General features: G+C 32.6%; 1 protein-coding gene across 1 annotated transcript; it reads right to left on the reverse strand.

The window, feature by feature from the left end:
* Nucleotides 1–17,725: 17,725 nt before the first annotated feature.
* On the reverse strand, nucleotides 17,726–47,591 carry LOC133172870 (uncharacterized). Its single transcript, XM_061307704.1, has 6 exons — nucleotides 47,481–47,591; nucleotides 47,046–47,248; nucleotides 46,668–46,838; nucleotides 37,901–38,158; nucleotides 31,895–32,145; nucleotides 17,726–18,441 (listed from the first exon to the last, which is right to left on the reverse strand). Exons 1-6 carry the CDS (start codon nucleotides 47,532–47,534, stop codon nucleotides 17,876–17,878), a joined length of 1,503 nt encoding a protein of 500 aa, XP_061163688.1. The 5' UTR covers nucleotides 47,535–47,591; the 3' UTR covers nucleotides 17,726–17,875.
* Between the last annotated feature and the right edge of the window lie 24,498 nt (nucleotides 47,592–72,089).

The raw sequence follows: 72,089 nt of genomic DNA on the forward strand, positions 1-72,089 counted from the left end.
GATAAGGATGGTTAATTTGACGGAAGACTTGTCGTTGCTAGCAACGAATTTCTAGTTATTTAATTATTTTCTGTTAACTCTGCACAATTTCCTCTTTCTAATATTAAATTTGATTATTATATTTTGATTTTCACTTATTAGTCCCCTTCCAGTGAAACCGGAGAGGACTATAGGTTTCCTCTGAGTTTGTCCGCCCGTCTGTCTGTCTAGCTGTCCGTCTGTCTGTCTGTCCCTCTGTCTGTCTGTCAGTCTGTCCCACTTGGTTTTCCGCACCACTTTTTTCTGAACACTTGCAGATATTGAGCTAATTTTTGTTATGTGAGTGTATCTTGATGAGTTACAGATCAAGTTCGCATTTCGTTCCGCTTCAATGATTCTTGGCGGAATTACGACCCTTTCAATTTTTCAGGGTTTTCCGCATTTTTTTTTTCTAAACACTTGCAGATATTGAGCTGATTTTTGGTATGCGAGTTTTCCTTGATGAGTTATAGCTCAAGTTTGCATTTCATTGCGCTCCATTGATTTTTGACGGAATTATGGCATTTTCAATTTTTAATGGGAACCAGATTACACTTGCCGGTAGGGGACTAGTATTGCTAGTGCAATAGTCTCAGAATTCCTGTTTTTGTTTTAATTCACAAAAAATCAATATGCATCAGTACGTGTTATTAGTTGTTACATGAAATATTATACAGTTATTGACCGGGTATGTGGGCAATATATGATTTGTTGGACCTGAAGGTGAAATTTTACCCGAGGCCTAAGGCCAAGGGCAACGTTTTCACTTTCAGGTCCAACAAATTAAATGTTGCCAGAATCCCAGTCTACAACTGTTTTGTTATACCCTTAAGATAGAACACTCAAGTGAAAAATTTTGAACTGATTAAATCAATATATAAAAAGTTACTTTAAAAGCAATATTTTGGCTTTATCAATAAAAAAAGATGCAATAACAAAGAATAAAATAATAATAATAAAATTATTATTTCACAGAAATCATTGATCACAAAACATAACTTTCCCGTGACGCCATCTTTCAAGGAGCATACGGCCTCTCTTGCCGCTCTAAATTCGGCTATTTCCGTGTCGCCAATATTGAACGACGAATAATTACTTGTGACGTAGCAGTGGCGTTGCGGTCTTACAATTCTTATGTTGGACTGACTTATCGGTAAACAATGCTATTGTAAAACCGATTTTAAAAAAAATAAAATAAACAAACAAACAAACAAACAAATCCCCCCCCCCCCCCACAAAAAAAAAAACGAAAAAAAAGAACTTATTTGCTTTGCTGGATTTTTTATTCGTAGTAAATATATAGAAAGATATTTATAATGGTCTAACAACAACCGATATATACGAGGGTTGTCCGTAAAGTTCGTGGACAACATTGATAATTACTGACAAACATTGATAAAATATAAGAAACTATCATTTTCATTAAATTTAGGTTTCAGTTTATTAATATGAAAGTTTTAATCACAAACAAAGCACAAATAGTTCTATTTTTATCAGATACAAGAAAGATACATACTCATACCCGGAGCATAAAACGAAAATCCTTGACGTTACCCGACGTCAAAAGCTAAATACATTTAAATTTTCTCAACATAGATACCGTTTAATTCAACACATTTCTTATGTCGCTTTAACCAGTCATCAGAAATGTGCACAAACTATTCTGGATTCATACGTGAAATTACGTTTAACACTTCCTTTCTCAGAGCCTGCAAATCATCAAACCTCTGTCCGCATAAAACGACTGTATGTACGGAAAGTCACGTTACGAACTTCATTTTTTACAGCACTACAATCTCGGAAAGATGGTCTTCCTTCACGCATGTCATCCAGTAAATTGTCCCTTCCGTCCGAAAATCTTCTGTGCCACTTAAACCCTAAAGAATGGATTACTTTACTATGATTTCCCGACTGTTTGAGGAATTTATGGGTCTCTGTTGGTGATTTTCCGATGTCTACAAAAATTTTATCACTGCTCCCTGCCCCACCTTTTCCGAAAACGTCCCTTTATCGAACAATGCAGATCTTGTCCTAATAAACTCTGACCTAGATTTCTCTGCCATTTCGGAACTTTGAACGTTCAAATTTTACAGGTTTGAATTTATAACTTTTGACAACCTCATAATGTGAAAGCCATCCAAATTTCCGCGGAATTTTACAAAATACAAATTAAATGTATAAAGTGATAAATAATTTTTGAATTAAAACTTATTTGTGCTCCGGGTCACAATCCCGAGTCTAATGAAGTCATAATTGTAATTACACATTTAAAATAGAATAATTTTTTTTCATTTTTTAATTCACGTGTAGTAAAGTATTATAAATATGCTAATAATAAATATCTATAACTATGACGCAACTTTTATTTAAATTTTAGCTTGTCCACGAACTTTGCGGACAACCCTCGTATATACTTGTTTATGGGTAAAAAAAAAAAGACTCAGAATTGCGTTGGAATTTCTTTATAATTTCTGCATAACACAAAATAACATTTAAATATATGTATTATGACAAACTCTTCTTTGTCTTTCAATTTTTATTTTATGAAATATGATTATGTTATTGTCATTGGTACTGATTTAAGATGAGAATCCGTTCGCTTTTGGTCCGCCCGGAATGTGCTTTTTGGATGATCTGGGTGCACTAAGAAACCGACAGGGTTCGGCTGGGGTTCCGCTCTCTGTTAAGTGGCGTCAAATCGGTACTGCATCAGGAAGGATTCGACCCCTTTATTAGCCCTGTCCAACACCTTGAGTCAATAATTTGAGGGAGGGGGGAATTATGTCCTTAACATTTTCATTCAATATTTAATATTTCGATATTGATTATTTTTCATCAACAATAAATTTACATGTTTACATGGGATATGTATACAAACAATTCACACGACTTATTTTTGGAGGGGGATTAACGACAAGTATATGTTGGTAAAGGAAGCGATGGACCAAAGCAAATTGCGAGGGAAAAGTTATCAAAATACTTAGTGCATGATGTACACGAAAAATAAACTCTTTGTGTTTCTATCTATTTCATCACAACTCATATGTTTCCTTTTATTGGAATAAAGAAAATGATGCATTAAATAATGACTGGTGCATCCCAGATGTGATATTTACACCCTTAGTGGGTTCTATTTACCTGTCAGCAACAGGTCAATGAGTTATCAAACGTAATTAGATTCATTTCTGCACAGCCAAAATTGCTTTATCTATGTATGAAAACAGCCATGCCTAAGTTTCTACTGGATTTAAGTCAGGAATACAGTAATCTTTTTGTACATAATAATGATTTGCCTTTTGATATAGAGAAAGATTCGAATTCTGGTTTCCTGGTGCCATTTTTCAAATTCCTCAAGAAATGCAAAAAAATATACAGCAAATGCGATCAAAAACGTAATTGTTTGGGTTGCCTCAGCTTTTTGGAAAGATTAAACACTACGTCAGCAATATAGGACTTCCCCTGTGTATTTCAAATTTGTAACAAATCTTTTTTTGACTTCTTGCCCTGTCCTCTTGGGATGAAGACAAGATTGTGAGAAACTTTTGATATGGGGGAAAAATATGCTTCTTTTGCATACAGTTCTTCGCGAAATGCTGAAATTAAATGAGAATATAGTTATCTTTGTATCATCAACTTATTCGTCAATAGATTGTCTCTCAAAAAAAAATTGTTCGTACTTTAGTTTAGGGTCTCTACAGCCCATGTATAATTGTAAATAAAAAATATGTTAGTAAAACCGCGTGCTGAATATTATGCTTAACAACAGAATTAGATAAAAAACAAATAAACATATGTTTTCAACATGATTGCAACACTTTTTCAAATATCCTAATACTTTTTAAATCCATCTTTCACGGCCACATGCTGTGCATTGAGTGTACATGTATCCCTTGCAATATATCGATTTGTTACGTCCCTTCTATTACTCTCTGCATACAAATACCCTGGTATATGGCAGTGTCATTTAACAACGGAATGTTTGAAAATAAGTTGAAAAAATAATTAAAATTTCATTCCATCCAATTAGTAGCCTCTTAAATTTCTGGAAAATATCTTCTATATATACAGTCATTTACAGTCATTTTCTATTACAATTTGACATCGCACAGATTTCACACAATTTGCCCCTCGGGTTTTTTTCTTTTTAAAAACAAATCCTTTGTTACCATCACGTCTCAAACAAAGCCAGGTAGTTTTCACTGACACACTAGTTTTGTTATTTTCATTACTTTTCCTTGTTATATCTAGTATATCTGAATTATAGAGATTCAGACGAGGTTAAATTATATCTTTGGTTTAATCCTGGCATTGCAAAGAGAGACAGCTTGAATTGTACCATTCGCTTTAAGGTCGGTTAAAACTGTTACTATCGTGCGAATACTTTAATACTTTTGTCCACAATCTGTAACTAACCCTTTTCATTGCAATCATACTTTAATAGAAATTCTACGTTAATATAAGAGATTTTTAGTCTCTCATTAGCTATCATATAAGGTGAAGGCTGAAATCACAGGATAAAACTCTAACACTCAGTTAACAGGTGATAGAAGGTTCACTGAAAGATGATTTAATGACAGAACATTGCCTTTCAGTAACCTTTCCAGACCTTTCAGTGACCATTCAGTTGACATGATGGTACAGTTCCATCCTGTGAATGTACAAATTATGTAAATAAGATGCACATTAATTGCCAAAATGATTTTTTTTAATATAGAGGTCCAAATATTTCAGGTTAATGTGATGTATTATAGCTCCTTGAAGAACTTCACTAATAATTAAAAAAAAAGGTTTCAAAATGTATTTAGTCTACAGATCATCTTCATCAGAAAGGAAAATTAAATAGAAAACAATTCTTTAAAAGTGTACTCTAAAAGTGTAGTTCACTGCTCAGTTGGGATTAGGAGTCAGGTTCTGAGATGTAAGTCATCATTTAAAATATTAATATATACATGGGATTCTTCATTTTTTTTTTTAAATTGATGAAAATTCTTAAAGTACATTTTTGGGGCAAAATTTAAATAGTTTTTTAAATTAATTTTTTCATCCATATTGAAGTGCCCCATTCCTCCACACGTTGAAACATCTACACGATAGTTTTCCTATAGTATGATAAAGACTTTAAGTATTCTATAATTTATGGCCTTGTTTAAGGAATTCAACTTATTTGTATAAAACATACAAAAAATATTGCATGGATTAATAATTTTTAATTTGGTTGATGTAGATAATAAAATCTTAAATCATAGCAGGGACCTATATAGTATATAGGTCTCTGATCATAGTGTATTTATAACTATTAAATAAACAGCTGCAATTTTTTCTGTGTTATTATCATCATACTGTACATTTCAAAACATACATGGATATGAGGATATTCATTTAAGGGGAAGAAGGACCTTGAGCTGAAAAAATACTTTTCATTCAATTTTTTTTTATATTTTGTATATTTTAAATTAAGAATGTCCCACATATCTTAAAGCAGTTATATCATTAGGTTTCTTACCTTATTTTAGAAATATTATGCCCCACAGTATCTAAGTGGAGTTTTAATTTTCCATGTTTCCGGGCCCATCACTCGGTCCAGAATGAAATTTTTAAGCATAGATAAAAAATATGTAAGTGCGCATGTATCTTATAAAATATTTCAGAGTATGAATAGGGTTTAAAATTCGAAAAAGCAAGTTTCTTCTATGGCACTGCATAGGGAAAATTATGTACTTTTAAGACAATTTAAATAACAAAAAACTTAATTTGCAAAAAATTCTATCATTCAATATTTTTAAATTTACCTTGAAATGCAAGTCCTTCGTATCATTGATTAACTGTAAAAATTTCGAATGGTGAAGCTGACCTCAATATTGCACAGGACATCGTGAAAGAAGGCATAAGCATGTCATGTTTACATTTCTCGAGTATGGGAAAAACCAACTATGACGTCACACGTACACTAAATAAGCGAAATAAGATATACCTAAATAAGATTTCCGTCATCAGCAAGGCAAAAATAATTTTTGTGTTCCCCATTTCTTAAAATATTTCATCACATACTGATTATGACCTGTTTTTGCATAATAATACTGCCCCTGTATTCTCTGAGTATGATCTTGTGGTACAGTAACAGATCGTGTATGACGTCACCAACTTGTTGGACACAGAGGAGTGGATCGAACAATTTCATAATGTGTTAATGTTTACAAGAATGTTAAAACTTTTTATTTTTTAATATATAAGATGGTAATCAAAGTAAACAGATTGTCAAAAATTAATACAAGAACTGATGATTTACACGTTTTGCACTTATATAAACGGAGACTATGACGTAGTTAAACAGAGTCATGTGACCATGTATCCTTCATCCCCTTAAGTAAGATCTACATACTTCATGAGCAGCTATTATATATACAGTCATGTATATTGAAAGTGTTTGTAGAAAGGGGTCTTACGTTATTGCCTTTTACAAATATATGAAGATTATGAAAAGTAATTGAATAAGAGATTAAAAACCTACTTTCATCAATTTTAAAACTGGAAATATTAGGATTTTCTGCAGTGCAGTTATACATGTCAGCACTTCAAACTGTTCAAGTCCTCGGCAATTATGGCCGATAAAGGTAAAATGAGAACTGCGGCAAATGCAGCAAGTCAGCATGAAGGCCAGAAGTCAGTCTCCATCCACCCTTACCTGTAAACTGGCAATGCTGCTCTTCTCATTTGAGAGCTTGCTGAAGATTCATGGGAAAAAGAAATACAATCTAACACCTGTGCTTCATTCAACTGTAGTGGAAGTTATAGGAGGTAAATATACACGAAGACATCAGACGTCTGATTAATATATAAAAATTGTTCTTATATTTTGTAAGTTTTAGTGTTGAGGGAAATTAGACAAGATTGTTTGCATTCTGATCTGTAATACAGAATAGAATGTCATAAAAGAGTCATTTTATTGAAAATGTTGAAGAGTCATTTTTTAAAACAAGAAACGCATTTCAGTTTGTATTTTCTTCAACATGTGGTGAGTGAAGAATTTGGCAAGTGAAATTTGGAATCATGGAAATGATAAGTTATTCCAGATAACTTAGGAAGAAGAACAATAAAAATGACACACACATTCCTCGTAGACAGAAAGAATTTTGTGAAAATAATCAGCCAGTGGTAAATTAACAGCTAATTGTTTTGTTGAATTGACTTTTAAGGACATACGCAACGTATCTTACCTACTGATAATTTTTCAAGATATTCTTAATTCAAGATCATACTGCCATCAGATGTTCGTAGACAAAAAATCAGCATGCATTATCAGGGTTTTGAAAAGATGTTAATTGATGAAAATTCTCGTATAATTCAAAGAAAAATACACAAAAATTACCAAACATATATTCTAGATGTTTTGTTTATCCAAACTTGTTTTAGCAGAAGTGTGCAACAGCATACAGTTCCTTTAAATATTGGAACTCTTCAACTCCTGGGAAATAAGACAATAAAGTTCGAACTACGTTGCGTATGTCCTTAAACAATGATTTTTTTTTTTTAATTCAACTGTGGCAGTCACATTTTTATGTAGATGTATGAAGAAAGATCATGTTTTGGTACAATTTTTTTAAAAATTTTTAATTACATGTGAAGACAAGGCGTGACATTTTAAAATGTAAAAGTTTTGTAGTCATTAATTTTTAAGACCTTGTAAATAAATGATTAAGCCTAAGGTGAGGGCGTAAATTTTCGTACAGGTCGATTTCACGGCAGCTACCAAGGAGCTGAAACGTAGCGGTAAGGGAGGAATTTCTCACTACCCTCCTATAGAAAAGAACAGAAGAAAAGAATATTTTGACCTGGAATATAATATATCGATATCGTGTTAAACTACACGAAAAAGCGTTTGTAGATATTGTGCTATATTTTGGACGCCAAGGTTTGTTTGTTTGTATGTTGTTTAACGTCCCTCTCCATTACAGCATTTCCTACAACTTCTTTTTTGAGCAGACACATACATCCATTAAGAGATACTTCCTTTTCTGCTTTTTTTAAGCTTGATTTCGGTTGAATTGAGATGATCAATTCTGAAGTTCATATGTCATTACCTTTTACTTTCCTGATGCGTACAACATTGGATAATAAGTTTTAAGAGCCATTCTCTGTAATGACTTGAACTTTTATATAGGAGCTGTGGCACGCATAGTCTCAGAATTTCTCCAAACTCTCTATGATAAAAGTCTTTGATACCGTAAACTCAGATCAGGCAAAAATTGGTTGCTAAGTGTCATGGTTACCATAGCAACACGCCCTAACGTTTGAAAAATGGCATTTTTCAACATGTTCAGAGTCCCCCAGTTAACGTTTGCAGCAAAGCAAACAAGTGGCAATGACTGTTTCTGAAAGTTGAAGGCCTGATGTCTTAAATGCATGATAAACATGTTTGGTAAATCAACTATTACATACGTTACTATGGAAACAAAGTATTCAAAAGTAATAATTTTGTTCATTTAATTTTATAAAGTCATATACTTAAGAATAAAAACAATTATAGGTTGAAATGCAAGCAAATAATAGACAAGAGATCCTTGTAACATATACCAAGGACGAAATATGATATTTCTTATAGGTTGGCAACGGTTGCTATGGTTTATTTACCTCGAAAGAATTTTAAATTTACTCTCTTCGTGTTTTAATCTTATCCTATCTTTTTAAAAAGCATATTTCTATGTAACTGATGATCAATTTTTAAAGGCATTGGTGTGACCCTAATTTTCACATTTCAAAAAATTCAAACTCAGTTCTTTAAATAGAGCGTTGCTATGGAAATTAGCCGAAAAAATATGCATAAAAATCTGAAAAATATTCTGTTTCCTTGGATACGCACCCTTGTAAGTAGATTCCCAAAACTTTTATGATTGATATATATGAACAACTAACCTGACTTTAAATTTTGACTACCACCCAATCTCTAACTGGATGCAAAAAGCTGGCACATAGGGTTAAATATTGATATGAAATTAACAAAATTGAACATTTTCCCTTCTTGGTAACCATAGCAACAGTGATGTATTTTTCAACAAACTTTATCAATATATGATATTCAACTTTAGTTCTACCAGTTAAGTAGTATTCAAGGTGAGTCAAATAATATGTTTCTTGATTAAAAGGTAAGTAAATTCCTAAAGGAGCAAAAAATATCACTTTAAACGACTGATACATTGTTTCCATGGTTACAATGCAAAGTAACATTTAATCCCAATTTTTCTTATGTTGTCGGTGTTGCAAGGTTCCAAGGATGCATATGTGTTAGTCATGAATTTTATTGTTTTTCCTCAAGATAGTAGCATTAACCCAATCATAGCAACAGATTTTGCATGGTGACGCTGTGTTACCATGGCAACCATGAAAGTTATTTTTAGAATAATATTGCCAATACCTAATTACATAAGGTCAAATATTTTTTTATTGTTTTTCTTAGGTTGTTGATTGAGTTTGATCATGTAACATCTATCATTGGTGAAAATTGAGCGTTTTTCAGCATTTTTCAGCATCTAAAATGTATTCCAAATGTACCCATGGTTACCACTTACTAAGAAATAAATTCTAAATAGTTACTTTATAGCATAAGTGGCAACAAGGTGTCATGTTTTTGGGAGAATGGTTTGTTTGTTTTTCTTAGTCTTTATTAAGGCGTAATAAAGATTCAAAGTAGCTGAAAATCTCAATTTTTTCAACTTTTCTGGCTGTTACCATGGTAACCAAGACACATAGCAACGAAATTTTATTTAATATATGTTTCTGGTGTCAAGTTGTAATAATGGGCAAAGTTTCATCAAAATTGGTGACCATGCGTGGCAAAGAAGTTTAAGTGGTTACAGAGAATCGCTATTAACAGTTTGGTAAAAACTGAACACTATTCAGTGGGCGTTATGAGCGTTTGATGAATTCAGGTCAAGGTATATGTTTAGTCTTGACTTGAATTTTATCCATTTATGGTACATTTATGGCGCAATGATTCATATGGTAAATGTAGTACGAAAGATTATTCCTACTAACTGATATCTCTATATGAGTAAAACATTCTTGAACGGGACGTAAAACAACATACAATCAATCAATCAATATTCCTACTAACTTTCTTATATGTGTAGACTTATTTTGCAGAACATTTAGAAAGAAAAGCGAGGCATATTTTTTTCTTTAATATTTCTGACTTTGATCTTGTCATCTACTTGTACATTTTTTTTGCTATCACTACTGGCTTTCAAAACCCCTGTCCGTATGAAAATCCCCTGTCTTTCTCTGTAACCTACAGCATTTCTACGGTATTATCTACGGTATATCTACAGTATGGTACGGTATGCCTCCTCTGTAAAAACAGTAATTCTCAGTAAGCCACTGTATGTATCCCCAGCATGCCACAGTTACCTACAGTAGGCCCCAGTACGCCTACGGTAGACCCCAGTAGGGCTACTGCTTCCTACACAGACCTACGGTATGCCACAGTATATACCCCAGTAGGCCCCTGTATTGTTCACCGAAGCAAAACGGTAGAAGTATACAATGTTTTAAGAGGCAGTGTTTCTGCAGTTGAAGCTATCCATCGCTAAAAATTATTTATGAAGAAGACTATGATGTTTTATAGAATTGTTTTTGTACATTACATCTCTAAAGTAATGATATACTTGCTATGTTTTAACAAATGAAATAAAAAAAAATAGTATAATAGATTTATTTCTGACTGGGATGATTACGGTCAATGTATTAGCAATAACGATAATAATTCACTATTATTTCAAGAAAAAGTCCTGTCCTGTTGTAAGTGGCTGTAGAATCTTTATATCACTTTGAATCATCAAATCATCAACAAGGTCAGTCCGTTTTGACACATTGAATGTACATATTTGGACTTTCTTCGAACTTATTAAAAAGAATTAGTTCGTATTAAACCCGCATGTTTTTCAATCAGATAAAATGAACATGTTTGTAAAGAAGTATTTTTTTTTATCTAGGAGTATAACAATTTCCGATAATATTCAGATAATATTTAATTTTTATGCATTTATGTAACGAATTCAGAAACAATTATCAAAAGCACTGGAATGTTATTATTCTTTTCTCTTTTTCTCTTTTTCTTGTTATTTTAAGACGGCCCAGAATTTGAATGTAATTTTCCATTCTTTTTTGTTGCATTTCTGACGACTCCTAATCTACGTTTCGATTATGATATCGATCAATCATTTTTTTTTAATTTATACGCAACTTTTATATATTTTAAACTGCTGAGAGCTTATACTATTTATGATTGGAGGATTGTATAAAGCTATTTTATAATCCACCCCCTCTTGTCTCCGTAAAATACGCTAAAGACAGGGCCTGATTACTTGAATACAGTTTTAGACATTAATCCTATGTCACCTTTTTGTTTAATATCGTGATGGAATTCTACATTATTTGGAACTTATCAGAACAAAATGTTCCGATTTCTGATCATAAAATTAATTAGTATGCTCTTATGGTTCTTATTGTGATACAGAATTAATTTTGTTTAAAATATTTTATTTACTCTATCATCTACTTTCAATTTTCAGACCCAGTTATGATTAAGAATCATTGATCCGCCCCGCGCTATTCTTTTATCAACTTCATTGTAAGCACTGAGGCAGAACCAGGGTAGGTTCTAGTATATATATCTAATGTAATTTGCAATGGTCAGCTTAACAATAGGTCCTAATTGCCTATTGTTCTCTGTCTGCGTCTGACTGGTGTTAGGACTAAATAAACAACTGACTGACCACTCGGAACAAGACTGTTTTCACATTCACTATGAAATATCAGTTTAACTTATAGATATGCTAGAAAACTTTAATTAAAAAAAAATATCCCCCCCCCAAAAAAAAAAAATGAACACTGAAAAACAATATAAATGTCTTTACAATTATTACTGCTAATTTGTACTTTATCCTAATACTTTCAACATCGATGTTGTTTCTTAGGCGCTTCTTTATGGGGTGAAACACATGAATTAAAAATATAAGTTTCGGCCATACAATTTCTGTTTTACAAATATATATTTGTAATGTAAAATGCATTGAAAAGCAGACACGAATACCTATAATCCTCTTATTCACAGGCACATTGAAATAGGCAGTCATTAAAAAAATTCGAGTCCAGAGAGAGAGAGAGAGAGAGAGAGAGAACATATTTACACTTTAGACTATGCAAAATAAATGGATAAGAAGTTATTTTAAACAAAGGTCAGCGAAAACAGTTGAGAAATAAGAGGAAAAAAGGATCCGTACATGAACCAAAATCTTCCGTCAGTTTTATATCAAAATCTACTAATTTAAAGTTTACTCTGCTTTATATGCAGTTTGTATCGTAAGCTTATTGATGTGAAAAAAATTTGGAATTTAAAACACCTGGATATATAGGTCAACCCTTTGGAAAGAAAGAAGATAATTCTATATAAAGTCTTTATTAATTCCTGAAATGCTACAAGTCGCATCATCTATTTTGAAAATTGATTTTAAATTGTTTCGTTTCAAACTCATTCTTTCTGACTATAACCTCAAGAACATTCTTAGACACAAGACAGGGCACGGAAATATGCATGACTAATTTTTTTCTTACACACTTCAGAGCGTCAAAAAAAAAAAAAAAAAAAAAAAAAAAAAGACGGAAATTTGACTTTTTAAAAAGCCTATTCCCCCATTTCCTCACCCTCAAAACGATGCTAAGTGTCGGGGTTAGGAAAAAAAACGATAACGTTTACCATGGTCTATTCTGCATTACAGAAATTAGCAACATTTATGAATTCTGTTGATCATGTAAATGATTCCACAGTTGCTGAAACGCATACAAGAACCGAATTAATTATATATGTGAGACTATATGTAGCCTGTAATCAAATTTTAAAGGTAACTTTCATGCATGAAACAGACATGACGTTAAATGGAAAGTGTGTTCTCCGAATACTTATTTTATACTTATTTCTTTTATGAATTTGTACCGGGCTCATGATCAGATCATGGTCCAGTATACAAATTGGCGCAACGAACTAGCATGTTATTTACATTTTATTCTCAGAAATCAAACACCGAAGAAAGTTTTTTACCTGCGATATATTTCTGACTCAATTATAAATACCAAGGCACTGCAGATGCATACCCTTTTTTGTCCTTTGAAAATATACATGTATATCGAAATCAAGGAAAACACAGGTGCAGATCCAGGAATATTTTCCCGGGAGAAGTTGAGTGGGTGGGTGTGTTGTTTACATCAACTATTATTATTACACTTTGTTCGATCCTGGGAAACCTATTTCATGGAGGGGGGAGACACTTTAGACATTTTCATTACTAAATTTTCTTCAGATACACGACTCTCCTTTCTATTGTAAGAGGAACCCTTGTTTCCGGGGGCAAAGTAACTTTACAAATTTAGAAAATTCACTTCTCTTAAATAATTCCAGGGAGGCCAAACTCACATCCGACACCCCCCCCCCCCTTTACACCCGCGCATGAAATAGAACTTGAAAATTGTGACACGAGCGAAAATGAATTACGATTCTCCCGGCATGTGGACTGGCCCGAAGATGTAAAAGTTTATATTGTTTGTAAATACATGTAATTGAATAAAAACATGACAGTAATTTCAAAATAATCAAACATTTAAAATCAATAATTTGATTATTCAACATAACTTAGAGTGGGTTATCAATTTTCCGAACACCAACGCAAGCTAAGCGAGATAAAGTCTGATGTGATTCTTTGATCTGTAATTAAGGACAAACGGATTGAAATTAGTCCCTGGCATGATTAAATTATCTTTTATTAGAATTCATTGAACTAATCAGTGAAAATAAGAATTAAATTCTGTTATACTATAAAAGAATTTTATATTGTTTATATAAGATTGAATGAAATCTTTTAACATGTACGCTGCTTCTCGGGGGGGGGGGGGGTAAAAAATTATATTTCCGTGTATACATACATCTACTATCAACAACGCCAAAACAAACGGAGTTCGCATTCGTTATTTGACACATGATATGAAATGCACAACAATGCTGGGGAAAGGACTTCCCCACCAATACCTGTTAATGTCATGTCAATGTGATACATGTACATTTGAAAGGACTTCCCCACCAATACCTGTTAATGTTATGTCAATGTGATACATGTACATTTATCCTTCGTCTAACAGTATGCGATAAATATCGTAATACCCTAAATCCTCAGTCTAAAATGCTTACTTTACGAACGCCTTGCTCTTTACTACGTTATCATTATTCTAGACATAAGTATCGACAGCTAGCACTATGAACAGTAAACGAAGACTGTTCTTCAATCTAGTTACTTATTATGATTTTATGTGCTGATTTACTGCAAAGAGAATGGAAACACAAATTCTAAACTACAATTAACTTAAGATGAACAAATATAAAAGAAATTTTTTGTAAACATGCATTTTTAGTATATACACGTCATATATATGTATATTCATCCCTGATAATTAGAAATAAACCCCCCCCCCCCAAAAAAAAAAAGAAAAAAATTAATATCAAATACTGAGTAACTTTTTTTTAATTGCGACGACATGGCAAAATAATTTTTAGGGTCTCCATTTCTTGAAATTGTCGAACATGTTCAATATATTTTTAACACAGCTATAGGCCTACATGTATATTGTGTTTCATAATATGAACATCACAATCACTGACACAAAAAACGAATTCGTTTTAACTAAAGATTTTTCCAATAATCTAAAAATATGTCATGCTACAGTAAAGACACAGTCCACTCACATTGATCAAAATGTAGAAGTCAAGTCACAACAAAGTATTACACAGTACAGTATTACGTTAGACTGATACAGCTAATCAAAAAAAAACCCCCCCCAAAAAAAAAAACAGAATATTTCGCCTAATGTAGACATCGGATGAAATCGCATGTGTTACCAAAGATGACTATTTTATGAGACTGTTTTATCCAAAATTAAATCTCAAATGTTGGATAATATATTTACAGATTTTATATTATTTCCATGCTTTAATATTATACATTATATTTTTACTGCGTTGAAAAATGCATGCAACCGCTACTGTAAACTTAATCGTGACGTCATAATGCCTTATATTATCATAAAGTCATAAGCAACGTTATTGACAACGTTTTGAACTTTTCATAACTGTCTGAAGATCCAACATGAGCCAATCATATTATTAATTGGGCTTATTTTGTTTTAATTTTATGATGCAGATAATTCATTATTTCCTTGATTTCCATACCAATTATTACATAATCGTGCCATCTTTAACAAAATGATTTTTTGCCCTGTCCAGACTACTGGCTAAAAACTGGCCCGACTCAAAACTTTTGAAACCTCAGTGAAATACTTTTTTAAATCTGGAATTTCACATCCTGCAACAAATACTTAAATTTCTTTTCTGCAGTTTTTATAAATTTTACGAATTCAGCACTGATGTTGAAAATTTATGGGGAAAATATTTCCCAACTACCTATCGAATCTTTTTTTTATCTTGAGTCGGGAAAGGGCAAAAAATATTATTTCAAAGATGGATTCAATTTAAATCTTTCCAGCAATGATTACAGTCCCCTTGGTAGCGAAGTGCGAGAGACCTAAGTGTTTGTATGGTTTATCAAATAGAAGATGGAGATAGTTTTGTTTATTGTAATTAAATATAAATGCTAGGGAATGAGAAAAATCATTAATTGAATTGTTATATTGATCGATGAGAGAAATTCGCATTTTCAATTGTACATAATTGAATTTTCTGTTCACATACAGCGTCAAATAAAAAAAACCTTATAAAAAGCCACACTTTATTAACTGAACAAAACGATATGAAGATAAACTAATTTGTAACTGGCATCTGTTTTTAAGCAATAGCTGCTGTTTCTAAGGCATGACATTTTATGGGAGAGATGGAGGAGTATACGAGCTCTTAATTCTGTGCAATTGAAATGATCATGAGAGAAAGTAAATTCAAGAACCTCACTCTTTTCTAATACATATAAAAGCAACTGAAGAGATATTTTTCTTATTGTTCATCTTTTTAAATATTTGTGAAATTAATTCAATTAGATACATCTATGTTCCCTTCCTACCGTGTATGTTATTTCTGAAGGGGAAAAACAACGCTAGTGTGAAATAAAAGTTTATTGCAAGAAATCCATACAAGAACAGCAACCATTAATGATATTTATACTGTAATAAAAGAGAAAAGTATTTATTAGAAAAAGAAAATCAGAAGCAATCATTTACAATAAAATTCGACAAGTTATTGAAAAAATAAGACTGATTCACAAAATACACAGTGCTCTACAACCTCAACACAATAAAGAAGATAAAAAAAGGAGGAAGGTTTTACTTCAACACCAGATGCAACTGAGTGTCATTTAGGTATTTTAGCCAATTTCTAATGACTAATGACTGGATTCCCCGAGCCAACCTGCATTTAGAGCTGGAAGAGAAAAAATGTACCCAAGCAAACTGTCGGTATAGAATCTTATTTTTAATATAGGCGCTTCTATGATTGATTTGACTTTGACTGCATATGTTTACGTTGGTTTATTTTCCAAAGCGAGATATTGTTTAAAATATCTTTATAAATGTTCAAAATTAAGGGCAGAAGTTTAATTTACATGTGTGTCATGAGAATGTCCTAATAATTCCATTTTTAAATTTATATTATGGTGATTTTTCTGCTATAATTGAACTAAGAATGATTAGAAGTTTATAAGAATCTTGTAGGATTTTTTTGCTATGATCCTACTACTGTGGAATCATCATTGTTCGTGGGGGATCAATGTTCGTGGATTTCGTGGGTCACCCTTACCCACGAATTTACATCTCCGGGAACAATTTTTTTGTCAACTTACTAATGAATTAAATCTGCCGAATAAACGAGCTGCCCACGAAATTACATCCCGACAAAACAATAAAATTTTGCTTGCCCACGAACATTGACCCCCACGAATTTAAATGATTCCACGGTATGCCTAATGTCCAAAAGTTAATGGAATGATTAGACATACATACATACATACATACGCCCACAGAAATACAGATATATATATATATATATATATATATATAGAGAGAGAGAGAGAGAGAGAGAGAGAGAGAGAGAGAGAGAGAGAGAGAGAGAGAGGGAGGGAGAGAGTATTGATAATGTATATACTTTATACCTAAGAACTGTATGGTTCCTGGTAATAAATAATACAATATCTTGTAGATTTTTTTCAATTTCTGGATATAAAGCTGATGACTACAACGTTAAAAATATATGTCTCATGTTACCAGCAACTTCATTATCAGAAAAATCAGAAAAAAATTAAAACAAAATATTAAATAATTATTGAGCATAAAAAAATCTACAGACTAACTCAGGAATTTCAGTTTAATAAATGATCATAGTCTTTCTAGAATTTCGTATAATTGATATCCTTAATCTTTTACATGAAAATAAGGACACAAAACATTTTTTTAAATATACAATGGATATTATTTTTTTTTACAAGCCATAAATACAGTTGTACATTTCATTGAAAGAAATGATTAGACAACTAATACCTATGGGTGCCTTTGTACATAAATGAAAAATAAAATCTCAGAATATTTGTCATGAAAAGTCTTGTCTACATATAAATGTACGTAATGGATATGGCAGATCATCGTATCCATTTTGATGATATTGACGGTCCAATATAGACACAACAGTTGCTAAAACTGCATGATACACTTTTGAAAAAGAATATGTATGAATTATAACCAGTCATTAAATGTTATCATACATTTTTTTCAACATTGTCATCTTCTCTGAGCCTAGAGAGCAAGTTGTACATCTGTCTGACATTTATATGCTTTGAGTTTCTGTACGTCTACGAAATGTAACAGTAGGGGCTTTGAAAGCAATGCGAATGCCAAACCCCTCTATTTCGACAGAAAATGGCTCTTCCTCGGTCTTGAATGTAAAAGGACCTATATCAATTAAATTTTTGATCAGCCCAGTACCTTCCGCCAAAAACCTCTCCTCGCCCTTTTGTTTCCAAAGGTTCCATTTGCAGTTACCATATTCTAAACTCAGATTTGTGTGGTTATTTTTTATCTTCATGCTTCCGTAAATTGAATTGGTGTACTCTCCTACATACTTTTCGAAAATTTGGACTGAATCATTTTTCTCTTCAGTAATTAGGGGGAGGTATTCTGGTCTTTTGATCTTAGAGCGAATGGAATCAGCATTTAGAAGTGGCGTCAATTCCAAAGCAGCGTCAGAGAGGAAACTATGTAGTAACAAGCGCAAAATATATCTGGCATCATACCCGTTCATAGCAGTGAAGATTCCGATTTCTTGCTCGGGGAAAAGAGTTATAAAAGAACAATAACCAAACGTATTTCCACCATGTTGCAGAATGTCATGACCTGTCAAATGAATGAGTAATGTTGTTCATTTTATACAAAAATAAAATGATTTTAGAAACAGACACTTGCAAATTTGAGCAACTTATTAAATAGTTTCAAGATAAACATAATGTCAAAATAAATCTCATTCTACTTTTTTATGCTTGACAATACCCTCATGGGTCATATAAAAAAAAAGGGAAAAAATGAAATGAAAAAAAGAAAAGAAATTATACGGATTTATTATAATGATTTACAATTATTCAGGCCCAGTCATGTTTCTGAGAACATAAAATAGTAATATTTAATATTTTCGTTCTTTAATTTATATCTATTTTATTTTTAATGACGTAATTGTTGCTTAATCTCTTGTTTGATATTTTGAATTGGATGAGTTATATATATTTTGAGTGCCCTTTAGATCGTGCTTAAGGTAATATTGGATATAGTTATTTGCCCAAGACGAAGTTCGGAAACATATATTTTTCTAGACTGTTTCTGATTCTTAAGGTATTTCGTCTTCACGGAAGACCTCAAAGTGATTCTACTGTTTATCTTTATGATTGAGGTCATCCGTCTTCACGGATGATCTTTTACCAATTTTACGGTTTCTTATTAGTATTGGTTTTCCAACCTTCTAATTTTGTACATGCGATTCTTCGAAGATCATTTTTTTTTCTCCCTCTCTTTCTTTATTTAGGTTTTATCTTTAAAATATGTTTGTGTTTGTATTATATTTTGCGTAATGGTCAAAGTTTGCATACAAGTACAATGAGTGATATGACAGATACAATAGAAATAGCTTAAACGTTCATATTTTTTCGAAATGCTTTAAAAATTCTGTACATATACATACATGTATATATGTAGTGTACACGGCCAGGAACACGTTAAGTTCCTAGACAGTACCGTTGTCAGAAACCTTTAAAGTTAAGCACTAAAATTGGTTCGTTGTCATGAACATACAGGTGAGGTTATGATAAAATCCGTCCAGTGTCATGCAAAATATACAAGAATTTATACATGATGCCTAAATGAAAACGTTTTTGACAAATTCCAAGAATAAATTTGTATTTTGGGAAACAGATACAACATTCAGTAATCCATACAAAGATTTATGTATTTGATATCCACAATACATTTTGAGGAGTTTTGGTTGGCGATCACATGCCCATGTGTGAAGCCATGATTATGAACTGGAAAATTATATATTTCTTATAATTAATTCATCGAAATTGTATCTTTATTTTAAAATATGAAGAGAAACTTCATTTTAGGCAACTGACAGCCTTTTGTAGCTAACAAGTTTTAAGAAATTGCAGTTTATAAGCAAAAAGTCCGTTGTCAGTACATGTTAAGTTTATCTGGTCCGGTGTCATTTTTCTTAACATGTAAGTAAATCAATAAAATGCAACAGAAATGATCAAATATATGCTTAATATAGAAGAATACAAAGCATATTACAAATACATGTATATTTGAATCTCGGGGTCGTCTTAAAGCAGCTCACACCAACGTGCTAACTATTCTGCGATGTTTTTATTTTCAATTCATTTTCTCTTAGGAAACTGCATCCTAGCTAGTATGCAAACATATACAATTCCTTGTATATCATCAGTATAACAAAATTAAAATGTTATGCTTAGGTCAAATTTAAGCCGATGGTCGGGCGACCAAATTATTTTCATATCGTCGGCTGAAAAAAAAAAAAACATGATCTGCCGACACTAGTATCTGGCGACGCAGAGTAGTCATTTTAATTTCTAGGAACACCGATACTTTTAAAAGTAAAAATACTTATATGTTGGCCAACCGTCATCATCGTTCGCGAGGCCGCAGTTTGATTTTCATCTTCGGTCGACAGTTGTACGAAAACCCAATTCCTAAATGTCGACCGACTGACGACCGACTTTAAAAACTATATACCGATGGTCGGCCGATGATCGAAGGTTCGTGGACGGACTATTCAATGAGTGCTTCAATTGAATCGGCCACAGGCGAAAAAAATAATAACTTGACCCGACTGACATGCATAAAATTGGTCGGCCGACGAAAAAAAAGAGATAAAAATCGGGCAAGACAACGGCCGATAATATGCAACTGATGTGGAAGCATCCTCAGGTAATGTAGATTCAAGTTTGTTCAAATCATTACCTCCGGGGGTAGGATGGGGCCACAGTGGGCTATCGAAATTTTACATAGGATAACATAGGGAAAATCTTTTAAAATCTTCTCAAGAACAGCAAACCCATGATTGGTCATGTTTATATGGAAGCATCCTCAGGAAGGGTAGATTCAAGTTTATTCAAATCAAAGTTTAACATAGGAATACATAGGGGAAATCATTAAAAAATCTTATTCTCAAGAACAACAAAGACTTGATTGGTCATAATAAAATAAAAGCATCCTCAGGTAATGTAGATTCAAATTTGTTCAAATCATGACCCAACAGAGGGGAAAAACAGGGGATCATAGTTAAACAAAGGATTATAAAGGATATATCAATAAAAAAAATTCTTCTTTAGAAAACAAAGCCATTATCAGTCATATTAGTTCAAAAGCATCTTTAGGTGGTGTAGATTCAAGTTTGTCTAAATCATACCCCCCCCCCCCTCCACTTTAATATTTAAACTTTTGAATACCTAAGTGATTTCTGCTATTTCCGTGCTCAGGTGAGCGATGTGGCCCATAGGCCTCTTGTTTTTGGTGGATTTGTGAATGTAATTGGTTTGTTAATCACATTGACGTATGCTATTTCATGCAGCGTGATTCATGTGATTGTGATGGTACATTTTGTCGTCATATTCATATTGTCGCCGGCGACAATGTATACAAACACTCACTGAGCATATTGCCGTCCATCAGTACATGTCGACTGACAATGCCTGGCAATGTTTCCATATAGATATGACTAATCATTGCTTTGCTGTTGTTGAGAAGAAAATGTTTAAAGAATTTTCCTATATATTCCCGTGTAAAACTTTGATCGCCCTTTGTGGCCTCAACCTAGGCCTGCAGGTCATGATTAAAAAAAACTTGAATCTACACTACCTGAGGATGCTTCCATATAAACATCGCTAATCGCTGGCCTACTGCTGTTCGCAATATTTGATCCAAAAATTTCAGAACGAGGAAAGGGGGGTGCGGTTCAGATTTTTTTTTTTTTTGACAAACAAAAAAAATAAAATCGTTTGTGTGTGAAGAAGTGTTACTGTATAAGTTAAGTACATGTATATTATTTTATCATGAAATTTTACCTGTGGACAAAATTGAGAGTATATACAGGTTACAAAAACAGAATTTATTTGAACCAAATTGATTTTGTTTTTGTTTGTTTGTTTGTTGTTTTAATATCCCTCTAGAAAATTTTTCACTCATAAGGAGACATCACCACTTGCCGGTGGAAGGCCAAAAATTTAGACCTATTCTCGGAACTCAGGGCCATTGAAAAGTGTGAGATCTTTTTCGTGCCAGAATCTAAAAAAATTAAAAGTATACTTCATATATGTACTTTCACATAAGTATCATCTCTTCTGATCCAGAAGTTCTTGAGAAGAAAATTTTGAAAGAATTATTCTTAAATATTCTTTTAAAACTTTGCTCACCTATTGTAGCCCCACCTTTTCACAGACATGATCTGAATAAAAATGAATCTACACTTAATAATAAAGCTTTCACATAAGTTTCAACTTTTCTGACACAATGGTTCTCGAGAAGATTATTTAAAGATGTCACTAAATTTTCACTAATTCTTAACTATACATGTACTTTCTTGAAAGAGGGCGTGACCATTAATTTGAACAAACTTGACTCCCTTTATCCATGTTTGCTTTCTGTTAAGTTTGGTTGAAAATGAAATTGGTCAGTAGTTCCTAAGAAGCTGAAAATGTGAAAAGTTTACAGACAGACAGACGGACGACACAAGATATGTGATCAGAAAAGCTCACTGGAGCTATCAGCTCAGGTGAGCTAAAAATGTGTCAACCCCTACACCAATATATCGGCACTTGTATGAGAATTTAGCAAAAAGATGAATTCCAGATAACAATTCTACTGAACAAATAACTTTCAATCTCATATCCATGTATATATAACGAGAATAAATAATAGACTGATTTTTCAGATATCTCAAGAATTATGGTATTTTGACATATCAAAGTCACGTAAACTAATGCTGGACACAATTTTCTGAGCAACACCATTTCTCCCTACAGTATTGCGAGTAAAGCTAAATAAATACAGCTTGTTTACTTATTTATCAGCCAAACACTTTGTCCTTCTCTCTCTCTCTCTCTCTCTCTCTCTCTCTCTATGTCTCTCTCTCTCTCTATCTCTCTCTCTTCACGACTTTGGTAAATATTCAACACACATTGGCGATAAAATGTGCCAATGGTCACAGTACATATTGTCGCCGACGACAAAACGTGCCAATACTTGACTGTACATTTTGTCTTCCATTACGCAGGAGGAAGAAAAAGGTTCGTCTCGGTACAAATTGTCGCCGGCGACAATATGTATCGATGGACGATGATATGTGCAGTCAGGGTAGGTCCATTTTGTCGCCGACGACAATATGTACAAAACGACAATATGTACCGTCACACCTCTCTTTTTGATGGCATGCTTAACGATACCTAAAACAACGTAAGATTGTCCTTCGTAGTGTATACAATACAGTAGCGACAACGGACCGATGACAACGGACTGAATTTTCGTATCTTGTCATGACAACGGACAAAAATTTAAATAGATCAAAATTTTCAGTTTTAATTTGTTCTCAATTTTTCTGTAAAGGCTTACAACATGTCTTGATACTGTCTGCACCAATTGGTGTGTATATTATATTCTATTTACAAAAAATATAACATCTCGGAAGGAAAATGAATAAAATCCACATTTGTTTTCAACAGGGTTTAATATCGCCAACGCAAACTCCTCTTTTATCTCTTGTTTTTAACGACTGAAATTCATACAACACCAAATAGGGTATCAGCCCTGTTTCCCATTGCAATTTCAGACATTGTTATAGATAATTTAACTTGAAAAATGAAAAACTTCTCACAACCTGTCTTCTCAAGTCATGACACCGGACGGATTTTATCATAACCTCACCTGTATGTTCATGACAACGAACCAGTTTCAGTGCTTAACTTTAAAGGTTTCTGACAACGGTACTGTCTAGGAACTTAACGTGTTCCTGGCCGTGGTGTAGACAAAATGATACGGTTGATTTAGCATATGGGTGAAAGCATGGGCATTGAGGTGAGATTCATTCTAATTTTCTGATACTAAAATCTCAATAAATTTCATGATTTTATGACAATATATTTTGAGATTTTAAAATATAAGTATTTATTACTATATTCTACAACATGATTAATACAGGAATTCTTAAAAAATACATAAGTATGTATGTGCATTGCATTTTGATAGTCAGAAACCTTAAATGGATATAACTTTCTTCATTTTCTCGTTTGGCTTAACTTTTGGTTTCACCAGAAACTTTGCAGATGCATTAATTTTTTATCTTTTAAACGCTACATATTTTTTTCTGTTAGCTGAAATGTCCAGATTTCGTACTTGCACTGCTACAATGATAACAGTAAAAAATAAAACTCTCTGCAGAAGAGAAACCCAGTGTAAAGAGTATAAAAAAATTATGGATAAATGTATTAAAGAAAATAACAATGGAATCTCAGATAAGCTCAAAAAGGAAAACCGAAAGAATACTGGCATAGTTTAAATAGCTCAAATTCGAAAAAATAGTGTTGATATAAATACAAACCTATGTTTGAGTTTTTGAAGAAAACAAATGAAGGCGTTGTCCCAGATAATGACATAGATATTAACGTAGAATTAGGTAATGATAGTATCCTTAATAAATCTATCACATGTGAAAAAATTAAGAATTCAGTAAACAAGTTAAAGACCAATAAAGCCCCTGGTGGTGATTCTGTTGTAAACGCGTATATGAAAACAACTATTTCCAGCTTTCTTCCTCTTTATGTAGAATTATTCAACGTGATTTTTTATATTGGCATAATACCAGAGGATTGGTTAATAGGGTTAGTTACACTTATTTATAAGGGTAAAAGTGACATAAACCATCCTGAAAATTACAGACCATTTATGTTACTTAGTTGTTTAGGAAAAGTTTTCACCAGTATATTATGTGATCGTTAAAATAATTAAATGCTGATAAGATAGAGTTAATAAATGAATCTCAAACAGGCTTTAGAAAAGGTTACTCTATTGCTAATAATATAACCGTTATTGATTTTCTGAGCTAATATGCCCTGAATAATAAAAAGAATTATTCTGTGCCTTTATAGATTTCAAGCAAGTGTTTGATACGATCTGGAGACAGAGGATCTATGAAACAAAATTTTACAAAGAGGAATTGATGGAAAATGTTTCAGATTTATTTCAAACATGTACATGTATAAGGGCATTATATCAAAGGTACAAATAGGTCAACAATTATCAGATTTTTTATGTGTAATGTAGGTGTTAGACAAGGGGGAAATTTATCACCTTTTTTTATTTTCATTGTTCATTAATGACCTAGAAGATTATTTATCTAGAAATCAAATAAATGGTTTTACATGTTCTAGTCAACAAATGCAAGATAATATGTTTGTTATGTTGAAACTATGTGTACGTTTTTATGCTAATGATAAAGTCTTAATGTATGAATCTGCTTCTGATTTATAAAAGTCTCTTGATGTGTTCTTCGTGTTAACATAGCCCTAGCAAAAGTCCTTATATTTTAAGGTCCTATCACAACACGAAATTTTTTATATAATGGTGTGGCTATTGAGCATGTGAAAAAATTCTGTTACGTGGGTTTATTTCTGTCAAGAAGTGGAAAGTTTAAAAAAAAAAAAAAAAAAAAAAAAAAAGGAAGAACAAGCTTCAAAAGCCATGTATGGAGTTTTACGTAAAATTCGCTATTTTACCAATTAATTGTCAGGTAGACTTGTTTGATAAAGTCATCAACCCAATTTTGCTTTATTCTTGTGAGGCTAGTGATATGAAAATTTAGACATAATAATAAAAAGTACACTTAAAATTTCTGAAATTTATTCTTAACCTTAAATGTAGTACCTCAAATTGTATGGTACATGGAGAAGCAGGTAGATATCCACTGTTAATTTCTACAAAATTAGAATTTGTTATGTACTGGGCAAATATTTTAACAGCCCATGAAAGTAAAATTACAATGTAATTTATTTATAATTTATAGATGTTATATGAATGGGTCTTTTGTATACCCATAGATAAAATGTGTACAATATATTCTTAATTCTTGTTGATTATCTTACATATGGACAAGTCAAACATTTCATAGCTTTAACTTGCTTAAGTCAATTATTAAATAAAACCTAAAAATTAATTTGAACAAGAAAGGAGAAGCATTGTTGATAGTTCACCCAAATGTATTAATTATAGAATTTTCAAAAAACTTTGGTTTCGAAAATTATACACTTACTCAAAAGTTAAGGACCACCAACTTTGATATGAAAATTAAAAGTAAAAAATATTTCTGATTGAATATATCCAGATTTACTAGTCAATCAAACGTTTATTTATTATTTGTTTTTATGTTACATTGATATCTCCATTCAAATACTTGTAAAACCGGTTTCTTCAAGGCCACCAATGCGTGTTCGAACAATGCAGTTTTCAATTGTATTCACATCCATGTTCGCATGAGCTTAACTGATAGAAAAAAAAGTTATAAGTTTTGTGCAACCATGCTTCGTCGGAAACTCTCGGATGCTGAAGGCTGGCAGGCCATTGGAATGGTAAGAACTGAATGACGTATACAAGGGTTGGCGAACACTTTAATGTCAGTCACACTGTAATTTTGCGTCTGGTACAGCGCTGGAGAAGAACTGGGGTGTGTGGAGGAAGCTTAAAGATCTGGAAGACCCCGAAAGACTACAGAGAGGGAAGGTAGACTTCTAAAACGACTAGCTAAACAGAGTCCTTTTGACACTGCAAACACTCTGAGAAGCAAATGGAACACCCAAGTTCGAATCAGCAGAAGCACAGTTAACAGGAGACTAAACAAGGAGTGAATGCGATCATGTCGGCCAATAAAACGTCCACTCTTATCCCAGAGACACAAAGAAGCAAGATTACCATGGGCACGACAGCATAGGAGGTGGAACATTCGGTCGTGGCAGAGAATACATTGGTCAGATGAAAGCCGAATTTTGCTCACCCAGTAGACGGCAGGGTTCGGGTATGGAGACTCCCAAATTCCGCATACAAACAACAAATTGTATTGGAAACAAAAGCCTTTGGTGGAGGCGGAGTAACAGTATGGGGATGTTTCTCTTTGCGGTGTAAACTGGAGCTGCACATTCTTGATGGCACCTTAACTGCTCAAAAGTACAGGGACAACATACTAAGCCAAATAGCTGTGCCTCATTTCGATGCTCATTCATTAGCAAGTCGACCTGTACTAATGGATGACAACGCTAGACCTCATCGGGCCCGAATAGTTAAAGACTATCATTGCCAAGAAGCCATTGAAACTTTGCCCTGGCCCGCCATGTCCCCAGATATGAACCCAATTGAACATGTGTTGGATTATCTTGGTCGTAGAATTAATCAGAGGACCCCAAGATGTGAAAACTTACAGGAATTAAAAGACGCTTTAATTCAGGAATGGAGACAGTTCCCCCAAAACCGCCTAAGACGACTTGTCCACAGCATGAGAAGGCGTGTAAAAGAACTGTACAAAAGTCGTGGTGGATATACACATTATTAAATATCTTTGCTTATAAATGTTGAAAATTGATGACTCTTTAAATGCCAATAAAGTTAAACATGCTTATTGCTAGCAACTTTTGTCAACAACAAATTAAAGTGAAACTTTAAATTCTACATTTTTTGACTTGTATTCTTTTCTTGGAAAATTATCATTCGCATAAAACAGATTAGTTATCTGATGATTTCGAAACATGCATTGACTAAGGAGAGTTTAGATCTACTCAGATTTAAAAACAAAAATTAAATAATTAATTTGATTGGTCTAAGAGAATGAAAAGTTTAAAGATTTTTCAAAAGAGTGATGGTCCCTTACTTTAGAGTAAGTGTATATTTTCTGAATTTTCCAAAAGATTAAAGAGTTACACTTAAAAACTACGAACATATAAACATCATTTGCCAATTGAAACAGGTAGATGGAATAATATTGATAGAAAATTAACAATATGTACCATTTGTGATTGTAAAACTATTGGTGATGAATTACATTATGTTATGAAATACAAGTACTTTTCAAATGACAGAAAAATATTTTTCCAAAATAGATATTGTGAAAATCCTAACACTTTCAAATCTAATGAACTTATGAACACAAATAATGTAGAAATAGAAAAATCATTGTCAAAATTTATAAAGAAAATATTCAAAACTGTCTGTCCTTCTTGAATTCTCCATAAATATAACTGATTTTATGTTTACTTCATTCTTTTTCTTTTTTCTTTACATATCTATTTTTTACCCTTGAGTGATATTTTTGTTTGTATATATGTATCTCTTGTACCAGTGATCTGGTTTAGAAAATAAAAAAAAAGAATTGAAATTGAATCGCAGAAAGTACACCTTGCTTGTTTATCCTGTGTACACTTTTTGAAGACCCGAATATGAGAAAGAAAAAAGAAAGCATGATTCATGAGGTCATTTTCCGGCCTTCTGGATTAATCACTTAAATTTGTGATTTTATGTAACTTTGATCTATCTATCTTATGATTTTAATGTTTGTTTTTCTACATTGATCTGTTTAGTTTAGGGATTTATATATTACAAATGGCAGTGAATAGGAAAGAAAACAAAAAATGAGGATTGGTCGATTGGTCGAGTTTCTGTGAGTTTTTTTTAACTGTAATTGATCAAAAATTGTTTATTTATATCGGAAACATATTGAACTAAAGTAATAAATAAAAAGATTGTTTCATTTAAGGATTAAGATAAATTTTATTACCTGAATTTTGATGCATTCGCATTTTGAATATTTTGAATTTTACAGATCGTGAAAAGTCCTTTGCTCGCTTCAAGGCTTGTACGGAACGCTTCACGGTTTACACGAAACGCTTTGCACGAAATGCTGTACGGTTTACATAAAAGACTACATGAAACGCTTTGTACACGTTGATCACATGCATTCTACATGATTCTCTCAAGCTTAGGCCTCGATCTAGATTTTCTATTCTGAATCTCTCGGACATTACTTAAATTATTATGGATTAATCATAGATTAATTAAGTGTGACAATCTTCTGCAACGCCTTTAATTTAAAACTCGCTATACCAGTAATATATAAGTATAGAAATATTCAACCTTCAATATTAATTAATAGGTAGTTGTCACTTCGTTTGTAATCCTCTATGCCTATGATCGTCTATGTACAAACTTTTTCACTAGAGTCTAAATTACGCACTGAAAAAAGAAATATTTATGTATATTTGTCATTCACAATTCCTTAAAGAATATTTTTTTTTACAATAGTTTTATTTATTATGTTTATTGCATTTATTTAGTATTTATGCATTACTTATATATTAAAAACTACTTATATTACTGCAATATAACCTCAGTTATTGATTTTGAATAATATTGATTGTGTTTGACTTCTATAAACGGATTTATTTTCTTCTTTTTCATTTAATAATAGAATAGTTTTATTTGATTAGTTCAGGTTCTGCTTTTATAATTTGTCAAGTTAATAATAGTCTCATTCAACCAGACAATTGGCTGTCTCCGTAAACTCCGACGAGCAGAGAGTCCGGTAAAGAGTCACAATACAGTTTGTACCGCCAAAACGAAGCTTACTGAAATTGTGCTAAAGTTTGTGATTGGCTAAAAAGAACGCACCTCACAATTGAAAAATTCATGATAAATCGGCAGAAAAACAACTTAAACAATTTCAAAGTTGAAGGCATGTTGGTTGAAGCAGCTGGAAAGGAAAAGTTTGCGGTATTGCATTTCGGTTATGGGTGAGTGTGTTATACACTGTCTTGCTTAGCTTATTGTTGGCAGCCAAAGTGTATGTTGTGTACTCTACCGGTGTAGGACATACTTCGTCGATTTTTATTGTTATTTCTCCTTTTATATCCCTCATGAAGGATCAGTTTATTAATATAAAATAACGATCCAACAGAAGAAACATATATAAAAATGGAAACAAGGTTACACCCTCTGTCGTTACAAACGTTATTATGACTCCATACTAGACTTTCTGCTGCTCGGAGTTTACGGAGACAGCCGAGTGTCTGGTTGAAAAAGACTAAATTAATAACTACATTGCATCCAACAGGTTTTTTGTCGAGGGGAGGGGTTTCTAAGATCTTTCTTTTGTAACTAAAGGTGGCTGGAGACCACATACATTTTTTCAGTAATTATACAACATTGTAACATGCATTGGGTAAAAAATTTATACTTATAAATTAATAAATTTTGCAAATACACTTCGAAACGCCTGCACCAGAGTTCATACCTACTCTGCTCAACGCCAAGGAGCAGACAGTATTATTTAATAGAATAATGCATTTTCACTATATCATGAATAGAACCCCTGTCCACTTTCACTAGAAGTCCGACACAGGGGCCATGAAACAGCTCTGAAAGGAGAACTCCTCCTCATCAAAATTGTGGACTTAGTTTTTGTGCTTTAAAAGTCGGATCGAAAAAGAATATCTTCAAAGAAATTATGCTTTTTTACTATATCATCAAAAGAACACCCACCCTTTCATGAAACCCCCCATCTTTGGCCATGAATTTCACAATTGTGAAGAGGCATCCTTGCTTATCATAGCCATGCACTTAGTTTATTTAAATAACACCCAGAACCAGAGAAAAAGATTTTCAAAGAATTAATGCATTTTCATTATATTATCTACAGAGCCCACCCCCCAGTACCAGAACCCCCGATCCAAAGGCCATGATTTCACAATTTTGGAACAAGCACCCTTGCTTATCATAGCTATGTACTTAGTTACATGTAGTCTGTTTAAAACCCAGGGGCAGAGAAGATTTCAAAGAATTACTGTCTTTTCCCAGTATAACCAAAAGAGCCTCATCCTAACACCAGAACCTCTGACCCAGGGACAATTCCTACTTTTGGAAAAGGCAACCTTGCTCGTCATAACTATGCACTTAGTTAGTTTGTTAAATACCAAGGAGCATAGAAGAGGATTTTCAAACAAATAATGCACTATCACTATATGATCGATATATCCCAGCCCTAGTACTGGAACCTCTGACCCTGGGGCCATGAATTTCACAATTTTGATAAAGGACTCAATGCCTATTACAATCATGATGTGCATGAGTAAAGAAGAAGTTTTAGCCCCAACTCTCCGGCCGCAGAGGGGAGGGGGGCATGGGCCAAGAAATTCACAAAATTTGTTCCCCTTCACTCATATTTGCTTTATGTAAAAATTGGTTAGAATTGATTCATCAATTCCAGAGAAGGTGCTAAAAATGATCAAATGTTAACAGACGACACACATCGCATAAGGCACGACGACGGATGAAAGCAAACAGCAATAGGTCACTTGAGTGACTCAGGTGACCTTAAAATCTTGATAACTGCCTTGTTTTTTTTTTTTTTTTGTTTTTTTTTTTTTATCATAATACTTAGATGGTTCTATAATATGTGGTATATGGAAATTCTTGAAAACACTTGCATGCACATGCTGGAATTTTATTGACTGAAATTTAAAGACCTATTAGATAGATAGATAAATAGATAGATAGATAGATAGATAGATAGATAGATAGATAGATAGATAGATAGATAGATAGATAGATAGATACTATCGAAATGAATAAAAGGTTATGCGTGCATGTTTTCTGAATTCCTATTGCCTGATACTTTGTAGGTTATAACTTTATATATTTTAAAACCCTTTAAGAATATGAATGTCAGGAGTCTAGAAAATACGCACAAACGCAGAGATTATGTAAATAATTTTCTCTACATCATGCTTTCATAAGAAATAAATTTGAGGACATTCTAGATTCTGAATGGTTTATATTCAGATTGCTGTTTGTTTTTGCGATCCCAGTGAAATTCTTTGAAATCTAAAATATAGCTCTGCAAAACTATGAGATGATGTATATGGAAACTATCAAAATCACGTGCATGAACATGCACTGAACTCTGATAAACTTTCGCTCATTTTACAATATGTGCATTATTTACATCTTATACTTCGGAAAATAAGATGTTTAAGTCTATAATGCAAAGATTTTGTCTAATTTAATAAAGTTTTAGGGAATGGGGCATAAAGAAGGAGTAGTGAGCGTTTGAGAATATCTGCAGCTGCCCCCATAACAAATAAAACTAGCTTATTTACATTTTCAGATTTAAAAAAAAAAGATAATGGAATGTATACATGGTTTTAGTTTGGTAAAGACCTCTTTGAAAATAAATGCCTGATATTTAACATTATACCTCTGTATTTTCCTCGTTTCCATCCAAGTCCGTAGCCATTTTCAACAGTTGGTACTTCTACTTCCCCAGATATTTCGTTAATAACTGAATTGGTCAATTTGTTATGCTCCTGGTGCAGTGCAGCGAAATTTTTGTCCGACATGAACGTGTTGCCGTATTTGTCCTTATTGCTCAGGTGGAAGTTCATGTATTTTGCCATATCCACAGCGTTTGACATAACTCCTCCGGAACCTGCCCAGGTTTCCCACAGTCTGTGTTTGAAAGAAGCATCAAACATGCAAAAGTATACCCATGTTTATATTGCAGGAAAAGTGTTGTTTTAACTTTAGGAACTAAAGCTGATAAAATGAAATTGATTCATTGAATGCAGACCGGAATACGTGATATATTTACTTATATTTATGGTGTTATTTAAGATCCATTCACTGCAATGACTTGAAATTTTATAGAGCAATTATGTAACGCACATAGTCTAAGAATTTCTCCAAACTCTCTATGATGAATGTCTTTAATACCGTAAACTCAAATCAGGAAAAAAAAGTTGCTTCGTGTCATGGGTACCATGGCAACGTGACCTTATGTTTGATGAATGGCATTTTCAACATGTTCAGAGTTTAATGCAAAAAATTCAAAACTGTTTCCAAACGTTGAAGGCCTGATGTTTTAATTGCCTGATAAACATTTGTTGGAAATCAACTATTACATACAACTGTACGTTATACATGTAATTGAAAAAAAAAGTATTCAAAAGAAATTTTATTCATTCATCTTTATTAAGACATGCATTACAAAATAAAAGAAACCATAGTTTGAAATGAAACCAAATAATGGAGATAGATCTTTGTAACATACCAAGGACGAAATGTGATATTTCTTATTGGTTGGCAATGGTTGCCATGTTTAATACCCCAAAAGAAATTCAAATTTATTCTTTGTGAAATATTTAGATAACGAATAGTATTCAAGCTCAAAATCTTTTCAAACAATAAAAATCGGGAGCGGAGTAAACATTGACCTCTAAAATCATTAGAGGTTGGATCAGGTGCCATGGAGGAGTGAGCATCCCCAACCGAACGGTCACACCCGCAAAATGGTGACTTCACAACTTGCGAAATGTTGACTTCAACGAGACTGTTGATATCCTTGCTTCATTCAACTTGTTTGTCAATAGTTTTCCTCGTTTTAGAAATTGATGATTGATATTTATGAACAACGAACTGAGTTTTAGTTATGACTATCATACAATCTCTAACTGGATGTAAGAAGCTCCCATACGCGTGTATGTAATGGCTAAACACACATAGTCTTACTTTCCTATACAATTTGAAGTTATAGTAAGTTTAACAGTACCGACCAGACACAACCTTACAGAAAGCGAACCCCAACCGAACCATGGGTTCGCTCAGGGTCCTCTAGCACATCCCGGATGGACCTAGAGCGAACGCCGAGAGCGAACCCAAGCGCACCTAGAAAGCGAGCCCGGCCTTCGCTATTACATAACAGAGCTTTCAATCAGGTTTACGCGATGACCAATCAGCACTTCGACCAGTCAGCATGCCGGTTTGCATTTCAGTGTAAAATCATTGTACACTTATAGTACAAGCAATGAGTGTTTATGTATGATTAAGATTTATTTCTATTTAAGTACTTAATATTTATGTAGTATATTTCCCTAAAAACATTAAATTGTCAGATAATTACATACGTATTTATTTTTATTTTCATATACTGTATCTTATGTACATGTGTACAGACATTTAATTATACATTACGTATATTTTTTTTTCAGACTGGTTCTTAAAAAAACAAAAAACAAAACCAAGGGAAAAAAACGTAGTAACTGAAGAGATTACAAGTGAACTATTTCTTTATTTTATTTTATATTTTTTTTTCATTTCTTAAGAAAAATTATATTAAATCAATACTTAGTTAATTTATTTATTCTATTTTATCCATACGAATTTATTTCAAATCTATCTTTTTTCCGTCTATATAAGAAATAAAACAATTAAAACGTTTACCTCTACCTATACATGCACGTACACGTACATGTACGTACATCAGAGAAAAAGAGAAATGAAAAGCATTAGATCTATTATATGATTTGTAGTTCGTATTTATTTGTTTGAACTTCAATACGAGAACATATTTTTTCATCAATACATTGTAATCTGCATTTTGAATTTTTACGCTTTGTAAACCTTTTTTTTTTTCTTAATTGCTTTAAGATTATTTCATTTAATATTTGATATGTAAACTGACGTTTTTCATACTAATCGTTAGGCCACTGAATTGTCGACGGATTTTTCCTTTAACAGAGAAATACCGACATCTTACGAACGAACGTAACCAAAAAAGGGGATCGTTCATCGTATTCACAGTTGCATTATTGAATTCTTCAATGTTATTAAGATTTCAATAGATAAAATCCCTGCAAGATACCTGAAAACTACTTCTTGTCGTGTTACTACCGTGACGCTACAAAACATTTCAATGGACATTTAAACGAGCAAAGGGGTTCCGGAAAGGGAAATGAAAGGAAAACAAAAAAATGTCTTATTTCTCTCTTACGGAAATGAGGGCGAGGGAGAGGTGAAAAATAAACATAAAACAATGGTCTTTCTGTAGAATGATGTATCTTCAACCATCTTTGCAATTTCGATCGATCGTGAGCACCGGATAATGTTTTGTTTAATAGCTTTTATTGCATACGTACATCTTTTTTCTGCAGAAAAAAAATAAGTTTAGTGAATTGCGTTTTTGACAATAGTTTTAGTTCTATGAGTATATGTTGCCCCCCCCCCCTCCTCTCGATTCATGATATGGCTACATGTATGATACATATATATTAATGCCAGGTTTTATTTTTCGCAGAATATAGTATTTCGAAGTATTTCTTCGCCATTACGAGGCATTATTACCTCTGACAATAGCGAATGGAATGAAAATTAATCAATAGCCATTCCTTACGTGAAATATATGAGATTTTTTTGCAAATGAAACTCGTGCATATTTAATTCAAAATATTTTGTTTTTACAAATTATTATGCAATGCAAATTAGCTGAACAGAAATTGGTCTAAGTTGCCCCTGTGCACATGAATGCTGCATTGGTGAGTAAATTTCAGACATTTATAGTATCAGCCAAATTAGGTTACATATAATATAATGCATGAAGAAAATATTGTTCTGTAAAAAAAGTTTGACCCCCCACCCCTCCAATATGAAATAGGATTTTCGAGTTAACCCCCCCTTTATTTTTTTGCTTATCAGATTTTATTTCAGGTAAGTTCAATTGTCTTCTCTGGTCCCACCCTACCCCCTCCTACTTCTAAAAACGAAAATTGTATGTTTCTGATTCGACTAAGGAAAAATGACGCAATAAATTTTCAGTAATACCACTAATTCATGACTGTATTAAAAAATCAAAAAGTATCAGTAGAAACTAGTTCTACATATCAATGAAAACTCGTCTGTTCGGTTTATTTGCCTGTGTGTGCAGACACACTTGAAGCATACCTTGACAACTCAGTGAATCAGCGTCGTGCACTCGATATCTTCAAATTATTCACATTTTGAAAACTACCGTAACATTTTGCCATTATACTTAGTTTAAACCATATTTTATTTGAAAATAACAAGCAGAAAATACAGGCAAGTAGTATAAAAATCAAAAAGGATTTGGAAACAACTTTGAAAACTTATACTAATCCGTTTCCTTATTATTATGATTAAAATGACAGATCCTTGTTAGATAGTTACAAAACACAGTTTAAAGATGCTTAAAAACTAATATCTGAAATTGACATACATGTTAAATTAGAAATCATGTCGATTCACACAAACACAGTATACTTGAATCACTCTTTTCTTGTTTTTAAACAGGATAATATGATTTTTTTTCCTTACAGATGACGCAAGTTATACTTTCGATTATAGCTTTTTTTAATATGTTGGAGCTTCGGTCGAAATTACTGTGTGCGGTCAAGGTTACCCTGTACGTATACAGTGTATCTTGTAAATTTATATTCTGACGAATAATGCGTGCTTGACAAACAATGGCATAATGGAAAATAACTTGAGTACAAAGAAAATTAATAAAAATACCACCTTACCCAAAGGCATAAGTTGCAGGGGTTTTTTTTTAAATTCATATATCTATACAGATATTACATATATAATGAAAAGCAGCCGCAAGATAAATTAAGTGAAGATAGCCATTTAATACATCATTCAAGAGGATACTATCTACTATCTGAATGCTCGTTTATTTCTTTGAAGTGATATTTTATATATGTAAAAAGGACCTACCCTTCCTACTTTATGAAGTTACTTTTTCTTTTACTGAACACAATATGAAAAAAACTGTTTCCCGACCTATTGAATATGCAAATATTGCACCATCCCACTTTTTTTTAGGATTGTAGTACATGGAAATTTGTATTTCATATATTTAGTTAAATGTAATGAAAACGGACATTTTATTCAATGAAGTGAGCTTAGACCCCAACACAAACATCGACGCGCGCCAACTTTAAAAATAATACATTTTCCGAAGTAGTGTCACCTATTTTCTGATTTTTGATGGCTGATTTCTGAAACGTTGGAAAACAATGATAACGTAACTTTTCCCCCAAATGAACACAGCGCACATAGTATATATACGTATAATCACTGACGCATGACAAAAGTGTTTCCTAATCCGTCTTAGGTATTATGGCATACTTGCTTCTTTTAATTACATTGTAAGTGATTACAGAAAATTAGACAGGAGAAATTATCATTTACAAAGTCATTAAAACACTATCCATTCTATTATAGGGGGAGATGGGGGCATGCTAATGAAGAAAGTCGATGTAAAAGAATTTAATGCGTATTTATTACAGTGCACATATGCATGTATTAATTTTCCTTTTCGGTAAAAAAAGTCGGAGCACCAAACTAAAACTGTACCAAACAAACAAATCATTTCAATCTCTTTCTGTCGCCCGCATGGCCAGTGGTTAGAGCCTCTGCTCTAAAGTCGCGGAGTAAGGAGTTGATCCTTACGTCGCATGTTCTAATCCCACTGTGGGACGTGGAGACTGCTCCTTCGGATGAGACCGTATAAACCGATGTCCCATGTCGCAGTAGTTGTTGACACGAAAAAGATCCCTCACTGCTCAGTGGCCGTAAGTGCCGAGTATAGGACAAAATTTGCAGCACTCCACCGGCAAGTCGTGTCGTCTCCATATGAGTGAAAAATTCTCGAGAGGGACGTTAAATAACATACAAACAAACAAATAAAAATCAATCTTTTTCTCGTCAATTGGACTGCCACTTATTTTTTTTTTTTAATTTTAACACGATTCAATAATTGATTTAATAAAAAAAGAAATGAAAAAAAGAAATGGGTATATTTATTTTTTCATTCATTTATTTATTTTTAAGGTAAATGTACCTGATTTTTGTGTTTTCGTCATCAATCCATAGCTATTTAATAAAACACATATATACAACATTCCTGAACGTAAACAAATATTTGCCCGTAAATTACTGTCAACTGGCCGAAATATTTTTAGCAACCCTTGTTCACTCAAGTATTAAAAATATTAATGTAAATAAAAAAAAAATTAAACATAAATTTTTCCTCTCAAAAGATTGCAATGCAAATTTTTATCTTGCCGAATCCATTCTCGCTTAGTGATAATTTTGATATGAAGCAAATACATCTAGGATTGTATTCTGGTAATTTTAATAACGTCCTCCGTTTGTCACTTATACAGGTATACCTGCTTTCTATCGCCACTAAGCAACAAAGAATAATTTGAACGACTGTACTGTATATTTGGAATATACAAGGAGCAGGACGTACAGGCGGTAGGATAAAAGGGGGTCCACTTCGCGCTTGAGTGAAAGCGAACGCCGGGTTCGCTTTAACGGACCCAGAGCTGACCCAAGTGAACGCACAGTGAACCCCATTTTTAAATAACGGACCCCGAGCGAACCCAAAGCACCAAATATTTACCTGATAAATTCAAGTGGAACTGGTGCTAATGATGATCTTTCTAAATATCCTTGTGCAGCATTGTCTAGAGATTGCAGTCTTGTAACGACCGTTGAAGACGTCATTTGAAGAGGATCAAAGATCTCCGATGCCACGAGATCTTCCCATGGTTGACCATTTCCGAGTTTCTCTGACAGGTATGTTGCAAATCCATACATCATGCAGGAATAGACAGACGATTCTCTAAATTTCTTCATCGGTGTCATATCTTTAAAAAGCCTAATAAAACATATAAATATTTTCTTATACATTTTCATCTACTGAATATTTCCTCCTTCATCTATTTTTAATGAAAAAGATTTTCGTTAATCAATCCATAACCTCTTAGCACGTACGCTAAGTCCGTAAAGGGGTCGCTCAGTGATCAGAAGGTCGTGGCTCGACTGACCTAAGTCTTTAAGAAAATCTAATTTGGTTTTTGCGACCGTTAATGCTGAATTAACGGCCGAAAATGAGATTTACCGGCGTCGCTCTATTATGATGTCCCAGGCAAAAGATTTTACTCTTTACTTAAATAACATCAGTGCATTATCCAATCAAAAGGCATTTTACAAAACAGTTGCCTAAGAAAAAAAGTATATATAAGGCAGATAACAATTTCTCAATTTTAGTGAAAGTAGCTTTACAGCTGCTTGACAAATTACCGACAGGATTTATGTTCAATTCACGTATGCTCAAAGAATTGTTTATCTGAAATAATGGTTAAATGTTTTTAAAAAAGCGTATAATTGTGTTCAAAGAATTACATTATCTTTATAGAATATAACATATTAAAGATATAATAAATTCATAATCACAGATACATTTACAAACTGTGACTTCAAAGGTTTGTGAGTTTTAATGAATTTTAAAATAAATAATGAATTCAAAACCCAATGAGACTTTGAATTTCTTCTTGAGCAATGCATCAATCTTTCAATACATGCCATTACTTTTTATTTATCAAAGTCGAGAATTAGGGCTTGGTGACTATTGCACTTGTTACTTGTCGCTTATATTTACATTTGGAATAACATATTTCGTATATTTGTTCAATATATGCTACGTTGTTTTAAATGTATTAATGTGCCATTGTATATTGCAACAAGAGGTCCATGGGCTACATCGCTCAGCTAAGCAATTTAATTACAGAAATCCACAAATGATCCCATCCTAATCCCTTGGGTGGTGATTTGAATAAACTTGAATCTACACGACCCAAGAATGATTTCATATTAATAGGACAAATCATGGCTTTTCTGTTCTTCAGACCAAAATTTTGGAAGATAATTCCCATATATTCTTATGAAAACGTTGATACCCCTATGTGGACCAACCTTACCCCTGGGGTAATGATTTACGCAAGTGAGTTAAGGCTAAGTATAGGCGTTTCTATGCAAATGAGCTATTTAAAAGGCATAATAAGTATATTTATTATTAAGAAAAAGTTTTTTATTCATTTTCTTATACATACTTAGTACCCACGATATGTTAATTTCAGTACACATAATGACGTCATATTATGACGTTATTGTTCTTACCCACTGGAAGGAATAAAACACATCAACAAAACATCTTCGGCGCAAGGGATTATCCTATTTAATTTTATATAAAAATTGTATAATGTTAAGAAGAATATTCTATGAATTAATAAAACTGCTGCATAAACCTAGGCATTTTCTCTTTTGATCTGAATTTGAGGAAACTTATACCGGACAGTATATTTACCCTGTTTTATCGAAGTATTTTTGTTGATGTCCTTTATTATCTTGTGTTGTAAAGAACAATGATGTCATATAAGTACTGGTTATATCATGCCGTGAGTACCAAATATTTCCTGTGCAATATGTATAGTCCCTAGGCATTTTAATAAGTTTATTTGCACATAAATGCCTATACCTAGCCTTAACTCACTTGCATTAACAAAGTTGAATGTTCAATCTCTGATTGCTCTGAGGATGTTTTATCAATATGACTTATAATGACTTTGCTGTCTTGAGAAGACTTTAATGATTGTTTTCATATGTATTTCCATATAAAACTTTAATCACTCACCCTATCCCGGAAAGTTATGATTTGATCAAATTTGAATCTGCATTACCTGTAAATGCATTATGGCTCAATTTAATCATGGGTCCGTTGTACTTGAGAAGAAGATATTTGAAGATTTGCTATCAATTTCTATGTAAAACATTGATTCCCCATTGTGACCCAATTCTTTGTCCGACCTTCATGATTTGAACAACCTTTATTTAATACTAGGTTATAAAGTCGCCTGCGTAGTGCAGTGGTTAGAGAGTTCACTCTAGAGACGAGGGGTAAGGAGTTGATCCTTAGAAGCGGGTTCGAATGCTATTGCGGGACGTGGAGACCAATCCTTCATATGAGACCCCAAAAACCGATGTCCTGTGTCACAGTTGTTGCTGGCACAAAAACGATCCCTCACTTCTCAATGGCCCTATCTACCGAGTAAAGGTCTAAAATTTGTAGCACTCAACTAGCAAGTTGTGGTATGTCCATTTGAGTAAAAATTCTCGATAGGGGCGTTAAACATATGAAAAAAACCCACTAGGTAATGAAGCTTTCGTATTCATCTTAAAGCTTTTGGTCCAGTCGTTCTTGAGAAAAGGATTTTCAGTTTTTTCCCTTTGTATTACTATATAAATTTTTGATGGCCTGTGTGGTCCCACCCTACCACTGGGGTCATGACTTGAATAAACTAAAAACTACACTACCAGAGGATACTTCTGAATTTATATGACTGACTAATCATGGCATAATTGTTCTTCTTCAGAAGACTTTAGAAGATTTTGTTAATATATTCACATGTAAAACTTCGATCCCCAATTGTTGATCCACCCTACGCTCTGGGGTAATGATTTGAATATAAAGTTGAATCTTCCCCAGGATGCTTTTATATCAATATGACTATTCATTGCTTTGCTTTTCTTGGGTAGATGATTTTAAAGATTTTTTTTCTTATATTGCCCAATGTAAAACGTTGATGACCTATTGTTGCCTCACCGTACCCCTGGGGGTCAGGATTTGAGAGAGAAAAAAAAAATCTACACCAAATAGTGAAGATTTTATATGTTTCAATTTTTCTGAACCAGTGGTTCTAGTGAGGTAGATTTTTGAGAAATGCAATTTTAAATATTTACTTATTATTAATTATCTCCCTTTGAAAAGTGACATTGATCTTCATTTGAAGAAATGAATTTCCTTCACATAGGGATATTTAACGGCAAACTTGGTTAAAATTGACGCACTGGTACTTAAGAAGAAGTTGAAAATGTGAAAAGTATACAGATGGACCGACGGACGTACTCATCTTTCAGCTAAGTTGAGCTTATATTAAGGGAGGGAAAATGGAATCTGGACCCTTCTAATCACGAAACAATAGCCCTACAGATAGGCTACCGCGTTACATCAGTTTTAGTCCGGCAGAGAAAAGAGTACTACTGAAGGCTTAAAGGACAAGTGCACTTAAGAAAGTGCCGTTTTAATACAGAATATATTACCAAATCCTTCTATGTTGGTAATAGTGAAACACTTTTGGATATTTCTAATTTACAATCTCGTTAAACATCACCTTAATCAGCATGGATTTTAAGCAATTGGAGATTTTTAAATGTCTATTTGTACCCCAAATCTGGAAAAGTCGCACCTAACCTATTTGAGTTTCGTCTATTTAGATGGGGAGGGGGGCATTTAAATTGGCACTTGAACAACCTGGTGGTGGATCATCGACGGGCGCGTTTGGCGAATGATATTGATTAATATTTTTTCCCATGTGTATTTTTAAGAAACCCATTGGAAGCAAGCTTTGAAGCTTTAATAGATTATCCTGATGTCAAATATATGTGCATCATTCATATAATTTATTGTAGTTATTTATAACTGCGTAATATTATGGCTTTCAATACCAGTACCATCGTTTTTCATTAATGTTAAAAAATGATTGACATTTTTTTGTTTGATGACATTTTAAACGACACAAATCTCTATTTACCTCCCGTTTTTCATAAACCAAATACAGACAAACATCTCTAAAGCAGTTCGACTTTGGCGAACGATATAAAATGTGACTGTTTTAGGTTAGCACTTTTGAGGGACGTTTACTAGGTAGAACTCACGTGACTGTTTAAAATAATTTTTTCTACAAGTGGGTTCAACAAAGGTCACTCAGGTAACTCTCGCTTGATATGGGAAAGATATTGAACTTTTCAATCCTTTTTATATTTTGAGTAAGCCTAATGTTAATAAAAATTCCATACTTTCACACAAGTTTTATCAATGTATAATGCGTCTTTTCTCTTTAACACAAGTTTTTATAATGTTAGGCTGACAATAAACAAAGATTTTGAAATGAATGTCCGTCCCCGATTCAAACATGACCCCAAAAATTCCCACTGAAAATGACAAATTTTTGACAGAATTTCATCTAATGGTAAATATTTAAGACGATATTTTTAAATCCATGCATCAAACATCAGAAAGAATTGAGAAAACCACTTCTACATTGAGATTTTTATTTATTATCTCAGAGGTGGATTTTCTACGTTGCACAATTGCAAATAACTGTTATTTATTTTACGCTGAAATGACTGACTTGAGTAAACACTGCATTTGAGTGCTATATAAAGAAAAGTGTTATTTAATATCAGTGCCAATTAAAGGAGAGTAAAACCACATCTTCCAAGATAAATTAAAAATTGGATTACAATGTAATGAGTAAGGCATCCTCTGATTCAAAGGTTTTGTAAAGGGCAATGTTTTAAACTGAACGATAATACACGTATCCCCAGGATTTCATTTTACTCTTGATGAAAATAAATATTTATTCGACTAGGCAGACAAAATCTTTCTCACAACGGCAAATAATGATATTTAAATATATCACGAATGTCAGATGTGTGTCATGGATTTTCAAAGTGTCAACTGAGTATGCGTCATTCTTATATATTAAAAATGCATTCACTTAATTTCTTACTTTCTTAAATTTAATTGTTAAATTAATTCGAAATGTACGCATTTTCTAGATTATTGGATCTGATTATGCAAAATATATACTGTAATGCATCATTATGTCCAAGTTTTCCAATTATTTGAATAAATGCGCGAGGTTTAAAAAAGACACTATTTTCGAAAAGAACTGACATAAATATTAAAGAAACCCATGTTTGAAGAAAATTATTTCGGAAAAAATGGAAAATTTAGTTCAAATTTCACTTCATTACCATTAATCTAAATTCAATGCTACAATATTTTATTAAATAGTAAAACATTGATTTTTGATATAGATATGATTTTTTTTTTATTTGAGACCTATATATTCTGTCAAATAAAACCTCGAGTAAGCGACATTCTTAAAAATCTCTTCAAAATAATAAATGGTTGAAACCTAAATAAAAGTCCATTTTTGATTCCTCAGCATCAGAATACAGGCTTGGATCTGTGGTTATGGATATTGCAAATAATCTGCTTTTTAAACTGCCACGTTTAACAGAAGAAAATACAGATAAAACAACCCGTTTTTTCCCTAAACTCTAACATGCCAACAAACGAATTGACGCGATTAATATATTAAGTAATATTCTTAATCACAAAAAGTTCCAGTCTTGTATTCCACCATATATTTCAAGCTGAAGACTACACCTTGTATTTCCTACATATATACATCGACTATTGCTTCCAAACGTTCCAAACATTTAAATTACAAGAAAACTTTACAGAGCCTGGATATTGAACATCTGATAGATAATCCTCCTTCCTGTTCATGTTCTTCTCCACTCTACAACTATAGTCCTACTTGAAACGTAATAACTTGTGCTGCAAATATAGTAAATAATGAAGACCTTAAATCATTAATTTTAAAAGGGCCAAAATTTGGGGAATTCCGATCTTTTAACTGGCGTCAAAATTTCAAAATTATCATGGATTCTGCGGAAGATTACGCCAGGGGATGGGCCAGACATGACCTTGAAATGTTGTCAGAATGGATTAAATGTATCGAATGTTTGCTAAAATTTCGCATCAAAGGATTGAGGGGCAAAATGAAAACCAGCTATCCTTCTGTGTTTAATAATTCAGAAGTAAAAAAAGAGTTGAATAGATTACACGATCAGTATATACTGGTCCCTGCTGACAAAGCAGGTAACAACATTGTCTGTGTTTGTATGGCTCATTATTAGTCCCCTACCGGTGAAACCGGAGGGGACTATAGGTTTCCTCTGAGTCTGTCCGTCCGTCTGTCCGTCCGTCTGTCTGTCTGTCTGTCTGTCCCTCTGTCTGTCTGTCAGTCTGTCCCACTTGGTTTTCCACACTTTTTTCCTAAACGCTTGCAGATATTGAGCTGATTTTTGGTATGTGAGTGTATCTTGATGAGTTACAGATCAAGTTTGCATTTCGTTCCGCTTCATTGAGTTTTGACGGAATTACAGCCTTTTCAATTTTTAAGGGTTTTCCGCAATTTTCTTCTAAACGCTTGTAGATATTGAGGTGATTTTTGGTATGTAGCTTTAATTTGATTAGTTATAGATCAAGTTTGCATTTCGTCCCGCTTTATTAATTTTTGACGGAATTATGGCATTTTCAATTCTTAACGGGAACCAGATTACACTTGCCGGTAGGGGACTAGTATTGCTAATGCAATACTCTCAGAATGCTTGTTTAAATTGTATTTTAGAAGAACTGGGATTTAATTCAACAAGTGGTAATCCAATTTATACCTCCCTTTATAAGCAGGAATTTATTCAAAACCATATGTCAGTTTTGAATATTTTATAATATTTCCAACAACTAACAAGAATTCGAATTACCATATCTATAATGGATTCCTAAACTTCATTAAAATCCTTACAAAAAAGATATATAGCGGGTTCCAGTAAATGTTCTACCAAGGCTCTTTATTTACTCCTCACTAAAATATTAACAGTATTGAAGGAGAAACTTCAGGAGTACTGTGCAACAATATATTCGAGAAGTGGTGTAAATCATATGTGTATACTTAACAATTCCAAGGAACTTTTGGAACATTTGAAATCACAAAATTTAAAAAAAAAAAAAATCAACAACATAAAAAACTTACGACTTTTCAACTTTATATTCAACAATTCCCCACGATAAATTAAAGTCCACCCATGTTGATATCATTGGCAGTTGCTTTTTCAGTAAAAATGTAACTCATCAATTTACTTACCTTGTCATTGGTCATTTGAAATTTTTTTTTTTTTTTTTTTTTTTTTTTTTTTTTTTTTTGGTAAAAAAAAAAAAAACATTCTGATTGTACACATAAGTACTCAGGGCCTCGTTTTACGAAAGAACTTACGACTAAGACAAAAATATAATTTTGTAAATAACTATTATTATAAAATCAATTTGGAAATCGTTTTGATCTTTTGAAAGAGAATTTTGGAATATATATTTATGAATAAAATTTTAAAACAAAATTATTTATTTTGCAAGATTTTACAAGCAACTACAGTTTTTTGGTCTTAGTCGTGAGTTCTTTTGTAAAACGGGCGCCTGAATTTGATATTGAAAAGATGCTTGAGCTTCTGACTGACATTATATATGTGGTTTTTGGAGACCAGGTCTTCCAACAATCTATTGGAATTCCCATGGGTACCAATTGCGCCCCCTTATGAGCAGACCTATTTTTTGTATTCATATGAAGTAGCGTTAGTTCAGAAACTTTTACATGAAAAGAAGAAAACACTTGCTGTCACCTTCAACTCGACATCTAGATATAACTACGGGGTATTTCCATTCTTATGTCGATATGATATATCCCGGTGAGCCTGAAATATATCACTGAGTCTTACACATCTGCTTCATATTAGGATATTTTACTAGAAAAAGACGTTTATGATAAACGTGATGACTTAAACTTTCCAATCGTCAACTTCCCTTACTTATGCAGCAATATACCTTCCTCACCTGCATACGAGGTTTATATTTCTCAGTTCATTCGATACGCAAGAGCTTGTTCTACGTATGAACAATTTATAAACCGGGGTACGTTATTGACGAACAAGTTGATGAAACAAGAATATCAGCAGACTCGTTTTAGGTCGTCATTTCGTAATTTCTATGGTTGATTCAATGACTTTATCAGCAAATACAATTTATCATTAAATCAAATACTGACTGACGTTTTTCATACTAATAGTTAGGCCATTATTTAAACACTGAATTGTCCACGGGTTTTTCCCTCATTTTCCGATCATGACAAGGAACACACGGCGGGTGTGACCGGTCGGCAGGGGATACTCACTCCTCCATGGCACCTGATCCCCCCCTTGGATATTTGGAGGTCCGTGTTTGCTCTGATCCAAAATTTGTATTGTTTGATGGGCTTTTGAGCTTGAATACTGTTCATTATCTCAATACATTTCATACAAATTATAAAGTATGTATTTGATAATACATAATCTATACTGTTATGCATAAACATATACAGGTAATCTGATATCAAACTTCTTCCCCGACAATCCCTTAACTTAAAACATATATTTCTACTAAAGGTAAAAATAATTAACTTCTCTTAAAATTATGATCAAACATTTTTGGGATTTTCTACATCAATGTGTCTTAAAATACAATAAAGGATTGCATGTAAAAAGCTCTGCATGCCTATGTAAAGGTTTAGACGTTTTAGAAGTTTTACATAAAAATCATGTTGGCTTCCTTGCGCTTGTTGCATTCAAAATATCAAACCCTAAGAGAATAATGTTCTTTTTCTTACTTAGGTAAATCTGCCCTAGTTAAGGAAGAATCTAGTCGTAAAAAGTTATGTTCAGGGCTTCCTATCCTGTGTGCTAGAACGTCCACTAAGTTAGCATTTTGAGTTCGTTCTTCATCAAAGAAGACAAAATCAACCTCCATCATGTCTCTGACTTTAGTGGAGAGGTCCAGCCTACAAAAAAATGATGTTTATAAATGGTGCTTAAACTATTACTGCATTTTGTTTAATTTATTTTACTTTTAGATTTGTTAACATGAGGTTTCAAAGTCATTTTCTTACTTTTTCTTCTCATTTTAAACATACACATAGTTAATCGTTGAATCTTTTAACTTTATTTTTGGAGGAATTCAAGCTGTTACAATGTATCAAAATATTTACGGAGGATTTTGGTTTTCCATTTGCTTTAGAAGTAGTGTTGATGCAAAAGAATTGGAAATAGAAGCGAGTAGAAACAGCGTGTGCTCGGTAACAGGAGTTTCCGAATGTATTGCTGTTTTTCCATATCCTTTCATGAACAAAATTTGTGATTTTTTCACAACAGCAATTGTCATACCAGGGATCCAAGACACATGGTCAAAAACCTTCAAATAGAAGAAACTTTTTTATTCATTAATATACCACAGAATCATTATATTGATACTATACTGAAATGCAATTAAATTGTCCAATTTGTATACCGAAGCATTAAAATCTAGATAATAAAAAAATAATAAAATCCGATACAAGATTCACTTCAGTTCTACATTAAATTTAAGATTTAAAGGCCATTTAAATACTAATAAAAACAACTGAAAGAACGAGTAGGAACTTTACTTGATGTATTGTACTGTCGACTTTAGCCTTAAATTCATCTGGTGTTCTTGACATTGTGTGTTTGGGTTTTCTACCAAATCACTTAAACAACGATGGACCTTGACTCTGTGAAGACTCCTGAAATTCAAAGATAAAAGTAATAACTACAATGCATATCGTCAAACATTCGAATATATTATTTCAAACTCCGACCCTCGTATTGTACACTGTGTACATATGAAATACACTTTCCTTATTTTCGATAAACGTCAGTTATATGACTCTTAGGATTTTTTAGCTTAAATTCACTTTTCTCTCCTATCCATTTGCTGTATATTGAAATATTTTAAATTTCAAAAGTATTCTTTATGAAATTACAACCTTGGACGCAAATGCCAAGATTCTTGAGTAGATTCGTTTCGCTTCTGTTAGTGTAATAGACTTCATATATGAAATGTGTACAAATGTTCTGTACAAACTACATATATAATGAATTGATTATAAGATTCCTACTGCCCTTACATGTATGGCGATAACATACTCCGTTAGGGAATATTTTTTCCACGAGATGATTTAAACCAAAGCTTGGCATTGTTATACATGTACCTGTATCTAAGTAATTTAAAAAGAAACTTCGTTAAGTTTAAAAGTGAACCAATTGCTCCTCCTTTTTAGCAGACCTATTTTTGTATTCATATGAAGCAGAATTTATTCAAAAACTTCTACATGAAAAGTAGAAAAAACACTTGCTGTCACCTTCAACTCGACATTTCGATATATCGACACACACACACACACACACACACACACACACACACACATGAAATACGCCTACGTGACAAGTCTGTGTGATTTACACACCAATAATTCATACAAAACTTATGAACATTCCTTAATAAACTATGAAGCGCTTAAAAAGGCGTAAATTGATCCGAACCAGGTTATACAAAGTTTCACTTAGAGTTTTCATTAGCTATTAAATATATTCTTTATAATTTAATTTCCTAGTAATTGTAAAACAATGGACAATTTTCACAATAATAATGCAAGCCATTAATTATACAAAGTTGTCGTAACTTCAAGCTGATCGTTGCATTTTTACATCAGTCATGATGACATAGGCAACACATGTTACAGTGTATAAACAAATGTTCTATCCAAGGCGCGTTACAACCAAAATTAAATTATTTACTATTCTACAATATGTCATCCCAATGTTATACTTTGTAGTATTTTGAAATCACAATTTCTAATCATGTTTGCTGAAAATATCCTTTTTGTTACTGAAATGCACTATTTTAGCAAGCAAGTATTATTTCAACTAGAGTTAGCAAAGATGTTTAGAAGGAAAGCATCAGTAATCTTACTTGCAATGATCCCTCAATTTCTCCGTAAATTTCTCGAAACAGGAAAATATATATTGTAGGAACGAGAATTAGATAAAGACAGATGCCAATAATTAACAAGACCTCCTTTGTCAACTCCATCCTTAAAAAAAAGGCAAGTCATACTTTTTTTTATCAAATGTCCACATCTTAAGAGGCAGTCCACAAAAAAACAAAAACAAAAAACAAACCAGGTAATAGTTATTTCATTAATTCATAGTAAAAATTCTTTTGTTTTATAATATTAATGAATAAGACACCATTTTATATTTCTTTAGAAAAAAAATTAGGTCGACTAAACTTAAGTTAAGCAAGTGACATTATGAATTCACAATTTAATTTTCATTACGTGCGAAAACCCAATACATTTCAATGTCAAAACTATCTCCTCGTGTTATCATAAATATAAAGTACAAATTGTTGAATCAATAAAAAAAATTGATGGCAACATGCATTTTGAGATAAATAAGAGGCGTCCAATTATCTATTTTATTAATCTATCCAAATTAAACTGATCCCGAGCGGGATTATATAACGAAGAAAGATACTATAATTTCATTGTAAAATTTGGTTGTTTTGTTGTAATATGGTTTACAAATTACTTTATTTGGAATTAAACATGTTTTCTAGATTGCAATTGCCTTTAATTTAATTACTTAATAATTTTACATTAATTTCGATGGTTATCGGTTTTATTTCAATCGGGGTTGGTTTTTATCTTAAAATTTAGAAATGTTTTCTAAAATAAGCTCTTCATTGTATTTTATCATTAAAAAATGTGTGTATTTTATTCCTTTTCTGTAAGTCACATGTTTTTAGATGATTTTATCCATAGATTCATATATATATATATATATATATATATATATATATATATATATATATATATATATATATATATATATATATATGAACAGAATCTACAATCCAAACTAAATATAGACTTTACTCAAGGGCCATCACATCAACTTGATGCATAATTTGGGGGTTAGGTTCCAATATTTTCTACAAGGAATCATTATATCGATTATGATAGGTATGGGCTTGGGCATGGCTATTTCTGCCGCTCTTACCCCCACCCATATGGTGGTGGAGTTCCTTTCCACAAAATTTGTGGTGGGGACTTTTGGCGTAAACGAGCGGCTCTAAGTAATTTCTTTGTATGCAGTGATGTAAGTCATGAAAGTTTAAAAGTAAACTTTAGATTTAGATATATATAAATAAGTACTTGACCTCTACACCTCCCAGGGTCAAGGCTTTTACTGATTGTGAGAGTGTGTTTGTGAATTTGACCTTTGAAATATGAACCAGAGTTTAAATATTTAATGATGTAATCTTTGGTTTGTTGTGTTGCCAGAGACACCAAGACCTTTTGATAATTTGTGTCTCTGGGTATACAGCCGTGCCCAATTATCGCCTCAATTAAATTTATTTAAATATATGCTTAGTGTTTTATGTGCACTTATCTGAAACATTAGAAAAATGTTAGTCCTTTTATGGTGAAATTATACATGCACGTATTTTTATGTGTACAGGACCGGTTTTAATCCAAGTTTTTCATCCATCCAGTATATTAAGGAGTATTTTCCTGATCTGAGACAATTAATTTGAATTAAATGAAAAAAAAATATTGTACACTTTCAAACACATAATCATAATAATAGAGCCCAGAAATGATCGATTTGTAACTGGTTTGATAATAATGAGATGTTTTGAAAATTTACAATCATACTGACTTATTTTAACTCCATATAAAGTATAAAGATATGTGGAACAATTTTCAAATTTTAAAAAACGAAAATAAGAAAAATGTTTCACTGAATAATCTTCCGTTCTAGTGTCATCTTGAACTGGGGCGTGCAGCAGTAGCATTAACAATATTTTCCTCATTATGTAAATTTTATAGATTTCTATTTTTTATTTCAGTTTTAAGATTTTGTTTTTAAATTTAGTCTAAACAGAAATCGAGCCATCGACACTAATAGCAATCAACCATTGCTATTTAGTGAAGCGGGATGGGACGAGTACTTTCGTTCTTACCACTGTTAAAACTAATTCAGCCCGACAGTCGAGCAATCGTATTGTAGAATATATATGATATTACTGCATATAATTTAATATATTCGAGTATTAACACCTAATTCAGGAAATGAACACCTCAACCTTGCTGAATTTAATGTTATTATGTAATTTAATGTTGCGTACATCTGGAAAATTGATCATTATTGAATAATAAAAATGATTCCTAATCTTTTCACATCCCAAATTTTTGTGAAAGGTTCATTATAAATTACATCAGAAAAAAAAATTTCAGCAATTATGAAAAACCAGTACATGCAAGTGCTTTTAAATCATTTTTTAAAATAAAACCATTCAGACCTGTTGCCGTTACTGTAAAGATGTTTTGCATATATATAAAATTACTTTATCAACACGGACTTGTTTGGCTGAGGCGCCGCCCGTAAATACATTCTGGATCTCAATATCATTTTACATCGCTCAGAATAATGCACTGGAAAGAGTGATTTGAAAGAAAAATTATTTAATTTAACTTTTCAGAAATCTTTTCTTCGCAAGTTTATAAACATAAACTTACCAACTTCTGCGGAATATTTGCAACTATTGTGATGCAATATTAGATAGGTATTTGAGGAGACACTGATGCACCAATGGATTAAACCTGAATAAGAAGAAATTTTACAAAAAATATTACGTTTGGAAGTGAATATTAATTTCGTTTTTTAAAATAAACCAATTTTTTTTTTTTTTTTTTGAAAAATATTCTTTAGTGTATTAGTTCTAAAAAATTCACAGTGCTTCTCATAGTAAAAATGTTAAGCCGATTCTCCGATGCTACATATACGGGAGATAACTCATGCATCACAATATTTCATAAAAACGACCTTCTATTTTGCAAGAAAACTACTACTGTGTATTGAAAATATTTTTATACCCCCGCTCTGAAGGTGAGGGGGTATACTGTTTTACCCTTGTGTGTCTGTCTGTCTGTGTGTCTAGCTCTCTCTCTGTCTGTAGCAAAATTTTCATCACAGTTTTCTCAGCAACTACTCACTGCAGATGCCTGAAATTTTAGCACACACTTTGTTGAGGCATGCCATATGGTGGGAGTAATTTTTGTACGAATCTGATGTCAACTTCCTGTTTATCATTACGTCTGTGAGTACCATACATGACAAATTTTGGTCGCAGTTTTCGCAGCAACTACTGATTGCAAATGCTTGAAATTTTAGCACACTGTTTGTTTAGGCCTGCAATATGGTGGGATTCATTTTTGTACGAATCTAATGTCAACTTCTTGTTCATCCTTGTGTCTGTCCATACAATGTAACTGAACTTGTGTACATTCACATCAAAGCGGGGGTATTACTAGTGAGCATTTGCTTACAGATTTCTTGTTCCCATTGATTTTGATTTTTAAATTAAATGATGAAATATTTCTTGATTTAGTTCGGAATGAATTATAGATCTGTTGAAAATGTATTAGAATTAATTGTTATTTGTTTCCAACCTACATTAAATGGTTTATAAATGGGAATTCAAGAACACCAAACAAAACGATATTTTAGTAAATAAGCTATATTGAAACAAATCTTCAAGTACATTATTCCATATGGACTGCATTGACATCATTTTCAAGAAAATAACAAATATTTGTCATATTCGATGTGCCGCCTATTATAACAATGCTGTCTGTTTTTCTGGTGGACTGCCTCCTAAAATGTATAGTCCGATAAACGTCAATGAGCAAGAAAAAATATGAAAATATAATTTTTATCTTTATATGCATGTGTACCACAAAACATATGTTTTTGTGTCTCGATGATGATTGAAAGATGAAATGCTTGAAAAAATAGTTCAACATTCTGCATAATTGCACATTAGATAAAATTCATTCATATAAATACTGCGTCCCTAGCGGACTGTCATGTAATATTGTCAATACATTTGTATTAATATAAACTACTTATGCCTTAATTAAATCGACAATTTATTTTTTTAAGGGCAATAGTTTCCTGCATGCCATCATTGGATTAGACACGGTGCAGGATAAGTTGTGGGATTTCAACATTTCTAACAAATTTTTGCTGTATTACAACCAAAGATCTTAAAAACATGTTTAACATTATCAATATGATGAAAACTGTGGTATAACGCTTACACTCCCCAACCTCCATCTTCATGCATCGACTGTATTTTATGTTCTTTGGAGAATATATCATATCCTTTTTCCTATGTTGTAAAAAGAACTTCTCAAAATGAAGAACAATGTCATGTTAATTTTAAAGTCACTGCTCCAAGACAATGGTTTGATAGCTTGTTTATATTCTAGCAGCCCATTTGATTCTTTTAGATACACTTTTTTACAGTAGACGATTCAAACGAGTCCATACATATATTTCACTATCCAATAAAAAGAATTGAAACAAAATTCAAGCAGAGAATTGTTTTGTTAACCTGATCAATAATCGTTTTATCAGTTTTGTTTTTATTGGAGAATACTGTCTTGTGCATGCACTTATTAAAAAGTCCGTGAACCAGCACCACAAGATTGAACCCCCGTTTGGTACATCTATGCCTTTTAACACAGTGAGCATCATCATCTCTATCCATAGGATAAACTATAAGTCACAAGTCTTATCTTTTAAAAAAAACTGTGTACGCTTTAGTAAGCAATAGTTTGACCAGGTGGCGCTCCTTAAGATACGACGTATTTTCTACTTAAGTCTCATGGAAAAAAATATGTTGATATGAGCATTTGTCCTGCAACAATCACGCTCATTCACTCATGTGGTATCACACAATAGTTCCGTAAAATTTAAATTTTTTATCCCATTCTTCAGGTTTCATGAAATCTCATCAAACAAATTTATATGGAATGTTCAAACAAATAAAGGATTGAAAATGATGTCAGAAGGGTGCACGTCTTTTTCCCACATTCTGTAAAGTTTTACCCCTGAAAAAAACTGGCATAGACATATGAAATGTTTACACAGGCTACAGAGAAAAATAATGCATCCAGGGGAACCGTTTTTTTTTTTCAGTTTCCTCCTCTCTGAAGAAGAATCAGAGGGAGGAGAGATGCACAGTTAAATGTCAAATTGTATTCCGGGTGTCCAAATTCATCCACTTCGAAAAGTGACGTTGTTCATGTGCGTTTGACATGGAACTCCGAAAAGAAAATTATACAAATATCAGCCAAAAAATATAACTTTTTTCTTTACCATTTATAGATGTCTTCATTTTTTGGCAGTTTCTGTTAACCGAATGTGAAAATTTGTTGGTGTTCTTAGCATATAATAACGAAAAAGGGTTATTTGAGTAAAAGTATGTAAGGATTAAGTTCCAAAGTATTAAATTTAACAGATGAATAGATTTGAAGAATATATCATTTTTCCACAAGATATAGTCCCCAATAAATATTGTTTCTTTTTGATTTTTTGAGCAATTTTAAAGTGAATATATAATTGCATAATGATATTTAAACATGTTATAATATTGAACCGTAGTAAATAGTATTTGAGTATGAGGTTTTGACCAAAGTTTTCATTAAACCTTACCACCGATTTACCTTACAATCAAATTTAAAGTACTTCAAGAAAAATCATGTATATAAACTCATGTAAACTACGAATATAGAATTTTTATTTCATTAAATGACCTGAAATTTTCGATAAAAAAAATGTAAAAATTTGATCTAATCCAGTGATTGTCAATGCATGTTAACTATAAAATTCATATGAACCATCTTGACAAATAAATTTACTGAAAATGACGTATCGTTTCATGAGCAGAGTGCTTTTGCGTTTACTGAAGAAATTGTATTTAATACAATTTATTATTGAGTCAAATGCTGACTGACGTTTTTTACACGAATTGTTAGGCCATTAATTACACACTGAATTGTCGACGGATTTTCCGATATTTCACGATCATGACAAGGAGCACACGGCGGGTTTAAATGATATTATAATACTTGTTATTTCTATTTAAAAAATCAGGCAACAAAGAAGATTTAAGAAAGTTGTACTCTTGGAATAAAAATTACCAATATAATCTCAAGATATTGATAAGGTCCAAGCATAAGTAAAATAGCCTCTGCTCACACATGTACGTAGTTCATGTATTTTGCTACCGTCTCTGCAAGTGAAGCATTAAACGTCTTTATCATTGCCCATTTTACCAAATAAATATCATTGAATCAATCATTTTTTACCCAATGATATTAACATGGGGATTTTATCCACCAGCTATAAACTTTCGGTTATCACTTTCATGGGCGGCGAAAAGTGCATAAAAGATATTAATACAAATAAGAGTTAATTTCTGAACAAAAGTACAAAAGCTTAAAGTAAAACCCACAGAATCAATTATAAAATAACAGATGCTAACCAAACGGACACGATGCTAAGCGATTAACATAAAATTAAACCAACAGATGCAATTGCAAAATCAACGGACTACGTTGCAAAATGAAAGATCATCCGTGCAAAAGTAACATTAGTCATTAACTGAATTGACTCAAGATGGCGAGGAAAAACAATAATCTAAATTAACACTAGATGGCTTGCGGGTCTGTAAATTATGAAAAGGCATAGAGTTCAAATTTGTAATTTCGTATAATTCGTGTAAGGCATGAATTGTATGTTGTAAGTTTGTGATTTTTGCCAAATGTATTATCACCACTTCTCTAACAATCGTGTGCAAAATGTACAAGAAAACTGTATCAATGCACAAAATGTATTTGTAGACTTGTAGACATTTGTAAACGCCCACAAGGACGAAGAATTAAACGTTTCACAAAGAAACAAGTCCTAGTCGAGGTATCATACTTTATGGATCAAGTATATTTTACTGAAATATTTATTCTATCTTTCTTTTTTCCCCATAATGGACACATTGTTTATGTGACAGAAGAATTAACAAGGCAAAACATCTCAAAGAAAATATATTGTGCCAATTTGTGCATTAATCGAAGGGAGTTGGTTTGGTATCTGTTCACGAGTACCAGCGGTTTGTCCTAAAAAAGCATCTTTATCAAGCAATTCTATCTCTCTTAAGATTTTTTTTTTTTTTTTTTTTTTTTTTTTTTTTTTTTTGCAAAAAATAGAGGATACGAGGGAGGGGGTTATTGTAAAATGTGCTTTATTAATAGAAATTAATTTCATTTCAACGTTTATTGGTAACAATCCTCTGATAAAACTAATGTCCAAATAACTGTACCTCACTTCCATTCTCAATGACCGTGTAATGTAGAGCAAGAATTCCATCGGCATCGAAAGCAATTTTTTTTTGACTTGCCTAGATAGCCGAGCGGTCTAGCGCGCTTTTTCTGTACTGCTAGGAGACAGATTCCATAGGTCGGGAGTTCAACCTCGGGCTGGGGCAGAAATGGGTATCCTTATAAAAGTGAATTTCTTTGTGCTTTCTCTCTCTCTCTCTCTCTCTCTCTCTCTCTCTCTCTCTCTCTCTCTCTCTCTCCCTATATATATATATATATATATATATATATATATATATAAGTTTATAAAAACAGAATGCTGCAGTCCAAATAATTTCTAATGACGTCGTGATAATATTAGGCATTATGACGTTACAATGAAGTTTGTGGAAGCGCCTGCATGAACTTTTTCAACAGTTAGTTTAAAGCATAGTATAATTAATATAAAATCTGTGAATACACACAGTATAATCTATCATTTGCGATTTAGTTTTGGATTAAACAGTCTTAAAAATAATCTTCTTTTGTAACATGGGCGATTTCTTCAGATGTCCTCATTTTGTAGAACGGGGAAATCTTAAATTTTCTTTTACCATATTTGGAGAAATGTTCTGAACATGGGGTGCATCTGTTAGTTTCGTCCCTTATATTTTCTTTGTGAACTGTCACTGGTGCGTTGAGTTGATTTGTCAGCCCTAAACTATATTGTTGATCACATATATATGTTGGTATGTTTAAATCCGCCCACATGTGTAGGGCGAAAGGGGCAAAAAATAAAACGGGGGCGAAAATTTCCCTGTATACAGTATTTCCATTGTACTATTTCTTTTTTTGGTTAATTGTGCACTTGCACTTGTTATCAAATTAGAATGAATACAGTTCATTCTCAGTTAAAAAAATTTAACAGTTTTGCTATTTCATTCGCACCCGTAAACCTTAGGTGAATAGGCACATCATATGCGGCTTTATGTTTGGTGTACTTAATTTGATATTTAATAAAAATGTTGTCAGGTTAATTGGTACGAGTACTGTCATCTCAAAAGAACTTTCTAGCTAACGTAAAGGTAAACACACGTTTTGTTTTCCAGGAAACAGGTGGGATTTTTTTTCTCCAAAGGGACAAAAATCATTAGAACCAAGATGAAAGGACATGTAATGCCACTGTGTTGTATCAAGATATTTGCAGTCACCAATCAGATAACGTGAAAAAAGTTGAACAGTGCTTAGATAATCGGATTTTTCTACTCTCTGCTCGTTTTACTGTGTACTTAATCTTTGCAGCATTACGAAATACAATTAGGATATTTGATTGACTCTGCCAGAAACTCAAAATCTTGTCATTGATAAACAAAACTAATGTTTGTGATGCGTTTCAAGAATAAAGTTCGTCAAATTTATGATATGGGAAGATGTACCGTAAAAGAAAACGAAAAGTAATTTCACATCATAATAACAGAACTGTTTTTCACTTCCAGGTAAAATGCATAAAATATATATACTTTTTGTGTTTGAACTTTTGTATGGTATTAGATAAATCAGATGCAACCTTGTGTTGAAATACAATAATAATATAAAGTATCCTTGACCGGAAGGATGTTTTTAAAAGAACGTTTTCAATCTGAATGGAACATTCTAAAAAATGGACCATGGTCGCTAGGCTTACCTGATGTATCCTTCATAACTGTTATTCATCAATTGTTTATTAACCCTTCCCTCTTTATATACATAAATAATTGTGTCTCAATATTTTGCCCCACAGCTGAAGAGGGTTTTGACTTGGCTGAATGTGAATCCACTTATCCTGGGGATGTTTTATTCTAAATATAACTAATATTGCCTTATTGTACTAGCGAATATTTTCTCTGTATGTATGTATAAGGAAGAACGAGATCCCATCACGTGCCCTGTTCGAACCTTAGACTTATTGATTTGAAAATAATGATCATCTTGCTTTTCTTCATAAGTTTTATTTATATTTTGCCCATGGTTTCAGCAAAAACCCATGATCCCCATCTGTGTCCTTACCCTGTCACAGTACCTTAATTTGAATAACATTTTATTCGTTTGCACAACATTTGGATTTTTGCATATTGAGGAGACTACTCATGGCTTTCTATAAAAGATTAAGGTTGCATTTTGTATACTCTATACATTTACATGAAATTTAATCTACCTCTTACGGTCCCAACCTATCTCAAGGGACTACAAATTTGAATCTTAATTACCGGAGAATACTTGCAAATTAATACTGATTATTATGGTTCTTCTTTTCTTAAGGGAAAACAGTTTTCTCCTCAAAAAGTTCCTGGCAAATCTTTGAACCCTATCTTGGCCTCATCTTCCCCTTGAGGAATATAATTTGAGCAGACTTAAATCTGCAATACCACGGGATACGTGTATGCAATATTATAGAACGTATCATAATTTAGATGTTCTTGAGAGAAAATATATTTTAAGATTTTTGTTTTATTTTCCCCTATTAGATCTCAACGGTGTCTTTGTTTATCACCCCTAAGCATGTCTATGCTGTTCCCGAATCAAAGTTTTTATAATTTTTTAATTGTATTTTCTTATGTAAAACCTTGATCCTCTATTATAACCTCAACATCTCCACAGACCACAATTTGTACAAACTTATACCTACCCTCCCTAAGAAAAACAACACTTTAATATAACTACATGTAAATATATTCATGTTCTTCTTTAGATGTTGAAGATTTTCCCCTAAAATCACCATGGAAATAATATTATACCCTCAAACTTACTTGTCAATAACTCGTCACGGTTTAGAAATCGTTCTTTGGTAGGATATGCTCTTTCGCAAAGCTTCTTATGTAAAAGATTTTTATGTGTGCCTACCAAATGATCAACATATTTCTTTTGTTATTGTCTCTCCAAGAAAAAGGACGTAATACTTCATGCTAGAAAATTGAATTTCAATTACCGAATGTTGCATTTTTGTAAGTCTGTTAGAATTTTACACAGTTCTTTATGAGAATTGAAAAGTTAAAAATATATGAAATGCTTAATCAGATCAAACAATAGACAATCAGATAGAAAAACAAACGAATGAAAGACACCCTAAGTCAGACATAAACTCATTTGAGCCTTTGGATCAAGTAAGGGAAAGCAAATTGAAAGGTATTAGTGTAAATGAAGATAAGTCCAACTTTTCATAAATACGAGTCATGAGTAAAAAAAAAAAATAAAGCAATTTTTTTTTTCAAAAACATTTTCAGCAAATCTGTTTTTATTGTTTATAAAGAATAAAATAAAATAATAAGTAGTTTTGATCACTTTTGTTCTGTGTTTAATTGCTAACTTTGGACATTTGAAAATATGGTGTTTTAGGGAGTCTACTTTTTATTTCTTTACCGAGAAACTGCCCATAAAATACCCCTTAATCTTCGTATGATTGACTGATTGTAGTTTAACGTCCAATTCGAGAATTTTTCACTCATATATAGACCTCACCGAATACCGTTGAAAGTCTTCAAATACTCGGCACTCAGTGCCATTAAGCAGTGAGAGTTCTTTATGGTGCCAATGCCTACCGTGACACGGGGCCTTGGTGTTTAAGGTTCATCCGAAAGACAAGTGACTTTCACTTCTAGTGCCGGGCGTTTGGCGAGGGAACAATCACTACCTATGTTTACGTCTTAGGTTTGACGCGAATCGAACCCGAGCCTTCTTATCATGAAGCAAGTTCCATACCACTAGGCTACCCTGACCAACTTGATCTCTGAAGGACGTTTTGAAATATTTTTCAGACGATCAAAATAATCAAGAAAATATCGAGATAACTAACAGTATTCAAGCTCAAGGTCCATTAAAACAATACAAATCGGGAGCAGAGCAAATACGGACCTCCAAAAACAGAGGTGGGATCAGGTGCCTTTGAGGAATGAGCATCCCCTGCCGACCGGTCACACCCGCCGTGATCCCCTTGTCATGATCGGTAAATAACGGAAAAATCCGTCGACAAAAAAAATAAATCCACATGTAATGAAATCATCACTACATCAATATAGATTTTTCTATATTAGGCTTGCAAGTGAATGACATTAATATGTTTTTCTTTTCTTTCTTTTTTTTAAATGAAATTGATGATAATAAAATGTAGAATTGTATCTATTTTCTCAGATTAAAAAGAACTTTCCAATGTTGCGGAAGAAAACAGGATCACGTCAATTTGATGAATTATAAAAAAAAATGTTCTTTGAAAACTAAAAATTGTTCTAGTAAGTTATTCTAAAAGATTCATTCTATATTTCAATTAACTATTCCTTGTATGAATTACTCTATATGTTAATAAACTTATGACAGCAATCAAATTCTTTTTGAAATTTAAATGAAAAGGTGTTATCTATTTCAGGTTTCTAAAATTCGAATTAATAGATTTTGTGTTAAACATAGTATTTCTGAATATCAATTTAAAAAAAATTACCTTAAATTTCTGATAAATCTCTTCTTCTCTCTTTAGTTTTATGCGTAAATTTATTACACGTAAGTGGTTTTGTAGATATGGCATTTGTTTGTGTGTTGCTATGCAATTATCTGCTTGATTTCAAAGTTTGTTTAAATTGCATAGCATATTTCTGTCACAGTGCTTAAGGACAAATGGATATTTACAGTATTTTAAGGAACCTAGCTTGCAGCTTACGTTAAACAAAGTGTACAACAAAAGCATTGAAAAATTCACATATACTTAAACCAAAGTAATGTGTTCTCTCTCTCTCTCTCTCTCTCTCTCTCTCTCTCTCTCTCTCTCTCTCTCTCTCTCTCTATATATATATATATATATATATAATGAAGTACTCTCGATAAGATCATCAATGTTTCAATCTTTCTTACACCCTGAATTGAGTAGTAAATGCAGGTGCAGGAATATTAATTTAGATGTATAAGCAAATTGCAATTGATATCAGGATATTGAGATGAAATTATGCTACCACCTGCCTTTATTTTAATCGAAAGAATAAGATCTTTTAGAGCTGAATATATAATTCTTTTAGTTCTTTTCCTTTACGATTTGAGCTTAATTACCACGGACAACTTGTTTTGTTGACAACCTGTTTGATATGTTTTAATATGTCATTGTCTAGTTTATCATGATTCACTTTCATTGCTTTTATCTTCGATGTCAGCAGAATTGTTAAGAAAGGATTTCACCTCTAAGGTCTTAACTATGAATATAAATGTTTCCATATGTGCAAAGCCCATATTTACCTGGTAAAGCTACTTTTGTCAAATAATGACTCATCATAATAAATATAGTTCTGTGTATTTTTTTTCCCTTGAATATATCAAAGTAAAAAAATAACTTGAGATACATGTAACTACAAATTTCTTATACCTGGTAACATTTTTCTTTTGAACTACGTAAACAGCAGTCCTTCTTTTTATACAGATATCGATTCAGCTTGCAACCGCTGTGAACTCGGGGGGATACAACATCATTACGTGTGCATATAATTACTTTAATAAAATTCACATTGCACAAGGAATGAAATCTCGAAAACTCATAAAATTTAAATTGATTAATTAAAAATTAAATTTCAGATCATTTCTTGAATAGTTGAAATTTTCTGATTCATTTAAACATTCATGAATAATTGATTGTATTATTATTATTAATATTATTATTAGTTATTCATGGCTGTGTTATTTACTTCTATGACAAAAATATAAAACATTTTTAGATAATGAAATATGCATGTCTCCACTTTTTTTGGCGGTAGCTCAAGCACCATACACGAAGTCGTGTTTTGACCTGTTCGATATAGCAAACATAATGAATAAGCAGTGCTTTCTATGTTTAGAGCAGTTGAATACAACTTTATCTTCATTAGTAACAGTAAATTTGCCAACCGGGCTGTAAATGTGAGAAATGAAATTTAAATGATATTGATTTATATATCTTGCATTCTAACTGTTCCTGGCAGCTGCGCTATCAATTGGCACCCATTTGTGTTTTCAGCTCTTGCTTGCATTACATTGCTCTGCAATCCTGCTTTTTATTGAGAAATAAGTGTTTGATAGTTAATGTTTGCTTCCTTTAATCCATTTTTACAAAATTTATATGAGGGTTGTTCGGAAAGTTCGCGAATTCTGTTATAACTTGTTTTCAATTAATGTCCTCTTATATCCGAATTCAATAGAAATGTTTAAATAATGAATTCGAATGATGTGTATTGGTTTAAAAAAAAGTGATTATTCCAATCTTATTCAGAATTTAAAAAATGCAAATATCGGATCGAGGAACAGGTCACAGATTACGTTTTATATAAGCAAAACACATTAAAAGTGTATGTAGTTATATCTTCTGAAAAATTGTTCAATATAATCAAATTCCTAAACGTTCAAATTAATTATCATTCATCGATTCATATTCCACATTATGAATTATTTATTTACTTCGTTGAAAAGAAATCAATTTCAAAAGATAAGTACTCCTGACTGAAAAAAAAGGAAAAATAAAATGAAAAAAGATCACGTTGTAGAACGTCACAAATCAGCAATTAAGCGATTCAATTTTGTGTCGTAAAACCCAAGGATAAACTCTAAAAATACTCGACCAAGCGGGAAATATGTCATAAGCGAGTAGTGCATGTGTGTTCAAATAGTACAGGGGCTATAGTAAGAATAGAGATAGAGACTCTTTTTAAAATAAATTTGGAATACAATGTTTATTTTGGATTGCTAAACTGCATAAAAATTCTTACAAACAAAGACATAAAGCGGGTTCCAGTATATGTTCTGCCAAGCCTCTTTACTCTTCACTTAAATATTAACAGCAGTGATAGAGAAACTTCAGGAGTACTGTGCAACAATTTATTCGAGAAGTGGTGTAAGTCAAATGTGGATACTTAAAAATTCCAAGGAACTTTTGGAAAATTTGAAATCACAAAATTTTACTAAAATTAATAACATAAAAACTTAAGACTTTTCAACTCTTACACAACCTTCCCCTCGATAAATTAAGTCCAGGGTTTTTGACATCAATGACAGCTGATTTTTCAATAGAAATGAAACTCGTAAATTTATTAACCTTGTCACTGGTCATTCGCAAAATCATTTTATCAAAAAAAAAAAAAAAAAAAAAAAAAAAAAAAAAAAAAATCTTTTTTTACACATAAGTACTCTGAAGTTGATATTAAAAAGATGCTTGAGTTTCTGATTGACAATATCTTTGTGGTTCTTACAACTATCTGTTGGAATTTCCATGGGTATTAATTGGCCCCGTTGTAAGCAGACCTATTTTTGTTTTCATTTGAAGCAAAATCTATTTTAAAAATCTTATGCATACGAAAAAGAAATCTCTTTCTGTCGCCTTCAAATCGACAGGTAAATATATCGACGAAGTATTATCAATTAACAATAATCGTCACGGTAACTCAGTCGGTAGAGTGCTCGCTCCCTGATCGGAAGGTCGTGAGTTCGAATCTCTGCCGCGACTGACCTAGTCGATAAGAAATAGGTAGCAACTGTTCCTTCGTCAAGCGCTCGACACGTTGAAGTGAAAGTTGCGAGACCTTAAAAACCGAGGCCCATTGTCACGGCAGGTGTTGGCACGATAAAGATCCTTCACTCTTCTATGGCCCTGAGTGCCGAGTAAAGGTCTAAATTTGAAGCTTTTCACCAGTATATGGTGACGTCTATATATGAGTGAAAAATTCTTGAATTAGATATAAAACAACAATCAATCACCTCCAATTTTCAACCACAATGTTTCCATGTATAGCAGAAACATCCATGGGTATTTTAGGGAAGGAAAGGATGTCACAAACAAATTCTGGTTCACCTGACTTCTCTTCACATTAATACACGTGTTTCTGGATGATCATCTTCAGTAATGACTTCTTTCAGGTAGACAGTAAATTTTCCATGACACTTGTTAACAGGTTTACCCAAATGACTGACTAACATTTCCCTGATTTCCTTAGGATTTTGCATCTTGCTGATTTCTTCTGTTCGTTAGCTGATATTTCTTACTTTAAAGTTGGAAGTCGCTTTTGTTTGTTTACTGCCATTGTATAGTTCTTAGTGATAATGAAGCTTATTTAATGAGAATTATTCTTTGCATTTACTCCTTGTTATCATTATATAATATAGTTGCTATCTACATGTATATACCACAGGGATCATATTTCAGTGGCCTGTAACATTTTTAATGAGTTGTAATTTACTACAAATTTGTACTTTTGTACTATAAATTTGATACCACTGATATCCTTTATTTGATAAAAAGATTTAAATTATTATTATTATATTCATGTTCTTCTTGAGAAAAAGATTTTGAAGATTTTCCACTTAAAATCGCCATGTAAAAACTCAATACCCTGAGGCGATCATCTGAATTAACTTAAATTTACACTTTATCAGAAAGTTTCAACAGTTTCGACTTTGCTACGAAATATGAAGATAACGAACAACAATCAGACTCTAAAGTCCATTGGAGGAATAAAAATTCGGAGCAGGAGAAACACGGACCTGTACAAGACATCAACGGTGGGATCAGGTTCTGTGAAGAAGTAAGCTCTCCTGTCGACTGGTAACATCCGCTGCATGTAGGATCAGGTAAAGGAAAAATTCCCTTGACAATTCGGTAAAAAAAAAAGGTCAACACTTTCAAATGTTTTTGATGTTTTAAAAAGTCAGTCAATTTTCGTCTTCACGATTTTTTTTTCTAACAAGGTCATTGCATTAACTACAGAATAGGCGAATTGGTGACTTTTAACGACAATTTTGATATCCTTCTATCATCAACTTACTTGTCAATAGCTTGTCTCGATTTAGAAATCGTTCGTAGGTAGGACATGATCTTTGCAAATGCTTCTTATATAAGAGATTTTAATGTGCCTACCAAATGTTCACTATATTTCTTAATTAACCCCCACCCTACCCCCGAAAAAGGACGTAGCACTTCATATTTAGAAAATTAAATGTCATTTACCAAAGGTTGCATTTTTGTAAGTCTGTTTGAATTTGACACAGTGGTTCTTGAGAACTGAGGAGTTAAAATTATGTCAAAAGCTTAAACAGAGCACACAATAGACAAACAGATAGAAAAACAAAAGAATGTCAGACACTCCTAGGTCAGAAAAAAAGCCCACTTGAGCCTTTAGATCAAGTAAGGTAAAACAAATTGACAAACTAATAGTGTAAACGAAGATAAATCTATCCTTGCATATATAAAAACTAATGAGGTGAAAAAAGAAAAGAAAACATTTTTCCTGAACGCTTCATCATATCTGTTTTTATTGTTTATTTAAAACAAAACTATATATCAAATAGGTCTGCTTAATTTAGCTCTAATTTGCTCACATTGCGTCTACTTTTTTTTTTTTTTTTTTTTTTTTTTTTTTGCTATTTCTTCGCATTTGATTCATGTAATATGGCGTTTTAGGAAGTCGAATTTTAATCTCTTTACTAGGAAACGGTCCATGATATACCCATTGATCTTCGAAGAATGTTTTGAAATATTTTTTTCAAACTATAAAAATAATCACATAAGTGCACATCTAAGGAAATCTTTTTTCTATGAAAGGTTGCAAATGAATGGCATTAATTTGTAAAATTTTGACCCTTTGACCTTGGAGTATGACCTACTTTGGAAAAACTTTAACATTGGTCATAACTTTTGAGCAGTTGTTATTAAGGCTTTTTTATACTACATGTGCATTCCTTGTTAAAAGACCTTCCCTTGAGTACCAAAAATTATGACCCTTTGCCCTTCTTTAATAAGATTTAACTTAGGCCATAATTTTTGAACAGTTGGTACTACGGCTTTCATATTTCACAATTATATTCTCTGTGCCAAGACCTTTCCTTGGGTAATAACATTTTTTATCTCTTAACCCTGACGATGAAGTTTAACTTGTATTTGAGAAACTTTAACCTTCGCCATATGGAGGCATAAGTGTTGTACAAACATACCTTGTTCAATATCCAAATTGGGCATTGAACGTTTACAATGAACCTTTAAAGCAGAATGTTGAACCTAATAATTTAGGACTATAGAAATTATTTTATTTTATTTTGATGTATGGTCTGAAAAGACATGTGTGAACTTGTCAGGTTGGAAACACACAAAAGGGCATTGCTGATATGGAGAGTTTATCATGGCTTTGATTCAATTCAAGGTCACTAAGAAAATTTGTTTTGACTGGATGAATGGTCTGAAAGAACATGCGTTAACTTGTCAAGTCGATAGCACTAAGATGGGGGGTTTGTTAATAACCAGAGTGTGTTATGGCTTGACACAAGTTCATTTGCACGAGTTCAAGGTCACCAAAGAGAAACTGTACATTCCTTTACTGTCTGTCTACTGGTGAAACATTGCAATTTGATACCTTTTTCAAGCTTGCTTATAACCTTAGCATGATCTTGACTGAAGATCACTTCTTCCTGTCCGCAGCTGGAACGGAAGACCTACTCGTTGCTTTGCAACGAGCTCTGCTCTAGTTTCTTATTTCTTTTTGTGTACGTTTGAGGAAAACTCAAAATGCACGTAACAGCTGTCTGGCCGATTAAAATCCGTACACGGTGTATAAAATGTGTAAACACATGGCTAAGTTTTCAATCGCCTTTGGGCATAAATAGCAGACAGTCCACGCGCGTTATTTTGGTATCATTGCTACACATCACTGACCATGCTGGTCACCAATCTTATGGCATTTATTTCGTTCTTTAGACTGCAAAACCCTTGTTTTAATAAATATGGTATAAATGTATTTCAGGATTATTTAATTTCTAAAATATCTGAGCTAGTCACTTGCTTGATTTACATGTACATGTACATGCACACTGATGTAAGGACTCAGGAAATTTTTTGGTGAAATTGTTTTACGTTGCGTAAAGATTCTTACAATAATTATATCGACAAGTCAATGAAAATGATAGCCAGAATGTATTTATATATTAGAAGGAAAATTTGATGAATAAAAAAAAAAAACGTATATGGAATAATATGGGAATCGGCCTTGCTCTATAATTGTAGAATGTATTTAAAAGTTATTAAATTCTAATCAAAAAATAAGCCATTCATTTTATTTAGTTTTCTTTAAAAAAAAAAATAATAATTAATAAATTAATATATTGTAACCATTATCAATAAATAAAATTAATCAACAATGATTTAATTTGGTTTCAAAATAATATGCTACAGATGTAATTACAGTGTATTTAGTGTGAAAGTCTCTTTTCATCTATTATCTTTTTTTCTTTTATATATATATATATATATATATATATATATATATATATATATATATATATATATATATATATATATATATATATATATATATATATATACTGTTATTTTGTTAATTATTCAGAAATAATTGTCACATAAGAATTGTAAATGTGTTGTACATGTAACACGTCTAACACTTTTTCTCCTAAAAAAAGAAGTTTATCATTAAATTTCAACTGCCCTTATAATACTGACCTTGCTGATACACTGTGATTTCAGTTACGACTAAGCTTTGCCCATTAAAGTATTAACCCCACCTACTGGGACTGCTTGGACTGCTTTTTGAGACTGCTGGGACCGCTGTGGGACTGCTCTGGGACCTCTCTGGGGCTGCTATTGGACTGCTTTGGGACTACTATCTGTCAGGTTGTGTCTGGTTGGTACTGTAATCAATAGAGCCCCGCCTTAACACCAGAACCCCTGACCGACGGACCATGAAAAAGAGGCGCTCTTCCCCATCAGGACTATATACTTAGTTTATTTTATACCTATGAGCAGAGGAGATTTTCAAAGAAATATTGCATTTTCACTATATAATCAATAGAGCCCAGCTCTAACACCAGAACCCCTGACCTGGGGCCATGAAATTTATAATTTTGGAAGAGGCACTGTTCCTCATCATAACTATGTACTTAGTTAGTTTATTTAATATCCAGGAGCAGAGAAGATTTTCGAAGAAATAATGCACTTTCACTATATGATCTATATAGCCCCACCCTAACACCAGAACCCCTGATCCTGGTGCCATGAACTTCACAATTTTGGTAGAGGGTCAAATTTTATTACAATCATGCCAACAGTTTGACTGCTTGATGTCGAGGAGTAAAGAATAAGATTTTTAAAAATTGCATTTATTTTGGTGGTTTTAGCGCCACATCTCAGGCCCCAGGAGGACAGAGACCATGAAATTCACACTTTTTGTTTCCTTTCACACATAGGTGCCATATGCTAAATTTGTTTGAAATTGGTAAAGCGGTTTCAGAGAAGAAGCTAAAAATGTTTAAATGTTAACGCACGACGACAGACAAAAACGGATAGCAATAGGTCACCTGAGTTACTAAGGTGCTCTTAAAACTTCAGTTGTATATTTAGTACACTGGCGTTACTTTTTTAGATCACCTGAGCCGTAGTCTAAAGTTAGCTTTTCTGATCAAAATTTGTCCCTTGTCTGTCGTCGTTGTTAACTTTTCACAATTACATCTTCTTCTCAAGAACTACTGGACCATTGTCAAACAAACTTGGCACATAGTATCCTTGAGTAAAGGGAATTCAAGTTTGTTAAAATGAAGGGCCACTCCCTCTTCCAAGGGGAGATAATTACAAATTAGTGACAAAATAATGGCATCTTTTAAAGATCTTCTTCTCAAGAACCACAGAACCAGGAAAGAAGAAACTCATGTGGAATCATCGTCAGGTAGTGTAGATTCAAGTTTCTTCATATCATGACCCCCCGGGGGTATGGTGGAGCCACAAATCGCCGATCAAAGTTTTATATAGAAATATATAGCAAAAATCTTTAAAAATCTTCTTCTCAAGAACAGCAATGCCATGATTGGTCATATTTATATGGAAGCATCCTCAAGTTGTGTAGATTCAGGTTTGTTCAAATCATGACCCCGGGGAAAGGGTGGGGCCACAATGGAGGATCAAATTTTTACAGAGGAATATATAGGAAAAATCTTTAAAAATCTTCTTCTCAAGAACAGCATAGCTATGATTGGTCATATTTATGTGAAAGCATCCTAGGGTTGTACGGTTGCAAGTTTTTTTCTTCAAATCATGACCCCCTGGGGTAGGTTGGGGCCACAATGGAAAATCAAAGTTTTACACAGGAGTATGTAGGAAAATAATTTAATCAGGTTTTAAATAGGAATATATAGAAAAAAATCTTCTTAAACTGCAAAGCCATGATTGGATATTAGCTATTCGGAGGTATCCTAAGGTAGTGTAACTTCATGTTTGAAAAAAATCATGACCCCCTGGGGTTAGGGTGGAGCAACAATTGATCATTAAAGTTATGCATAGGAATACATAGGATTTTTTTAACTCCTCTTCTCAAGAACAGCAAAGCTATGATTGTTCATAATTATATGGAAGCATCCTCAGATAGAGTAGATTCAGATTTGCTCAACCCATGACCCCGAAGGGACCATAATGAGAATTCAAACTTGTAGGAAAAAAAGTCTCAGACAAAGAAATATGAAAGTATCTTTACTTAGTGTAAATTCAATTTTGTTCAAATCATACCCTCCCCCCCCCCCACCACCACCACCACCCCCATCCCTTTTTAGGGGTAGGTTTGGATCATTTATGCATTAAAGTTTTTTTTCAATATACAACTGATTTTGGCATTTTTTTCTAGCCACAGTGCTGAGCACAGGTGAGCGATGTGGCCCTTGGGCCACTTGTTCTCTTGCTAAATGATTAATAAAAAAGTATGTCTTTGATAAGTGTCGTTTTTCTCTGAGATATATATATATATATATATATATATATATATATATATATATATATATATATATATATATATATATATATATATATATATATATATATTTGTTTTATGTTGGTTTTTTTTTTATGTGCTTGTTTGTTTTTTGGGTTTTTTTTTTGTTTTTTTTTGTTTGTTTTTTTTTGTTTGTTTGTCTTTTTTTTTTTTTTTTTTTTTTTTGGTCTTTATTTCAGAAATTGCTTGACGGTGTCTTTGTAATTTCTGAACTGCAGAAATAAATTGTCATATACAAAAAAAATGTATAAAGATATTTCATGCTTTACATACATGTAAAATCAATAAAATAAAGAAAACGAAGTGTGATCTTTATCATTTTTATGTATCCGCGGGCCTGTTGAACTCGGCGTATTTGTTTTTGAAGCTATGAATACATTTTGTCACATATTATACTGTTAATGAAGTCATAATTTAAAAAAACAAATGTCCCACAAATCATCAACTTAATTTCATAGCGAGAACAATGTATTTACGGGGTTTAACTTAGGTCACTCTGTGGGCCACTTCTGTATTGGAATATTGCTGAAATTTTTCTTTCAAATTGTAGAAAGATGATGTCGATGAACGCGTGCATTGCCATCCATAAACAAATAGCTGTATTTATCGATAAATGTGCGTGCTACCACATGCCACAAGTTATTTTCCAAAATAACTATCTATTTTTCAGAATTTATGTTGCCAATGACCTACATATATAGTAGCGTACTAACGTCATGGTACATTATGTATCCTCTGTTCATGACATAGATATTCTTAGTAGTTCCAAGGAAAATGCAGTCCGACAAACAAAATGTGTCGAAGATTATTTTTTCCAGTTATTTTCAAAAGTCCAGTTTCTTTTACAACAGCACACCATCGAACACGTTTCACACAATTTGCTACTGGTATCCGTACTTTCTATTTATACACACATCTTTTGTAACAATTTCGTTTCAAACGTTTGTCAACAATCTGTAGCTAACTCTTATTATTGCAATTTTACTTCAAGAGGACAATTGTACGTAAACAGAGTTTTAACTTACCTATGTGAGTATTTTCTGAAATGCCTCCATTTTAAGCACAAAACAGAATAGTTTATAAAACAGGAACGGGAATGAGATACAGAAAAAGGCCAATGATTAATAAAATCTTATTTTTCAATTCCATCCATTAAAATAGATTTTAAATGGCATGCTATTTTTTTTTTTTTTTTTTTTTTGTTTTTTTTTTTTTTTTTTTTTTTTTGTGTGTGTGTGTGTGTGTGTGTGTGTTTTGTTTTGTTTTTTTTTTTGTTTTGTTTTGTTTTGTTTTGTTTTGTTTTTTGTACGACGCACAGACAGTAACAATTAAATATTTAGTATTTATTTTAATTAAATATCAATAACGATAAGTAAATTTGGTGTTATCGTTTGGTGTGTCTGTATCTGTAGGTTTTTAAAACCATAAATAAGATACCATTCATTTATATTCAATTTTGGAGGTTAGTATTTTGGGCAACCAGTATTCTTTTGGTTTGCTGCAACATTATTCCTTTGGTATCGTGTATAGAAAATATGCATTGAACCAATATGTAAATTAAGTTTGTCGGGGTATAAATTCATTGGTATGACTTAGATAGTTGCTTTTTTTAGAAGAGTGTGTGCTGTATGTTCTTTATTTAAAAAATGAATTTTTTCACTTCTCAGTGGGCTTATTTGTATGATCGTTTCATAAATGAATATCAAAACGGTAAATTACCGATGATTATTATAATCATTTTCAAAGATAATGAGCGTTGTATGGCCTAAATTCGATCGTAACCCTAAACGTATAGGTCATGAATTTTATTGTAAATTTGTAAATGACATTTTTTTTCCCTTTTAATCAGTCTTTTAAATAAATACATACATTAATGGTTTACAATCAATTTTTACAGAAAGTGAATTACTGTATAGGGGATTAATTTCAAGGTGTGTAATTTTCACGTTTTTCTCTCCTCACGATCGCGGTTTGATGAATTCGCGGAATAGGTATATAATTAAAGTTAGTTCCCTTGCGTGTATCAAGTAGAGCAAGAACGACTTTCATCAGCGTTATGTAGTCACTTCATGAACAATATTCGGGCATGTTTAAATAAAGTGGTTAAATTTGATAATTAACTTACAATTAATCAAAACAAGAGCCGTTAAACATCTTCGATTATAAACGTCGAATGACTTTGAATTCCTGTATGCTATTATGATGAGTAAATGTTCACCCCAAGATCTTTCCGATGGGA

This window comes from Saccostrea echinata, unplaced genomic scaffold (genome assembly GCF_033153115.1).
Source record: "Saccostrea echinata isolate AGI-Se365-2 ecotype Australia unplaced genomic scaffold, CSIRO_AGI_Sech_v1 ptg000055l, whole genome shotgun sequence".
Lineage (NCBI taxonomy): Eukaryota > Metazoa > Mollusca > Bivalvia > Ostreida > Ostreidae > Saccostrea > Saccostrea echinata.

What these genes read in the sequence shown, in the direction of transcription:
- LOC133172870 (XM_061307704.1), bottom strand. Translation starts at nt 47,534, where the DNA reads ATGTCAAGAACACCAGATGAATTTAAGGCTAAAGTCGACAGTACAATA. An exon ending in GTTCCACTTGAATTTATCAG is followed by an intron (nt 32,146 to 37,900) that starts GTAAATATTTGG and finishes TTTCAAACACAG; the next exon opens with ACTGTGGGAAACCTGGGCAG. An exon ending in GAAACGAGGAAAATACAGAG is followed by an intron (nt 18,442 to 31,894) that starts GTATAATGTTAA and finishes TTCATTTGACAG; the next exon opens with GTCATGACATTCTGCAACAT.